Source organism: Bos javanicus, chromosome 19 (assembly GCF_032452875.1).
Source record: "Bos javanicus breed banteng chromosome 19, ARS-OSU_banteng_1.0, whole genome shotgun sequence".
Lineage (NCBI taxonomy): Eukaryota > Metazoa > Chordata > Mammalia > Artiodactyla > Bovidae > Bos > Bos javanicus.
In genome coordinates, this window is record NC_083886.1 from 1225878 (window position 1) to 1297966 (window position 72089).

At 37.5% G+C, this 72089-nt stretch overlaps 4 pseudogenes; all 4 read right to left on the minus strand.

Annotated features, from left to right (window-relative positions):
* Positions 1–8356: 8356 nt before the first annotated feature.
* On the minus strand, positions 8357–9504 carry LOC133231548 (olfactory receptor 4A15-like; annotated as a pseudogene).
* Positions 9505–31151: 21647 nt separating this feature from the next.
* On the minus strand, positions 31152–41954 carry LOC133233048 (olfactory receptor 4A15-like; annotated as a pseudogene).
* Positions 41955–56922: 14968 nt separating this feature from the next.
* Positions 56923–57697, minus strand: LOC133233049 (olfactory receptor 4A15-like; annotated as a pseudogene).
* A 3863-nt stretch (positions 57698–61560) lies between these two features.
* Positions 61561–62132, minus strand: LOC133233050 (olfactory receptor 4A47-like; annotated as a pseudogene).
* Positions 62133–72089: the final 9957 nt, after the last annotated feature.

The following is a 72089-nucleotide window of genomic DNA, read 5'->3' on the forward strand; positions in this document are numbered from 1 at the left end:
TATTATTATTATTATTATTTTTTACTTTACAATATTGTATTGGTTTTGCCATACATCAACAGGCATCCACCACGGGTGTACATGTGTTCCCCATTCTGAACCCCCTCCCACCTCCCTCCCCATACCATCCCTCTGGGTCATCCCAGTGCACCAGCCCCAAGCTTCCTGCATCCTGTATCAAACCTGGACTGGCGATTTGTTTCTTATATATTATATGTGTTTTAATGCCATTCTCCCAAATCAATCCCCCTCCCTCTCCCACAGAGTCCAAAAGACTGTTCTATACATCTGTGTCTCTTTTGCTGCCTTGCATACAGGGTTGTCATTACCATCTTTCTAAATTCCATATATATGCATTAGTATACTGTATTGGTGTTTTTCTTTCTGGCTTACTTCACTCTGTATAATAGGTTCCAGTTTCATCCACCTCATTAGAACTGATTCAAATGTATTCTTTTTAATGGCTGAATAATACTCCATTGTGTATATGTACCACAGCTTTCTTATCCATTCATCTGCTGATGGACATCTAGGTTGCTTCCATGTCCTGGCTATTATAAACAGTGCTTCTAATAGTGATATTGTTTTCTCAAATATTTCATTGGGTGCTTTTGGGAAAAAAAAAAAGACATATAAATGCTCCTAGTAAGTGTTAACCTAATGAAGCGTCACTTACTATGGCATATATATATATATATATATATATATATATATATATAGTTTTTATAGACGAAACCTCATCTAGCATCAACACAAAGGAATTCTGTATAATGTAAAGATCACAGGACATGGAATAAGAGTATCTGGGCCTAATGCTGACTTACATGTTCTATGACTTCATTATTTAATCTTTCTGATCCTCCACTAAACTTTAATTATACAATGTTTTTTTTTTTCCATTTGAGAACAACTCGACCTTTTCACATCAGCTTAAATAGTGTACAATGAATTTTCGTAATCACTGACAATTTTTCCCAAGGGAAGAGGAAGATCTTAGGAACTTGGTTCATTCAAAATGGTATAGCCTCAGTTAAAGGCATCCAGCCTTTGACAAACCACAACAGGGAACCAGGACAGTAACCATGACATTCTTGTTTGTTTGTTTGTTTTCCCTTCTCACCTACCCTCTAATGTTCAGCTAGGGCTACCTCTTGGCCAGAAGGTAAGCGAGTCAATTGAAACAGACCAAGGAAGACCGATGTTTAGGGTGGAGAGAGTGAGAGATCTCAATGGGTGAGAGAACTATGTATTTTTATACATTCCAACCATTTATTCAGGTTTATTTTTCCCTGAAGTAAGAAACTAAATGATTTTCTTGGTCTTAGCTAGAGAAAAAGAAAACACAGAGGAAATGAAAGTCTACAAACTCATCTATTCACTTAGTTTTATTGAACATCAGTATGAGCCAGACCCTGAACCAAGTGCTGGTGATAAAGTGGTGAACAAGACACAGACCTTGTCTCCTAGGCTCATTTAAGTGGTTTCTATGTGGAAGAGGAGAGCGAGTTAGACTTCATCTTTGTATCAACAGTGTGCCGAACCAGAACAAACAGCTGCACAAGTACCTTCTTTAATATCTAAAGAAGTGTTTTTCACATTTCTTACTGGCTGAGAAGCAACCAGGTTATTACATCGTGAGCTCTCTGTGCCTAGATGGCATCCAGCAAAGACCCAGGGACCACTTGTCATAAGATGTAGAAGAAGAACTTTAGCATTTTAAGCCTCATAATAAGCTGAATAAAACAGCCTTAAAGTTCGCTCTGATACGATATTTGTTTTTCTCTTTCTGACTTACTTCACTTTGTATAACAGGCTCTAGGTTCGTCCATCTCAGTTCAATTGACTCAAATTCAGTTCTTTTTATGGCTGAGAAACATCCTATTGTATATATGTACCACAACTTCTTTATCCATTCATCTATTGATGGACATCTAAGTTGGTTCCATGTCCTGGATATGGAATCTAGGAAAACGGTACTGATAAACTTGATTGCAGGGCAGAAATAGAGACACAGACATAAAGAATGGACTTGTAGACACAATAGGGGAAGGAGATGGTGGGACAAATGGAGAGAGTAGCATTGAAATATATACATTACCATGCTTAAAATATATATAACTAGTGGGAAGTTGTTGTATAACACAGGGAGCTCAGCCTGGTGCTCTATGATGACCCAGAGGGGTGAGACGGTGGGGGAATTAAGAGAGAGGCTCAAAAGAAAGGAGCTATATGTATACTTATGGTTGATACATGTTGTTGTATGGCAGAAACCAACACGACACAGTAAAGCAATTATTTTATGATTAAAAATTTAAAAATAAAATAAAATAATATCAGTGGGAGAAGGCAAGGGTGGAATGATTTGAGAGAATATCACTGAAACATGTACATTACCATATGTGAAATAGATCACCAGTCCAAATTTGATGCGTGAAAGAGGGCACCCAAAACCGGTGCACTGGGACAACCCAGAGGGATGGGATGGCGACAGAGGTGGGAAGGTGCTTTGGGATGGGGGACACACGTACACCTGTGGCTGATTCACGTCAATGTATGCCAAAACCCATGACAATATTGTAAACTAATTAGCCTCCAATTAAAACAAGCAAATAAATAAAATTTAAGTTAAAATAAATAAATAAAAAATACTGTCAGTGAAATGGAGAAAGTAACATGTTTTTTTTTTCCTTTTGCATACCATGGGAACAAATATTTTCTTATTGCTGAAATGTTTTGGACATATCTGAAAACCCAAAGCATTAACTTCTTATCACCTTGGTGTTGAAAACATTGTCTTATTTCATTAAGTCCCCACTTCCGAATTCATCATATCACTGAAATGAAAGAAGATACAATTCAAGTGACTCAATTCATTCTAATGGGAGCTGCACAGAATCCTTAGATGCAAAGAATTCTGTTTTTGATGGTACTTATCACCTACATTGGCACTGTCACAGACAACCTGGTATTCCTCTTCCACAATCCTGTTACCTTCAGCCACTGAATTATATAGGTTTTCTTTTCTTTTTTGGAGATCTTAGTTCTCCAACCAAGGATCGAACCCCATGAGTCTGGAGTGAAAGTGTGGGCTCTTAATCACTAGATCACCAGGGAAGTCTCTGAATTACACAACTTTTGAATCAGAGAGTAAATCAGCTAGCATTTTACGGATTGTGAAGAGGAATAGCAGGTCTCTACCAATGACAAGAAGACCAGGAAGGAATACTTCACAGAGTGTGCAAAGTCTGGCTGTATATCATAGTCACCACAGTAAGCAGGTAAGGTTGTGAGCTCCATGGGGTCTCAGTGGTAAAGAGTCTGCTTGCCAATGCATGAGGCTCAAGTTCAATTCTTGAGTGGGAAGATCCTCTGGAGAAGGAAATGGTAACCCCTTCCAGTTTTCTGGTCTGAGAAATCCCATGGAAAGAGGAACCTGGCAGGCTGCAGTCCATGGGATCACAAAGAGTGGACCACTACTGAGTGACTGAGCAGGAACATGAGAGAGTAATTACTGTATTCGAAAATTATTCATTCATTTTGTTTTGCATATGGAAAAACTGAGACCTATGAAAGAAAGAAACATTTCTAAAATTGCATATTTTGTTCAAGCAGTTTAAAGCAATAATTAAGTTTTCATTAAATTCTAACCTGTTTTATCTTCTCCCTACATGGAATAGCTGATATTCCCATTTGTTACAGACTAATTAAAACAAAAGACATGCCCACATGATCTATGCCATTACTTCTATGAGCTTCATGTGTGTTTTTTTTTTTTTTCCCCAAGTAAGATCTGAGGAGTGAATTAAAGAGATTGAGAGATACAAAATACAAATACAAGAGATACAAAAATAAATCTCTTGACACTCTTATAGTATTTACTCATATAAAGAAAAGTAATACAAGGTAAAGATTAGTAATATAGAATTTTTTGTTAAAGCTTCCAGTTTCCACACTGACTTATCCAGTCTCTTCATTTGCTTCCTAAACCAAACAAGTAACTTAGATGGGAACAGGATAAGACTTAGTCCCTGAATTCATCAAATCTCTTTGGTTGCACAACAATGTGGATCTGCTTTTTGCTTATCAATGTGAAACGATAAATTAGTTCCAAATACTTCTACTCAGTCACTATGAAAACTGCTCAAACACCAAGAACTCAATATGGAAATGTACACCTTCTTTAGAATACATGTAGTCTATCAGATATTCAGAACTGACCCACTAGGAGAGCTTTGGGCCAAGATTCTCTCACATTAAAATAAATGAATAAACAAATACTTAATTATGGAGCTGGGAAACCAGAATGGGGAACTCTTATAGCCTATAACATAGCAAAACAAAAGGGAGAAGAAATGTTCCTCTTTGCTGGCAAGGGCTTAACCGATGAAAAGCCACAGGCTCTTTATTTACTAGATCCCCACCCCTTAACTCTCTTTTCCCTTCTCTAAAAGCATTCCCTTGCCTTGGGAAAAATTGCACATGGTTTGCCATGGTTTTTGTTGTTCTGTCACTAAGTCGTGTCTGACTCTTTGCAAACCCCATGAACTGCACACCAAGTTTCCCTGTCCCTGACTATCTAGGTCGCCAATTGCAATTCTTGCTGTTCTGAAATAAACCTATATTTTCTGGAATAAAATATGACAGCGTATTTGTTACAAAACATATCAATTTGTTTTCTGATCAGTGGAGAAGAGTGGCATTCTGGCAAACAGCCATGAGCTTTAGCTTAGAATCTACTTCAAATAATTTCCAGTAAGAAGAACTAAAGAGCCTTTTGTTGAAAGTGAAAGTGGAAGGTGCAAAAGTTGGCTTAAAACTCAACACTCAGAAAACTAAGATCATGGCATCTTGCCCCATCATTTCAATGCAAATAAATGGGGAAACAATGGAAACAGTGACAGACTTTACCTTTTTGGTCTCCAAAACCACTGCAGATGGTGACTGCAGCCATGAAATTACGACACTTGCTCCTTGGAAGAAAAGCTATGACAAACCCAGACAATATATTAAAAAACAGACATTACTTTGCCTACAAAGGTCCATCTAGTCAAAGCTATGGTTTTTCCAGTAGTCATGTATGGATATGAGAACTGGACTATAAAGAAAGCTGAGCAGCAAAGAATTGATATTTTTGAACTGTGGTGTTGGAGAAGACTCTTGGGAGTCCCTTGAACTGCAAGGCAATCCAATAAGTGAATCCTAAAGGAAATCAGTCCAGAATGTTTATTGGAAGGGCTGATGTTGAAGCTGAAACTCCAATACTTTGGCCACCTTATGCAAAGAACTGACTCATTGGAAAAGATCCTCATGTTGGGCAAGATTGAAGGCAGGAGGAGAAGCCGACAACAGAGGATGAGATGGTTGGATGGCATCACTGACTCAACAGACATGAGTTTGAGAGAGCTCTGGGAGTTAGAGATGGACAGAAAGCCTTGTGTGCTGAAGTCTATGGTGTCGCAAGAAGTCAGACACAATTGAGCGACTGAATGGAATTGATTTGTCCTGATCACAATTACACTCTGATCAGTGACCTCAGATCCCTCAGAGAAAGATTAGATTGAAGATCTACCCGACGTATAATGGTGATATTACAAGGTTATTATTTTAAAATATCTTATGTCTCCTTTATTCAAGGATCTGGATTTGGAAATTTTCCACATCCCTGGTGATTGGATTGGCTAGTTGTTTGTTTGTTTGTTTTGCTTTTTGTTGTTTTTGTTTTTTCCCTGAATTGAATCAGATTCAATTCAGACCTCTGTTCACCAAACCTGTATTATACATGAGCAGCAGCCTTATTATCACCATCATTTTAACCAGTTTGGTTTGCACTAACAAAATACTATAGACTGTGTAGCTTAGAAGACTGGCAAATGTTTTTTCACAGTTCTGGAAGTTGAAAGTCCCAGATCAAGGCTATTGCAGGGTTGGAAGCTGGTGAACACCTTTTTCCCAGCTTGCAGATCCATCATCACATGTTGTTACTATTCAGTCTCTAAGTCGTGGGACTTCCCTGGTGGACCAGTGGTTACATATCTTTCTTCTAACTCAGGGGACATGGGTTTGATCCCTGGATGGAGAACTAAGATATCAAAAGCTGTGGAGCATCTAAGCCTACAGCCTGAGCCCATGCAACACAACTACTGAGCAAAGCATTCTGGGGACAGAGTGCCACAATTAGAGAAGCCTGTGGGCTGCAACTAGAAAAGCCTGTGCACTGCAGTGAAGACCCAGTGAAGCCGGGTGGGGGAGGGGGGAATAATGATCTTTGTAATACAGTATTTGATTCCCCAAACTGCCAAAGGCTACTGCAAAAAGAGAGGACAATTTGATTTCATCACTTAAGGAACTAACATCATTTACAGAGAGTCAGAAAGCCATTCATTGCATAAAACAAAAAAACATATATCCAAAATGTTAAACATTTATTGCATTAAAAACCTGTACCAAGATAGTTTAAAGTAGACAGACTCTGGAGTGATATGAATGAGTTAAAGGTATTTCAAGTATCAGTTCAGTTTCAGTACAGTCACTCAGTTGTGTCCAACTCTTTGTGACCCCATGAATTACAGCATGCCAGGCCTCCCTGTCCATCACCAACTCCCGGAGTTCACTCAGACTCACGTCCATCGAGTCAGTGATGCATTCCAGCCATCTCATCCTCTGTCGTCCCATTCTGCTCCTGCCCCCAATCCCTACCAGCATGAGAGTCTTTTCCAATGAGTCAACTCTTCACATGACGTGGCCAAAGTACTGGAGTTTCAGCTTTAGCATCATTCCTTCCAAAGAAACCCCAGGGCTGATCTCCTTCAGAATGGACTGGTTGGATCTCCTTGCAGTCCAAGGGACTCTCAAGAGTCTTCTCCAACACCACAGTTCAAAAGCATCAATTCTTCGGCACTCAGCTTTCTTCACAGTCCAACTCTCACATCCATACATGACCACTGGAAAAACCATAGCCTTGACCAGACGGACCATTGTTGGAAAAGTAATGTCTCTGCTTTTCAATATGCTATTTAGGTTGGTCATAACTTTTCTCCTAAGGAGTAAGTGTCTTTTAGTTACATGGCTGCAGTCACCATCTGCGGTGATTTTGGAGCCCCCAACAATAAAGTCTGACACTGTTTCCACTGTTTCCCCATCTATTTCCCATGAAGTGGTGGGACCAGATGCCATGATCTTTGTTTTCTGAATGTTGAACTTTAAGCCAACTTTTTCACTCTCCTCTTTCACCTTCATCAAGAGGCTTTTTAGTTCCTCTTCACTTTCTGCCATAAGGGTGGTGTCATCTGCATGTCTGAGGTTATTGATATATCTCCTGGCAATCTTGACTCCAGCTTGTGCTTCTTCCAATCCAGCGTTTCTCATGATGTACTCTGCATATAAGTTCATATAAGTTAAATAAAGAGGGTGACAATATACAGCCTTGATGTACTCCTTTTCCTATTTGGAACCAGTCTGTTGTTCCATGTCCAGTTCTAAATGTTGCTTCCTGACCTGCATACAAATTTCTCAAGAGGCAGATAAGGTGGTCTGGTATTCCCATCTCTTGAAGAATTTTCCACAGTTTATTGTGATCCACACAGTCAAAGGCTTTGGCATAGTCAATAAAGCAGAAATAGATGTTTTTCTGGAACTCTCTTGCTTTTTCGATGATCCAGCAGATGTTGGCAATTTGGTCTCTGGTTCCCCTGCCTTTTCTAAAACCAGCTTGAACATCTGGAAGTTCACGGTTCAAATATTGCTGAAGCCTAGCTTGCAGAATTTTGAGCATTATTTTACTAGCGTGTGAGAAGAGAGCAATTGTGCATTAGTTTGAGCATTCTTTGACATTGCCTTTCTTTGGGATTTGAATAAAAACTGAATTTTTCCAGTCCTGTGGCCACTGCTGAGTTTTCCAAATTTGCTAGCATATTAAGTGCAGAAATTTCACAGCATCATCTTTCAGGATTTGAAATAGCTTAACTGGAATCAGAGGAGGTCAACTGAAAAAGCTGCACAGAATGGAGTTGAAAATTTGAAATTTTCAGTGCAAAACTTGATTTGAATAGACAAAACCCACCATACACCACCATTACAGAATAAAGAATGTTAATTTCTAATTATTTTATCTTCCTCTATGGACAAAGTCTGTGAAATTTTAAATTACTTGATTTATTTTTATTGATAGATTAATAATTTTTTTAGCAATCAGAAATTTAAATTTCCAATTTCTCTTTCTTGGACTAAAAGAGATCTTTCTACTAGGTCATATTTCTCAGTACCAGACAAGTATCAACACCCACAAATAAAATCTTCCAATAGAAAAAAAGTTGTTGTTACTAAAGAATCTTAATACAGTATGTTATATATCTAGAGGTTAAAGATATGTGATTCTCTTGGCCTCTCAGGACTATAAAATATTCCACTTAAAGTTTAATTTATATAGTGGTTTCAGAATAAACAGGATAGATAAACCAAAGGAAATGATTTTCGAAATATAGTCACTGAGAGTGACAATTCTTTGATTCTGGGAAAAAAAAAAAAAAAAAAAAACTACTTTCACATCCTACATGATGGAAAACTCCCTCTTCCAACTAAGATCACATTTTTACTCCAGAGTTTCCTCATGGCATTTTTCATCTATGCATTTCTCAAAGTGTAGCTTAAAGAATTCAACATAGGAGTTATGAAAGTTACGACCACCATCATGGATTTATCAATGGAAAAGTTCGCATTAGGCCTTGCATACAGAACGATACAAGGAACAAATAATAAAATGACCACAGCTATATGAGATGTACACGTGTAGAAGGCTTTGTGATTCCCTTCCAAACCATGAGTCTTCAGGGAGTTTAATATGACCCCATAAGACATTAAGAGGTTGAAGAAGACAACACTGCAAATTTCCCTCTATTAGCTATCATAGAGAGTCCAATGAGGTGGGTATCAGCACAAGCAAGTTTCAGTAAAGGCTACATGTCACCCAGGAAGTTGTCAGTGACATTGGGGCCACAGAAATGGAGCTGATAAATAAAGAGCAATTGAACCAGTGAGTACAGAAAGCCTCCAGTCCAGGCCACCAGCAGCATGAGGACACATACCCTCTGATTCATGATGATCAAATAATGAAGAGGTTTGCAGATGGCTACATATTGGTCATAGGCCATCACCACCAGAAGAGTGACTTCAGTACCATCAGTTAAATGATCTATAAAGATCTGAGTCATACAAGCCTGGAAGGAAATAGTCTTTTTGTCCTGAAGCAAGTCGATGATCATTTTGGGAGCAATGGTGGTAGAATAGACAGCATCTATAAACGACAAAGAAGCCAGAAAAAAGTACGTGGGGGAATCCAATGATCGGCTGGCTGTGAGTCACCATGATAAGCAGATTGCCCATTATTGTCATAATATACATGAGTAAGAATAAAATAAATAGAACTTTTTTGCATCTCAGGGTTTGTGTGAGCCCCAGGAGGACAAACTCTCTTACATTGTTCCTATTTTCCATGTGTTCTGAAGCTGTTGATCAGGTATCAGAGGCTGCAAACCAAGGGGTCAGTAATGAATCTGAGAAGATCACATGCTTTGTACAAAATATGGAATGCTGTTCTCGAGAGTGTTTGTTCAATCGGATCTCACACAGAGCAAGCCTTTGGAACATGACACTTTGCAATATCCTTACACAGCACTCCATTCATTTTATCAAATCCGGGCTTCAAATCCATTAATGAGACTTCAGTATTCTAACTGGGTTGTTATATGAGTGAGTATATCTGTAAGTTTATGGACCAAGTGAGAAAAAAGATGATTTCTCCAGAATATCTTTCACAAAGAACTATTTTTTTGCTTTACATATCATTTCTTTTTTTTTTCTAAGTGCATTTTGGCCTTCTGAGATCTACCATATAAATAGCCAAAGTCTAATTACTTTCTTTATATCTTTATGTGACGTGACACCTAGTCATAGGGCATAAAATTATAAGCTGACCTTTAGATAAATAATTTTCTGAAAATTTTGAGTTCCAAAAATTGATAAATAAGTCACCCACAACAGTGAAAGAACCAGGCAGTGGTTCTTTGCCTATTTTTCAATGCCTATTTTTGCTCATGCTTAGTCACTCAGCTGCGTCTTTCTCTTTTGCAACTGCATGAACTTTAGTCCACTAGGCTCCTCTGTCCATAGGTTTCTCCAGGCAAGAATACTGGAGTGGGTAGCCATACCCTTCTCTCAGGGATTTCCTGTCCCAGGGATTGAACCTGGGTCCACTCAATTGCAAGCCAATTCTTTACCATCTGAGCCACCAGTGAAACCCTCAGTGCTTATTAAACTCTAATTAAACTAAATTTCAAAACTCATCAGAGAGTAACTAAGCACAGATAAAAATGTATGAAATCTTTCTATTAAAGAAAGCAGAATGACATAATTATTTTGTTTGAATATATATACACCCAAATAATACATACAAAAAATAAACATTTATTACAAACTAGGTATTGGAGGGAAAAAATGGACAAAGAAAATGTAAGGGATTGTGTACTACAGAAACATTTTTTTTTTCTGCTTTCCAAAATTGTTTAGAACTGATTATTGCTAGTCATAGCTGAATTAAGGTATCAAAATTAAGATTTTAAATTAAATCATTTTATAATGGAAATAATTCTTTCCAAAAGCCTAGAAATATTATTTGATTTTCCTTAGGCTTGAACTTTCCAGGTGGGGCTAATGTTGAAGAATATGCCTGCAAATTCAGGAGGTGTAAGAAACATGGGCTCAATCCTTTGAGTGAGAAGATTTCCTGGATAAGAAAATAGCAACGCACTCCAGAATTTTTGCCTGGTGGATAACATGGACAGAGGAGCCTAGTGGGCTATTGTACATAGGGTCACAAATTGCTGGATGTGACTGAATGTCTGAGTATGAGCACAAGACAATTTTGGAAAGTCACATCCCAACTCCTATTCCTATTGAAAGTGAAGTGAAAGTTGCTCAGTTGTGTCCTACTCTTTGTGACCCCATGGAATGTAACCTGCCAGTCTCCTCTCTCCATGGAATTCTCCAAGAGTGGGTGGCCATTTCATTCTCCAGGGGATCTTCCCAACCCAGGGGTCAAACCTAGGTCTCCTGCTTTGCAGACATACTTTTTACCATCTCAGACACCATGGAAGCTCAAGAATACTGGAATGGGTAACCAATCCCTTCTCCAGCAGATCTTCCTTTTTCCAGAAATTGAACTGGGGTCTCCTGAATTGCAGGTGGATTCTTTACCTGCTGAACTATCAGGGAAGGCAGTTTTATTTCCAAATATGTGTGTTTCCAAATTCTTGTCATTGAAAGCTTTATCCTAAATGGAATCCTAACATTTTTGCTGGTACAACCTTTTTATTTTAACCAGGTGAATTTATATGTGTTAGAGGACACCTGATTATTAAAATAACCAATAGTTTAGACTGGTTATTTTATTCAAATTATAAGTTCTTAGGGTTATGAGTCTGTGTGAAATACATTAATTCTCACTAAAGGAAAGTAAATTGTTGAGTCTTTCACATATGATGTAGGACCAATTTTTCATGTAATTGCTTCAAATGTGCTTCATCTCAGTGTTTATTTTCCAGACTGTCATTTGTAAAGATCTTGAGATTTTCATAGTGCCTCTGGCAAGCCAATTTGAACTCAAACATCAGAGGGAGAATAAAAGTATAGAGAAGTGAAAATAAGAAATGATTGAAAAAAAGGCAAATAGCAAATGGCAAAGATCATGAGCTGCATAGTATATGCTTTGAAATTGACAAAAAGTATCATTTGCAGACACTGAATGAGAAGGAGATAGAGGAATTTCAGATTTTCTGAGTAATCAGACTGCAGATGGAATGACAGATAACTCAAGATCAGCATCAAAACTTCCTTCTCAGAAGCCTTATACTTCCAGATCATAGAAAAATGAGAAAATCAAAGCCTGAACTTTAACATGCATGAATAAAAAAATGTGCAGTTGTTAACTCATGTCCAACTCTTTGTGACCCCATGGACTGCAGCCTGTCAGATTCCCCTGGCCATGGGGTTCTCTAGGCAAGAATACTGCAGTGGGTTGCCCTTTACCTGTGTGGATCACAAAAAACTGTGGAAACTTCTGAAAGAGATGGGAATACCAGACCACTGACCTGCCTCTTAAGAAACCTGTATGCAGGTCAGGAAGCAACAGTTAGAACTAGACATGGAACAACAGACTGGTTCCAAATAGGAAAAGGAGTATGTCAAGGCTGTATATTGTCACCCTGCTTATTTAACTTATATGCAGAGTACATCATGAGAAACTCTGGGCTGGATGAAGCACAAGCTGGAATCAAGATTGTGGGGAAAAATACCATTAACCATAGATATGCAGATGACACCACCCTTATGGCAGAAAGTAAAGAGGAACTAAAAAGCTTCTTGATGAAAGTGAAAGAAGAGAGTGAAAAAAGTGGGCTTAAAGCTCAACATTCAGAAAACAAAGATCATGACATCTGGTCCCACCACTTCATGGGAAATAGATGGGGAAACAGTGTCAGACTTTATCTTTTCAGGCTCCAAAATTACTGCAGATGGTGACTTAAGCCATGAAATTAAAAGATGCTTACTCCTTGGAAGGAGGGATATGACCAACCTAGATAACGTATTGAAAAGCAGAGACGTTACTTTGCCAACAAAGGTCTGTTTAGTCAAGGCTATGGTTTTTCCAGTGGTCATGTATGGATGTGAGAGTTGGACTGTGAAGAAAGCTGAGTGCCGAAGAATTGATGCTTTTGGACTGTGGTGTTGGAGAAGACTCTTGAGAGTCCCTTGGACTGCAAGGAGATCTAACCAGTCCATTCTGAAGATCAGCCCTGGGATTTCTTTGGAAGGAATGATGCTAAAGCTTAAATTCCAGTATTTTGGCCACCTCATGTGAAGAGTTGACTCATTGGAAATGACTCTGATGCTGGGAGGGATTGGGGGCAGAAGGAAAAGTGGACAACAGAGGATGAGATGGCTGGATGGCATCACCGACTCAGTGTACATGAGTCTGAGTGAACTCTGGCAGATGGTGATGGACTGGGAGGCCTGGCATGCTGCGATTCATGGGGTCGCAAAGAGTCAGACACGACTGAGAGACTGAACTGAACTGAACTGAACTGAACTGAAAGGAACCCTGTGTTCAGACTCCAGCATTTCATTATATATATATATATATATATATATATATATATATATATATATTTCATTAAATATCTCCACTCAAAACACAGAAGGTAAATATGCATTTGTAATGGAAAATAAATATTCACAGTGTATAGAAGTTCTTCTGAGCATTCAAAAGACAGCTTAATGTAGGAGAGTATAACCCTTTGACCTGTTGACCATTTAAAGCAGTTATGTGCTTACAGCTGGTTTTCCACTTCATTTTTCAATGCAGTAAACATGTCTTGTTATTGATTGTATCTTCCAAATCTGAGTGTATCTTATGTGTTTTAAGTTATCAATAAATATTTGGCTCTTAAAACGTTCTTAAAAGCAGGAGGGAGGAGGGTTCAGGATGGGGAACACATGTATACCTGTGGCGGATTCATTTTGATATTCAGCAAAACTAATACAATTATGTAAAGTTTAAAAATAAAATAAAATTAATTAAAATAAATAAATAAATAAATAAAAGAAGAAGATTGCCTGGAGGAGGAAAGGGCAACGCACTCCAGTATTCTTGCCTGGAAAATCCATGGACAGAGGGGCCTGGTGGGCTACAGTTCATAACGTCACAAAGGCAACGGAGCACACACGCACCAAAGTTAAGAAACTTTTCCTCTAATTCTCGCCACTTAAATATAGGCAAGAAGAACTCTACTCCCAAGAGAAGCTTCCCTGAAAGTTTATAGACTCTTCTATTATCAAGGCAATGACTGCCCACTTAGTGACTGTGAGCCTTTGTGGTCCTGAGTTAATTTATAAGAAAACAAAGAGAAGTCCATTTCACAGAATCTTAGAAGATTTTATCCATGCCATGATGTCCATGTGGAAGTCAAGGGAACTAACACGGTCTTTCCTGTCAATACACAAATGACATTCAGAATAAAGATTCTGTATAAAAGAAAAAAAAAAGCATAGCTAGTATTCTAAACTCTTCAAATTTTTATTTTGACACAGGATGATATAAAATTATAAAATGTATAAATATTTTACATTAGTAGAAATAAATATATTTCCTTCAAACACTTGTGAGATTCTTCACATTTTCTTAACATAGTCAATAAAAACATATATATTTTTTAAATGCTCAAAAATATAAATCAATGATAACTATCTCACAATGATAAGTAAAATAAAATTAAGTAGATCTACACTATGCCAAATTCAACAATATAAGACGAAAAAAACAAATAATTTATATATGGTATGTAATGTGTACAATTTTGATGAAAACTTTTAATTGACAGGATATTGGAACTTATAGACCTTGATAATTTGAGTTTCAGTCCAGATCCTTTTTCAATATATGATCGCAACTCATGTCCAAATGTTTCTATTTAACTGTTTATATCATAAAACCTATTTATAATACAAGCAAGAGTTTTTACTTAACTATTGAGAATTTATCATAAAAATAATGTAGCAAAACTTTGAAGGTTTGAATAAATACTTAAATACCTCATCAGATTTTTTAAGAGATACACTTTAAAGCAGTATTATATTTTACAAATAACTTTCATTATAAATGAAAACAAATTCTACCTCTAAACCCTGAATATGATTGAGCAGACTTTGAGCACAAATACCGGAAAACAATTATCAGAGACGGTACACTGCATACCTCATATACAGTTCTTGTCATTTTTGTTTGGTTTTGTTTTACAATTGTTTGGGGGTGGCCCTGGGTTGTACTGTGAGGAAAGCTGAGCACCAAAGAATTGATGCTTTTGAACTGTGGTGTTGGAGAAGACTCTTGAGAGTCCCTTGGACTGCAAGGAGATCCAATCAGTCCATTCCACTTTTGTCTGATTTTGTTTTACAATTATTCAGGGGTGGCCCTGGATGACAACACTGTATTGTATGAGAACTTGGATTCTAAATTACAGTTTGGAATTTCAGCCTCAAAATCCATACTTGCTACCTGTGTAACCTGGATCAAGGATTCAACACTATCTGGATAATGAGATATAATACCATGTAATACATAGCATATTTGTACATGTTCATAGGAGCATTATTCACAATAACCCAAAGGTGGAAACCACCCACATGCTCAAAAAGTAATGAAGTTATAGACAAATTGTGCTATGTACAGACAATAGAATATAAACCAGCTTTCAAAAGGAAGGATGTTCTAATCCATGTTATAACATGGATGAATTTTGAAGACATAAGCTAAGTATAGTCAACCAGACCAAAAAAAAAAAGGGGAAATATTTTCTGATCTCCCTTTTATGAGATACCCAGAATAGTCATACTGACAGATGCAACAAGCACATTATGGGTAACCATGGCTTATGGAATTGAGGAGTTAGAGAGTTACTGTGTAATGGGTGTACAGTTTTAGTTTTAGATGATGATAAGTTTCTGTATTTGGAGAATGGTGATGGAGGCAAAATAATGTATAAGGTTTCAGTTCACTTCCATTCAGTCGCTCAGTCATGTCAGACTCTTTGCGATCCCATGAATTGCAGCACGCAAGGCCTCCCTGTCCATCACCAACTCCCGGAGTTCACTCAGACTCACGTCCATCGAGTCAGTGATGCATTCCAGCCATCTCATCCTCTGTCGTCCCCTTCTCCTCTTGCCCCCAATCCCTCCCAGCATGAAAGTCTTTTCCAATGAGTCAACACTTTGCATGAGGTGGCCAAAGTACTGGAGTTTCAGCTTTAGCATCATTCCTTCCAAAGAAATCCCAGGGCTGATCTCCTTCAGAATGGACTGGTTGGATTTCCTTGCAGTCCAAGGGACTCTCAAGACTCTTCTCCAACAACAAAGTTCAAAAATATTAGTTCTTTGGTGCTCAGCCATCTTCATAGTTCAACTCTTACATCCATACATGACCACTGGAAAAATCATAGCCTTGACTAGACGGACTTTTGTTGGCAAAGTAATGTCTCGACTTTGGAATATGCTATCTAGGTTGGTCATAACTTTCCTTCCAAGGAGTAACCGTCTTTTAATTTCATGACTGCAGTCACCATCTGAAGTGATTTTGAAGCCCAAAAAAGAAAGTCTGACACTGTTTCCACTGTTTTCCCATCTATTTGCCATGAAGTGATGGGACTGGATGCCATGATCTTCGTTTTCTGAATGTTGAGTTTTAAGCCAACTTTTTCACTCTCCTCTTTCACCTTCATCAAGAAATTTTTTTAGTTCCTCTTCACTGTCTGCCATAAGGGTGGTGTCATCTGCATATCTGAGGTTTTTGGTATTTCTCCCAGCAATCTTGACTCCAGCTTGTGCTTCTTCCAGTCCAGCGTTTCTCATGATGGACTCTGCATAAAAGTTAAATAAGCAGGGTGACAATATACAGCCTTGACGAACTCCTTTTCCTATTTGGAACCAGTCTGTTATTCCATGTCCAGTTCTAACTGTTGCTTCCTGACCTGCATATAGATTTCTTAAGAGGCAGGTCAAGTGGTCTGGTATTCCCATCTCTTTCAGAATTTTCCACAGTTTAATGTGATCCACACAGTCAAAGGCTTTGGCATAGTCAATAAAGCAGAAAGAGATGTTTCTCTGGAACTCTCTTGCTTTTTCCATGATCCAGTGGATGTTTGCAATTTTATCTCTGGTTCCTCTGCCTTTTGTAAAACCAGCTTGAATATCTGGAAGTTCACTGTTCATGTATTGCTGAAGCGTGGCTTGGAGAATTTTGAGCATTACTTTACTAGCATGTGAGATGAGTGAAATTGTGCGGTAGTTTGAGTATTCTTTGACATTGCCTTTCTTTGGGATTGGAAAGAAAACTGACCTTTTCAGTCCTGTGACCACTGCTGAGTTTTCCAAATGTGCTGTCATATTGAGTGCAGCACTTTCACAGCATCATCTTTTAGGATTTGAAATAGCTCAACTGGAATTCCATCACCTCCACTAGCTTTGTTCGTAGTGATGCTTTCTAAGGCCCACTTGACTTCACATTCCAGGATGTTTGGCTCTAGGTAAGTGATCACATCATCGTGATTATCTGGGTCGTGAAGATCTTTTTTGTACAGTTCTTCTGTGTATTCTTTCCACCTCTTCTTAATATCTTCTGCTTCTGTTAGATCCACACCATTTCTGTCCTTTATCAAGCCTGTCTTTGCATGAAATGTTCCCTTGGTATCTCTAATTTTTTTGAAGAGATCTCTAGTCTTTCCCATTCTGTAGTTTCCCTCTATTTCTTTGCATGGATCACTGAGGAAGGCTTTCTTATCTCTTCTTGGTTTTCTTTGGAACTCTTTACTCAGATGCTTATATCTTTCCTTTTCTCCTTTGCTTTTTGCTTCTCTTCTTTTCACAGCTATTTGTAAGGCCTCCTCAGACAGCCATTTTGCTTTTTTGCATTTCTTTTCCATGGGGATGGTCTTGATCCCTGTCTCTTGTTCAATGTCACGAACCTCATTCCATAGTTCATCAGGCACCCTATCTATCAGATCTAGGCCCTTAAATCTATTTCTCACTTCCACTGTATAATCATAAGGGATTTGATTTAGGTCATACCTGAATGGTCTAGTGCTTTTCCCTACTTTCTTCAATTTCAGTCTGAATTTGGTAATAAGGAGTTCATGATCTGAGCCACAGTCAGCTCCTGGTCTTGTTTTTGTTGACTGCATAGAGCTTCTCCATCTTTGGCCCCAAAGAACATAATCAATCTGATTTAGGTGTTGACAATCTGGTGATGTCCATGTGTAGAGTATTCTCTTGTGTTGTTGGAAGAGGGTGTTTGCTATGACCAGTGCATTTTCTTGGCAAAACTCTATTAGTCTTTGTCCTGCTTCATTCCATATTCCAAGGCCAAATTTGCCTGTACTCCAGGTGTTTCTTGACTTCCTACTTGTGCATTCCAGTCCCCTGTAATGAAAAGGACATATTTTAGCGGTGTTAGTTCTAAAAATTCTTGTTGGTCTTCATAGAACCGTTCAACTTCAGTTTCTTCAGCATTACTGGTTGGGGCATAGACTTCGATTACTGTGATTTTGAATGGTTTTCCTTGGAAACGAACAGAGATCACTTTGTCATTTTTGAGATTGTACCCAAGTACTGCATTTCAGACTCTTTTGTTGACCATGATGGCTACTCCATTTCTTCTGAGGGATTCCTGTCCGCAGTAGTAGATATAATAGTCATCTGAGTTAAATTCACGCATTCCCGTCCATTTCAGTTCCCTGATTCCTAGAATGTCAACATTCACTCTTGCCATCTCTTGTTTGACCACTTCCAATTTGCCTTGATTCATGGACCTAACATTCCAGATTCCTATGCAATATTGCTCTTTACAGCATTGGACCTTGCTTCTATCACCAGTCACATCCATAACTAGGTATTGTTTTTGCTTTGGCTCCATCCCTTCATTATTTCTGGAGTTATTTCTCCACTGATCTCCAGTAGCGTATTGGGCACCTACTGACCTGGGGAGTTCCTCTTTCAGTAGCCTATCATTTTGCCTTTTCTACTCTTCATGGGATTCTCAAAACAAGAATACTGAAGTGGTTTGCCAATTCCTTTTCCAGTGGATCACATTCTGTCAGACCTCTCCACCATGACCACCCCCCCCCCTTCTTGGGTGGCCCCACAGGCATGGCTTAGTTTCATTGAGTTAGACAAGGCTGTGGTGCTAGTGTGATTAGATTGACTAGTTTTCTCTGAGTATGGTTTCAGTGTGTCTGCCCTCTGATGCCCTCTTGCAACACCTACCATCTTACTTGGGTTTCTCTTACCCTGGGCGTGGAGTATCTCTTCACGGCTGCTCCAGCAAAGGGCAGCAGCTTCTCCTTACCTTGGATGAGGGGTATCTCCTCACTGCTTCCCTTTTTGCTCTTCAATGTGGAATAGCTCTAGGCCCTCCTGTGCCTGCGCAGCCACTGCTCCTTGGATGTGGGTTTGGTCTTCCCGGCTGCTGCTCCTGGCCTTGGGCGTGGGGTTGGTCCTCCTGGCTGCTGCCTCTGGCCTCAAGCGTGGGGGCATGGGTAGCTCCTCCCGACCGCCCCCCCTCACCTCGGACTTGGGTAGCTCTTCTCCGCCGTTCCTGCGCCATCGCAGCCTGGCACTCTCGGCCGCTGCCCCTGATCTCAGACGTGGGGTAACTCCTCTTGGCCACCACCCTTCGGGCATGGGGTCCTCCCAGCTTCTGCTCCTTACCTCGGACATGGGGTAACTCCTCTCAGCTGCGCTCAAGTGCACCGGTAGCAGCCGCCCGCGCTCAAGGTTTACTTTACCACAATAAAAATTTATTAATGAATAAAATAGAGCCAGCATATTTAAAGAAATCATGGATGAGATAATGATTTACAAAGAGCTATATTAATCTATTATCTTAAATGTTGACACTTTAAAATTCAAAATTATATTAAATTATCTAAATTACATAAAGCACTTTTTAAAAAGTTATAATCAAGACCATTTCCAGGTTATATTATATTGCCATGTTTTGTTATGTGTTTTCTCTATGCCAAAATAGAGAAACCAAATATTTGTAAAACAAAATATTGGATAAATATATTATCACTATTCTTAATTCAATAATATTTTGCAAAATGGAAAAAATGTAAGTAGCTTATTATTCCAGGAGCTTCTGGCATAAAAAGCTTGAGATCATCCTTTAAAATCTGCTTCTGAAGAAACATACTTAATTCATTCCAAATAACTTTAATTTCCCTATTCTCATAGCAGAGAAGAATTTCCGTGAATGTGTTACCTGGGTTTCTTATTTCCTCTTCTGTCATTTGTTCCAATTCCAGACTTCTCCAATTCTGTCTTTGGTCCTTGAAGATGAAATTTAGTTCAATTAAGATAAGTCAGAATTGACACCACATCCACCCTGCTGTGACCACAGAACAAAGATCAGGGCACACTTAGTCCCTGCAGCTGGAAGTGCTTGGGCACACAGATATATCTCTCTGCCTGTACAAAGCAGGAGCATCTTCAATGCTTTTAAACACTTCACAGTTCAGATTGGAAAATTATCCAGAGTTGGCTTCAAGAATCCACAGTTAATGTGGGTGATAAGTAATCAAATTTGAAAGATTTTATTGAAAATGTATTTCAGTATCAAATTCAAAACTTCACTATTATGTTCAACTAACCCGCTTAATTGAACAAACATTTGATAATACTTTTAGTCAATAATGTGATGACCCAGAGGGATGGTACAGGGAGGGAGGTGGGAGGGGGTTCAGGATGGGGAAAACGTGTACGTCCGTGGTGTATTCATGTTGATGTATGGCAAAACTAATACAATATTGTAAAGTAATTAACCTCCAATCAAAATAAATAATTTTCTATTGATTTTTTAAATTTATTTATTTTAATTAGACACTAATTACTTTACAATATTGCATCGGTTTTGCCATACGTCAACATGAATCCACCATGGGTGTACACGTGCTCCCAATCCTGAACCCCCCTCCCAGCTCCCTCCTCATACCATCCCTCTGGGTCATCCCAGTTCACCAGCCCCAAGCATCCTGTATCATGCATCAAACCTGGACTGGCAACTCATTTCATATATGATATTATACATGTTTCAATGCCATTCTCCCAAATCATCCCCCCTCCCTCTCCCACAGAGTCCAAAAGACTGTTCTATACATCTGTGTCTCTTTTGCTGTCTCACATACAGGTTATCGTTACCATCTTTCTAAATTCTATATATATGTGTTAGTATACTGTATTGGTGTTTTTCTTTCTGGTTTACTTCACTCTGTATAATCGGCTCCAGGTTCAACCACCTCATTAGAATTTATTCAAATGCATTCTTTTTAATGACTGAGTAATACTCCATTGTGTATATGTACCACAGCTTTCTTATCCATTCATCTGCTGATGGACATCTATGTTGCTTCCATGTCCTGGCTATTATAAAGAGTGCTGTGATGACCATTGGGGTATACGTGTCTCTTTCAATTCTGGTTTCCTCAGTGTGTATGCCCAGCAATGGGATTTCTGGGTCATAGGGCATTTCTATTTCCAGTTTTTTAAATTAAAAAAAAAAATAATGTGAAGAGCTGGATAATTAAAGAAATGGGCTTGATTTTTGATTTTTCTAAATCATTTGCATGACTATTTCAATATGGTTCATATCTACTAACGTAATGGCTTATATTTTACATCTTGGCAGTAACATTAATACCCAAGGAGAAGTCTTCACCCAGATAAAGGAAGATATGAGTGGGCATTTAACACTTCACTGAGCTGTTAAAATACTTAGTCCCCAAGCTGCTGGTTCAAGATAAAATTCACCTAGGAATCATGCTCCAGAGAATTGAGAGATCCTTCCAGTGTGTGGTATATTTTCAGAGGCTTCCCCTGGCTAATCACCTTAGGAGAGTCATTCTAGTAACAAATAGTAACTTATTAATAGCAAATATATACATTTACGCAAACAACCATTTATTTTCGACTAATCAGTATATATTTGCAATTCTCAAATGCAGGATGGCACTAGAGTGAAGTTAAAAAGATTGTGTTGTGTATAGCAGACATATGTAATGAGATTATTGCTAATTTCATTTAATTTAGATAACATTTGCATACAATATTCAGATTTAGAACAAATCTATAAATTAGTTTCCATTTAACTTAGATAACATCTGTATACAAAATTCAAACTCAGAACTTTTGTCTAAAGGAATCTTTCTTAAAAAGAAATAGAGAAACAGGTACTTAGGACTTTTAATTTGAAAGTGACTATTATAAAGTAACATAAAAAAGAAAACATAGAAACTCAATCTAGATGTGATTAATACAGCTGTGGCAGGTTCTTATAAGTTTAAATATAATTAATATATGCAGCACAACTGAGGTACTGGGAATATACAAATGTCAAATTAACTCTAAATAAAAGATATAAACATCAACTTTCAAGATGATTACCTCTGGAGCTTATGGTTCAAACTGAGGACAGTGGAGGAATCCTGAAATGGATATAGAGAAGAGGAAGGTGAAAATCACAGGGAAAATAGAGTGCAGACATAATTAAATGTGAAAGAGTCACTCACACTAATTTTAAATCACTAAAGAAAAAGATCTGTGATGTGGCAAATCAGTGTACAGAGAAAGAACTTGAAAATATGTAGCATATAAGATGATATTTTCAAAAGGCATCATTTCTAGGGGTGATAAGGATAAATAGACATAGAAGGTGCTCTTTGGAGACTTGGTGCTAAAGTAATAAAAGGAAGTGTGCTTAATCATTCAGTCATGTCCGACTCTTTGTGACCCATTTGGACTGTAGCCCGCCAGATACCTCTATCCATGAGAATTCTCCAGGCAAGAATACTGGAATGGGTCGCCATCCCCTTCTCCAGGGATCTGCCCAACCCAGGGCAGACCTTACGGAAATAAATAATGACAAAAACTAAAGATACATCACTTTTCCAACAAGCTTGACTCTACGTCAGAGATTGGAGGGCTTCCATTGTTAACTATTTTGCATGTGCTGCCTTGAGTATTTGCATCTGCACACACATATAGCTAAATATCACTCTTTGTGGGTCATAAGGGCATTAGATAAAGAATCATTAAATGTTTCTCTGGACCAGCTTGGGATCTTATTATGTGCTGAGTCTCACCCCAAATTAGTGTTTTTCAACTTACCTAATAAATGGATGAAATCCAGCAACTCTAAATATTACCTACAATACATCTAAGTTTAAAGAACACCTGAGCCTAGGTACATAAAATATATTTAAGCATCTGGTTATTTTCTTACCAGTAAGTAACAAAATATAAAGACCTTATCCATCATTTAGAAAAGCTATTTTATATGATCCAGAATACAGTGAACTAATTATGACTCAGAGCTGGAGACATAGTATATGCATAGGTATAATTCTCTATGATTTTTCCTGTGGAATGCAAAGAGCTACTCATGCTTTTTTTCTTATGTGAATGATGTAAAAGAATTTGCTTGATCATGTCAATGAAGCAGAATTTATATGTTCCAATAAAAGTAAGACACTGGAAATGTAAATGCCATAGTGACTCAAAATCTGTGATAATCTGTGATAATTCCCTATAAGCTACATTTATACTCAAACTAGAAAATTAAATATAAATAGAGTGATAGTATGTGTCACCTGAAGAAGCAAGAATGTTTGTTTTGTAATAAGCATTTCAATACAAACCACCAGAAGAGTTAGAAAGATATAAAATACATGTGTTTAAAAGCATTAGAGAACTAGCAAGGGGTCCATTTATTGTGGGGCCATTACTTTGAAAAGAAGCCAGAGTTAAACCCTGAATTTAAGGTCCTCTTTAGCCCACTAAAGATATGGGCTTATTTTAAAAACCACACAAGAAAGCCTGACAAGGGTGAGTTGAAGTTCATACAAATTCCTTTTTCTTGGGACAGTAAATGGAATTCAAGGTGTGTCAGTAAGAATAGGACTTTGAAAACATCCTTTTTTTTTTTTTTTTAAGTCTTTTGTTCTGTTGCCATAGAACAAAAATAGATCCAGGAGACAGATCCAAAAGCTCCTACTGTGATTTATGTCAAAGTGTGTCCTGCCTGTGATTTCCTCTAGGAATTTTGCAGTGTTTAGTCTTACATTGGAGAAGGCGATGGCACCCCACTCCAGTACTCTTGCCTGGAAAATCCCATGGATGGGGGAGCCTGGTAGGTTGCAGTCCATGAGGTCGCGAAAAGTCAGACACGACTGAGTGACTTCCTTTCACTTTTCACTTTCATGCACTGGAGAAGGAAATGGCGATCTACTCCAGTGTTCTTGCCTGGAGAATCCCAGGGACGGGAGAGCCTGGTGGGCTGCCATCTATGGGATCACACAGAGTCGGACACAACTGAAGTGACTTAGCAATAGCAGCAGCAGTCTTACATCTAGATCTTTAATCCATTTGGGGGCTATTTTCTGTATGGTGTAAGAGAATGTTGTTGAAGAGACTCTCTTTTCTCCATTGTATTGGAGAATGCCTCTTTAGAGACAGCCATGCAAAATTATGGAGGAAATACTTCCACTAGACCACTGAGTTAGGGAATGTGACATTTGTGAGAAGTAACATGAGTTGGAGTATTGTAGTCAGAGAAGCTCTGATTTATAAACAGTTATGTAACAATGAAAGATGACCTAACATTCTCTGCTTGCAGAAAGGAAGAATGCAGGTATCTCCCACTTTACTAAAGTTCACATTAGTCAATCCCTTTTATGAAGACCTACATTAGAACTTATTTTCACTATAAGGAAAGAAATAAGAAGGGATTTTTGTTTTTAAAAATATCTGTTACAATACTAATGTTGGACTTTTGTAAAACTGCAGAGGCATAAATTTGTCATTCAAAATGAAGAAAAAACTTGTAGTGAAGAAATACATGGCAACAAGTCAGAGAAAACTACAACACATTGACACCACCTTCTTGAACGACAAAGTGAATCATTAAGAATGCAGAAAATTTCTCATCTATAGACCTAAACATACCACAGAAAATCCTGTCTCTTTTGCAAGAAACTAAGACTGATCTTTAAAGACATTGGTTGGATATTTGTAGCTGAAATTTTATAAAGGAGACACATTGTAGTGTAATAGTTCCTGACACACTTGAAGGGGAAGCACGTGGGTTGCTGTTCAGTGGCTAAATTGTGTCCAACTTGGTGACTCCATGGACTGCAGTATGACATGCTTCCCTGTCCTTCACTATCTCCCACAGTTTGCTCAAACTCTTGTTCATTGAGTTAGTGATGCCATCCAACCATCTCATCCTCTGCCATCCTCTTCTCCTCCTGCCCTCAGGCTTTCCCAGCAGCAAGGTGTTTTCCAGGGAGCTTCAGTTTCAGCATCAGACCTTTCAATGAATATTCAGTGTTGATTTATTTTAGGATTGACAGGCTTGACCTCTTTGTAGTCCAAGGCAATTTCAAGAGTCTTTTCTCCAGCACTACAGTTCAAAAGCATCAATTCTTCAGTGCACAGTTTCATAGAGCCCTTCTTCTAAGCAAACATGAGAGAGTGGGCACTGGTGTACTTTCCACTTTTTATTAGGACATCAATTGTATATGATTAGATCCTTACTTTTGTGATCTCAAGATGTACCAACTGTTCTAATCCCCATTGTTCAATGCTCTCCAGCCTGTGTATCAAGTATATGAGTAAAGAAACTTGTTTAGATGACTTCAGCCTCTGCCAATTTCTAACTAAAACCTCATGAAAGATGCTGAGACTGAAGTAGCAGATTGATCTGGTCAAATTCCAGACCCACTGAAAACATCTGAAACAATAAAGTGTTACTGCTTTAAACCACTCAATTTAGGAGTGATGTTTTATATGATAATGATATCTGAAATGCTGCAGTATTTTAAGCACTATAGTACTGGCTCATGGATATTAATTGAACAACACGGACAGCTAAGAGATAGAATAATGTGCATGCATATATGTATGAAGTTAGTGGTGTTGCAAGGTAGTCAGGAAAATAATTCGTATTCAATAAATGTACTGGCAAGATTTATTTATCTTTATGCTAAGAAAGAAAAGTATATATCCATCACACACCATATCTGAAATGTATATACTATGTGACTTTAAAGACATAAATATGAAAAAAAAAAAACTTTAACATATTTAAGGAAAAAAATTCTTTTTTTTTTGTATTAAGAGCAAGTAAGGACTTGAGAAGTACATGCAAATTTTTTATCTTGAGTCCAGCTTTCTTATCTGTATCTTCCTCACTCTGTTTGAGCATGGTCAAATCCATGTGTCAGTTCCCTCAAATATGGTCATTTTTGAAGTGGTTAATTCACTCTATTAGATTCCTTTCGAATTAAAAGGTCTAGTGCACTTCTTATTTCTTTCACTGAGGAATAAATGAAATTATATAACTGGCATTAGTTCAAAATGTGTCAATAATTGGAGGTATTAACATCGCTAAGTACACTAAGTAAATGCAGTTACAAACTGATAAAAGGATAAAGGCAGATTGAATACCTTAGTATTAAGTTGTGGGTTGAATTCTAAGAACAGTATAATGAACCTTAAGGAACTTTAAAGAATGATCGTTGTGAGACCTCCCTAGTGGTCCAGTGATTAAGAATTCACCTTCTAATGCAAGGAATGTGGGTTTGATCCCACATGATACAGGGCAACTAAGCCTGAAAGTACTGAGCCTGCACAATGGAGCCTGTGTGCTATGTCTCTTCAGCCGTGTCCATCTTTTTGTGACTCTATGGACTGTAGCCCACCAGGCTCCCCTGTCCATGTATTCTCTAGGCAAGAATACTGGAATATGTTGCCATTTCCTTCTCCAGAGGATCTTTCTGATCTAGGGATCAACCCAAGTTTTATGTCTTCTGCATTGGCAGGCATGAGCCTAGTTGCCCCAATTAAAGAAACTCATGGGGCTGCAACAAGGGAAACCCACACACTGCAATGAAGAGGCCACACACCACAAATGAAGGCCCAGCTCAGCCAAAAGAAAAATAAAAATAATGATGTTTGTTATACAGAATTTTATCCCCCAAACTATCAAAGAATCAAAGAGCTATAGAGAATTGGGAAGACATCCATTATGAGATTTAAAAATCTGTACCCAGATATAGAAAGACCGGAATTAAATGTGATATGAATGACGTAAAATTATGTTTTAATTATCAGATGGCAGTTGATCTAGATGCACAGAATACAGTTGAAACTTTGATATTTTCAGCCCAAAACTTGTACTGAATGAACAAAAATTCACCATATACTACTGTTATAATATACAGTTGACAAAGTTCATTTCTCATGGCTTTATCCCTTCAATGAATATGGTCTGTGAAATTTTCAGTAAATTTATTGTTAGATTAACCTATTTAACAAGCTGAATTTTTATTTTTTATTCTTTTTAAATTTTATTTTATTTTTAACCTTTACATAATTGTATTAGTTTTGCCAAATATCAAAATGAATCCGCCATAGGTATACATGTGTTCCCCAACCTGAACCCTCCTCCCTCCTCCCTCCCCATACCATCCCTCTGGGTAGTCCCAGTGCACTAGCCCCAAGTATCCAGTATCATGCATCAAACCTGGACGGGCATCTCGTTTCCTACATGATATTTTACATGTTTCATTGCCATTCTCCCAAATCTTCCCACCCTCTCCCTCTCCCACAGAGTCCATAAGACTGTTCTATACATCAGTGTCTCTTTTGCTGTCTCGTACACAGGGTTATTGTTACCATTTTTCTAAATTCCATATATATGCGTTAGTATACTGTATTGGTGTTTTTCCTTCTGGCTTAATTCACTCTGTATAATAGGCTCCAGTTTCATCCACCTCATTAGAACTGATTCAAATGTATTCTTTTTAATGGCTGAGTAATACTCCATTGTGTATAGGTACCATAGCTTCCTTATCCATTCATCTGCTGATGGACATCTAGGTTGCTTCCATGTCCTGGCTATTATAAACAGTGTTGTGATGAACATTGGGGTACACGTGTCTCTTTCCCTTCTGGTTTCCTCAGTGTGTATGTCCAGCAGTAGGATTGCTGGATCATAACGTAGTTTTATTTCCAGTTTTTTAAGGAATCTCCACACTGTTCTCCATAGTGGCTGTACTAGTTTGCATTCCCACCAACAGTGTAAGAGGGTTCCCTTTTCTCCACACCCTCTCCAGCATTTATTACTTGTAGACTTTTGGATCGCAGCCATTCTGACTGTCGTGAAATGGTACCTCATAGTGGTTTTGATTTGCATTTCTCTGATAATGAGTGATGTTGAGCATCTTTTCATGTGTTTGTTAGCCATCTGTATGTCTTCTTTGGAGAAATGTCTATTTAGTTATTTTGGCCCATTTTTTGATTGGGTCATTTATTTTTCTGGAGTTGAGCTGGAGGAGTTGCTTGTATATTTTTGAGATTAGTTGTTTGTCCGTTGCTTAGTTTGCTATTATTTTCTCCCATTCTGAATGCTGTCTTTTCACCTTGCTAATAGTTTCCTTTGTTGTGCAGAAGCTTTTAAGGTTAATTAGGTCCCATTTGTTTATTTTTGCTTTTATTTCCAATATTCTGGGAGGTGGGTCATAGAGGATCCTGCTGTGATGTATGTCAGAGAGTGTTTTGCCTATGTTCTATTCTAGGAGTTTTATAGTTTCTGGTCTTACGTTTAGATCTGTAATCCATTTTTAGTTTATTTTTGTGTATGGTGTTAGAAAGTGTTCTAGTTTCATTCTTTTACAAGTGGTTGAGCAGATTTCCCAGCACCACTTGTTAAAGAGATTGTCTTTAATCCATTGTATATTCTTGCCTCCTTTGTCAAAGATAAGGTGTCCATACGTGCGTGGATTTATCTCTGGGCTTTCTATTTTGTTCCATTGATCTATATTTCTGTCACCTTTTTTCTCAAGCACACATGGAACCTTCTCCAGGATAGATCACATCCTGGGCCATAAAGCTAGCCTTGGTAAATTCAAAAAAATAGAAATCATTCCAAGCATCTTTTCTGACCACAATGCAGTAAGATTAGATCTCAATTACAGGAGAAAAACTATTAAAAATTCAAACATATGGAGGCTGAACAACACACTGCTGAATAACCAACAAATCACAGAAGAAATCAAAAAAGAAATCAAAATTTGCACAGAAATGAATGAAAATGAAAACACAACAACCCAAAACCTGTGGGACATGGTAAAAGCAGTCCTAAGGGGAAAGTTCATAGCAATACAGGCACACCTCAAGAAACAAGAAAAAAGTCAAATAAATAACCTAACTCTACACCTAAAGCAACTAGAAAAGGAAGAAATGAAGAACCCCAGGGTTAATAGAAGGAAAGAAATCTTAAAAATTAGAGCAGAAATAAATGCAAAAGAAACAAAAGAGACCATAGCAAAAATCAACAAAACCAAAAGCTGGTTCTTTGAAAGGATAAATAAAATTGACAAACCATTAGCCAGACTCATCAAGAAACAAAGGGAGAAAAATCAAATCAATAAAATTAGAAACGAAAATGTAGAGATCACAACAGACAACACAGAAATACAAAGGATCATAAGAGACTACTATCAACAAGTATATGCCAATAAAATGGACAACGTGGAAGAAATGGACAAATTCTTAGAAAAGTACAACTTTCCAAAACTCGACCAGGAAGAAATAGAAAACCTTAACAGACCCATCACAAGCAGGGAAATTGAAACTGTAATCAAAAATCTTCCAGCAAACAAAAGCCCAGCTCCAGATGGCTTCACAGCTGGATTCTACCAAAAATTTAGAGAAGAGCTAACACCTATCCTGCTCAAACTCTTCCAAATAATTGCAGAGGAAGGTAAACTTCCAAACTCATTCTATGAGGCCACCATCACCCTAATACCAAAACCTGACAAAGATCCCACAAAAAAAAGAAAACTACAGGCCAATATCACTGATGAACATAGATGCAAAAATCCTTAACAAAATTCTAGCAATCAGAATCCAACAACACATTAAAAAGATCATACACCATGACCAAGTGGGCTTTTATCCCAGGGATGCAAGGATTCTTCAATATCCGCAAATCAATCAGTGTAATACACCACATTAACAAATTGAAAAATAAAAGCCATATGATTATCTCAATAGACGCAGAGAAAGCCTTTGACAAAATTCAACATCCATTTATGATAAAAACTCTCCAGAAAGCAGGAATAGAAGGAACATACCTCAACATAATAAAAGCTATATATGACAAACCCACAGCAAACATTATCCTCAATGGTGAAAAATTGAAAGCATTTCAAGGGTGGAGGGAGGTGCCGCCAGAGCCCAGCCCCCCAGGCCAGTGGACAGTGCCCGCGGGCCTCCCAGGATGCTTCACACAGACTCTGGTGAACTGATGCCGCTGGCCCCCAGCCTCGCTCTCCTCCAGCCCTGTCCTGGCCCAGCGGGGGCCGGCCGAGTCACAGTAAATTATTTCATGGTCTTGAAAAAAAAAAGAAAAAGTTGTTCCTCTTGTTCCTCTAAAGTCAGGAACAAGACAAGGGTGCCCACTTTCACCATTACTATTCAACATAGTTTTGGAAGTTTTGGCCACAGCAATCAGAGCAGAAAAAGAAATGAAAGGAATCCAAATTGGAAAAGAAGAAGTAAAACTCTCACTATTTGCAGATGACATGATCCTCTACATAGAAAACCCTAAAGACTCCACCAGAAAATTACTAGAAATAATGAATGACTATAGTAAAGTTTCAGGATATAAAATCAACACACAGAAATCCCTTGCATTCCTATACACTAATAATGAGAAAACAGAAAGAGAAATTAAGGAAACAATTTCATTCACCATTGCAACGGAAATAATAAAATACTTAGGAATATATCTACCTAAAGAAACTAAAGACCTATATATAGAAAACTATGAAACACTGGTGAAAGAAATCAAAGAGGACACTAATAGATGGAGAAATATACCATGTTCATGGATTGGAAGAATCAGTATAGTGAAAATGAGTATACTACCCAAAGCAATTTATAGATTCAATGCAATCCCTATCAAGCTACCAACAGTATTCTCCACAGAGCTAGAACAAATAATTTCACAATTTGTATGGAAATACAAAAAACCTCGAATAGCCAAAGCGATCTTGAGAAAGAAGAATGGAACTGGAGGAATCAACCTACCTGACTTCAGGCTCTACTACAAACCCACAGTTATCAAGACAGTATGCTACTGGCACAAGCTGAATTTTTAATTTGAAATTTCACACTCTCTAATAGTGAATACATTCTACTAGGTCATATTTCTTTGTACTAGGATGGTACAGTAACCCACAAATAAGAATGTGAAATAGACACAAAAAATGTTGTCATTAAAGAATCTTAATATAGTATGATTATGTATATAAGAGATTAAACATATGTGATTCTTTTGGTCTCTCAGGACTGTAAAATATTCCATTTACATAACGTTTTATTTATATAGCTGTTTCAGAATAAACAGGCTAAATAAAACAAAGGAAATAATCTTCTAAATATAACCACTGAAGGTGAAACTATTCCTTTATTATGTAAAAGAATAACCTTCACATCCTATATGATGGATAACCCCCTCTTCCAACTAAAGTCACATTTTTAATCCAGAGCTTCCTCATGGCATTTTTCATTTCTCAGGGTGTAGATTAATGGGTTCTTCATGGGGGTTATGAATATTGAAACAAACATTATGGATTTATCAATGGGAAAGTTGGCATTAGTCCTTGCATACAGAAAGATACAAGGAACAAAGAATAGAACGACAACAGTTATATGAGATGCACAGGTATAGAAGGCTTTGTGATTCCCTTCCAAACCATGAGTCTTCAGGGAGTGTACTATGACCCCATAGGACACTAAGAGGATGAAGAAGACAACAGTGTGAATTGCCCCTTCATTAACTATCATAGAGAGTCCAATGAGGTGGGTATCAGAGCAAGCAAGTTTCAGTAAAGGGTACATGTCACACATGAAGTTTCCAATGATATTGGGGCCACAGAAAGGGAGCTGATAAATAAAGAGCAATTGAACCAGTGAGTGAAGAAAGCCTTTAGTCCAGGCCACCAGCAGCATGAGGACACATACCTTCTGATTCATGATGATCAAATAATGAAGAGGTTTGCAGATGGCTACATATTGGTCATAGGCCATCACCACCAGAAGAATGACTTCAATACCAGCAGTTAAATGATCTATAAAGACTTGAGTCATACAAGATTGGAAAGAAATAATATTTTTATCATGAGGCAAGTCGGTGATAATTTTGGGAGCAATGGTGGTAGAATAGACAGAATCTATAAATGATAAAGAAGCCAGAAAAAAAGTACATGGGGGAATCCAGTGATCGGCTGGCTGTGATGGTCATCATGATAAGCAGATTGCCCATTATCGTCACAATGTAGATGAGTAAGAATGAAACAAATAGAACTTTTTGCATCTCAGGGTTTTGTGTGAGCCCCAGGAGGGCAAACTCAGTCACATTTTTCCTATTTCCATTGTGTTCTGAAGCTGTTGATCAGGTGTCAGAGACTGCAAACCAAAGGGCCAGTAATGAATCTGAGATCACAAGCTTTGTGTCAAATATGTGATGCCTTACTGGACAATTTTCTCCACAGTATCTCACACAGAGTAAATCTTTAGAACATGACACTTTGTAATGTCCTTCCACAGTACTCCATTAATTTTATCAAATTCCTTGCTTCAACTACAGTGATGAAGCTTCAGTGTTCTAGTCGAGGAGTATATATGAGTGGGTGTATCTATGAGTTTATGTACCAAATGAGGAAAAAGATGCTTTCTCTAGAATATCTCCTATCAAAGAAAATATTTTTTTTCATTTTACATATCATTTTTACTCTTTTTTTTCGGCAAAACCAATATAATATTGTAAAATAATTAACCTCCAATTAAAATAAATAAATTTATATTTAAAAAATAAATAAAAGGAAAAAGAAAAGAAAAAAATTAAATTTATTTATTTTAATTGGACACTAATCACTTTACAATATTGTATTGATTTTGACATGCATCAACATGAATCTGTCACGGGTGTACATATGTTCCCCATCCTGAACCCCCCTCCCCATACCATCCCTCTGGGTCATCCCAGTTCACCAGCCCCAAGCATCCTGTATCATACTTGGACTGGTGATTCGTTTCTTATATGATATTACACATGTTTCAATGCCATTCCCCCAAATCATCCCAGCCTCTCCCTCTCCCACAAGGTCCAAAAGACTGTTCTATACATCTGTGTCTCTTTTGCTATCTTGCATACAGGGTTATCATTTCTTTTTTCCTAAGTGCATTTTGACCTTCTGAAATCTACCAGGAAAACACTCTCATCTCTAATAACTTTATTTACATACTTACATGAATTAATACCTAGTCATGGAGCATAAAATTATGTGCTAAGCCACTCAATCGTGTTCAACCCTTGTGACCCCATAGACTGTAGCCTGCCAGGCTCCTTTGTCCATGGAATCCTCCAGGCAAGAATACTAGAGTGGATTGCTATTTCCTTCTCCAGGATAAAATTACAAGTTGGACTTGTAATACTTTTCTGTATATTATATTTCCAAATATCAAGACATAAATCAGCCACAAGAGTTGGAGAACAGGCACATTTTGAATGCTCTTCCAATGCTTATTCATACTTATGGTTAGTCACTCAGTTGTGTTCATCTCTTTTGCGACCACATGGACTGTAGCCCACCAGACTTCTCTGTCCATAGCTTTCTCCAGGCAAGAATATTGGAATGGGTAGTCAGTCTCTTCTCCAGGGGATCTTCCTGACCCAAGGTTTGGACCGGGGTCTCCTGAATTGCAGGTGGATTCTATGAAGTAAAATCCACCAGAGAAGCCCTTGATGCTTATTAAATTTTACTTAAACTAAATTTCAAAACTCATAAGATATCAACTGAACAGAGATAAAATATATGAAATCTTACTATTCAAGAAAGTACAAAAAAATAAAATAAAATAAAGAATGTACAATAAAATCATCATTTTGTTTGAATACATACACACCCAAACACATACATAAACACAAACTAAGTAGAGATTTATTGCAAGCTACTTGGAAGGAAAAAAATGAATAATGCATTTTGAAGAGAAAAATGGACATAACAATTTATTATAAGCTATTGGAGGGGGAAAATGAACAGTACAAAAATAAGGGATTGGGTACTATGCAAGCATTTTTACTATTTTTCAAAATTGTTTATAACTGATTATTGCTAGCCAAGCTCAATGAAGAATGACAAAATAAAGATTTTAGGCTGAATCATTTTATAATGGAAAGAATTTGCTACCAAACATCTAGAAACATCATTTGATTTTGCTTAGCTTGGGCTTCCCTGGCAGGACTAGTGTAAAGAATCTGCCTGCAAGTGTAGGAGACATAAGAGACATCAGTTCCATCCCTTGATCGAGAAGACTCCCTGCAAGAGAAAATGTCAACCCACTCTAATATTCTTGCCTGGAGGATCCCATGGACAGAGAAGCCTGGTGGATTATCATTCATAGCGTGGCAATGAGCCGGACATGACCCACTGTTAGAGCATAAGCTGGAGGCACCTTTGGAAAATCACATCCCAACTCCGATTGCTATTGAAAAGGCACCATTATTTCAAGATATGTGAGTTTCCAAATTCTTGTCATTGAAGCCTTTATTATAAATGGCACACTAACATTTTTGCTGGTTCATTCTCTTTATATTAATAATGAGTTAATATATGTTAGTGTGAAGAAGGCTGAGCGCCGAAGAATTTATGCTTTTGAACTGTGGTGTTGGAGAAGACTCTTGAGAGTCCCTTGGACTGCAAGGCGATCTAACCAGTCCATTCTGAAGGAGACCAGCCCTGGGATTTCTTTGGAAGGAATGATGCTAAAGCTGAAACTCCAGTACTTTGGCCACCTCATGCGAAGAGTTGACTCATTGGAAAAGACTCTGATGCTGGGAGGGATTGGGGGCAGGAGGAGGAGGGGACAAGAGAGGATGAGATGGCTGGATGGCATCACTGACCCGATGGACGTGAGTCTGAGTGAACTCCGGGAGTTGGTGATGGACAGGGAGGCCTGGCGTGCTGCGATTCATGGGATCGCAAAGAGTCGGACACGACTGAGCGACTAATCTGATCTGAATATATGTTAGAGGTTATTTATTTATTAAAGTAGCCAATAGTTTAGACTAGTTATTATGTTCAAATGATATGTTATTATTGTTAGTCTATATAAAATACAAAATATTCATTCTCATTTAAGGAAAATAAATTGTCTGTTAGGTCTTTCAGATTCAGGATCAGGTTTTTTTTTGTGTGTAATTGTTTTAAACTTGCTCCATTTCAATATTTACTTTATAGACTGACATTTTTGAAGTACAGGAGATTTTTATGTTCATTGTGCCTCTGACAAGACAAATTTTACTCAAACATTAGAGGTAGAATAAAAATATAAAGAAGAGGAAATAAGATAAGATTGAAAAAAGGCAGATAGAAAATGGCAAAGACCATGAGCTGAAAAGAATATGCTTTGAAATCAGTAAACACCTTAGTTTGAAGTCACTGAATGAGTAAGGAGTAGAGGAATTTCAGATTTCCTAACTGTCCATCTGGAGGTGGAATGAGAGGTAACTTCAGCATCAAGATTTATATTATATTTTTGGTCAAAGGAAAATGAGGAAATCAAATTCTGAACTTTAAGATGCAGAAATAAAAGAAACCAGCTGCCTAAAGGAGCTCTGGCTTCAGAGTTTTGGCATTTCATTGTATGTTGTTGTACCTGATTAGTTACCAAAATGTGTCTGATTCTTTGCAACCCCATGGACTATAGCCTGCCAGAACCCTCTGTCCATGGCATTTCCCAGAATGAATATATTGGAGTGAGTTGCCACTTCCTTCTCTAGGTAACCTTCCTAAACCAGGGATTTAATGTAAGTCTCCTGCTTGGCAGGCAGATTCTTTACCATTGTGCCACTTGGGAAGACTTTCACTGTATAGACACATTATTAAATATCTCCACTCACAATGAGGAAGCTACATAAGTATTTGTAATAGAAAATAAATACTCACAGTTCATAGCAGTTGTATGAGCACTAAAGAGATAAGTTCCAGGAGGAGACCCTTTGAGGATTTACACTTGAACTTTTGAGCACTTTCAACATTTATGTGTTTATAGCTGATTTTTCATTGTCATCTGTTGGATTTGTTGGGTCAGTAAACATGTCTTACTAATAACTGTATCCCCAGATTCTCACTGTACCTTATCCATTTTAAGTGAGCAATGAATATTTGACTATTAAAATGTTCTTATGAGCATTAGTATTCTAAACTTCATAAAGTATTAATTTGACTCAGAATGATATAAAATTGTAGATTTATCAATATTTTACTTGAGTAAAAATAAATTGCTTCAAACATTTGTGAGATTCTTTAAATCTCTTAAATATAATCAGAGAACATACATCTTTAAAGAATGCTCAAAAATGCACATTCATGATACCTCTATCAAAAGGATAAATAAAACAAATTAAGTTGAGCTATGCTATGCCAAATTCAACAGCATACAATGAAAAAAAAAAAAACATATGGTATGCAAGGCATAAAATTTTGGGAAACACTTTCAATTAGAAGATCTTAGAAATTGCAAGCCCTGAAAATTTGAGTTTCAGTCCAGACCCCTTTGCAACATATGATCACAATCTATACTTTAATATGTTTCTATTTAACTGTCTATATACTAAACCCTGTTTCCAATGCAAGTAATAGTTTTAATTTAGTGATTGACCAGTGACCATAAAAATGATGCAGCAAAAAAATTGAAGGTCTTAATAAACATTTAACCAGTTCATCAGATTTTGTTTAAAAAGATAAATTTTAAAGCAACATCTTTGACAAAGGAGGCAAGAATATACAATGGAGAAAAGACAATCTCTTAAACAAGTGGTGCTGGGAAAACTGGTCGGCAACTTGTAAAAGAATGAAACTAGAACACTTTTTAACACCATACAGAAAAATAAACTCAAAATGGATTAAAGATATAAATGTAAGGACAGAAACTATAAAACTCTTAGAGAAGAACATAGGCAAAACACTCTCTGACATACATCACAGCAGGATCCTCTATAACTCGCCTCCCAGAATGCTGGCAATAAAAGCAAAACTAAACAAATGGGACCTAATTAAAATTAAAACCTTCTTCACAACAAAAGAAACTATAAGCAAGGTGAAAAGACAGCCTTCAGAATGGGAGAACATAATAGCAAATGAAGCAACTGACAAACAACTAATATCAAATACATACAAGCAACTCCTGCAGCTCAATTCCAGAAAAACAAACAACCCAATCAAAAATTGGGCCAAATAACTAAATAGACATTTCTCCAAAGAAGACATACAGATGGCTAATAAACATATGAAAAGATGCTCAACATCACTCATTATCAGAGAAATTCAAATCAAAACCACAATGAGATACCATTTTATGCCAGGCAGAATGGCTGCTATGCAAAAGTCTACAAGCCATAAATGCTGGAGAGGGTGTGGAGAAAAGGGAACCCTCTTACACTGTTGGTGGGAATGCAAACTAGTATAGCCACTATGGAGAACAGTGTGAGATTCCTTAAAAAACTGGAAATAGAACTGCCTTATGACCCAGCAATCCCACTGCTGGGCATACACACTGAGGAAACCAGAAGGGAAAGAGACACGTGTATCCCAATGTTCATTGCAGCACTGTTCACAATAGCCAGGACATGGAAGCAACCTAGATGTCCATCAGCAGATGAATGGATAAGAAAGCTGTGGTACATATACACAATGGAGTATTACTCAGCCATTAAAAAGAATACATTTGAATCAGTTCTAATGAGGTGGATGAAACTGGAACCTATTATACAGAGTGAAGTAAGCCAGAAAGAAAAACACCAATACAGTATACTAATGCATATATATGGAATTTAGAAAGATGGTAAAAATAACCCTGTATACGAGACAGCAAAAGAGACACTGATGTATAGAACAGTCTTTTGGACTCTGTGGGAGAGGGAGAGGGTGGGATGATTTGGGAGAACGGCATTGAAACATGTATAACATCATATAAAAACCAAATCGCCAGTCCAGGTTCAATGCAGGACACAGGATGTTTGGGCCTGGTGCACTGGGATGACCCAGAGGGATGATACGAGGAGGGAGGTGTGAGGGGGATTCAGGATGGGGAACACATGTACACCCGTGGCAGATTCATGTTGATGTATGGCAAAACCAATACAATATTGTAAAGTAAAAAATATAATAATAATAATAAATAAAAAAAATTAAGCAACATCAAATTTTCCAAATCAATGTCTTTATAATAAAGGGAAATATACTGCCTGTAAACCCTAAATATGGTTGAGCATGCTTTGAAGACAAATACAGAAAAGCAATGACCAGGTATCATACATTTCCTACCTCATACATAGTCTTGTTAAGTTTTACTTGCTTTTATGTTTTATAATTTTGCAGGTGTGGCTCTGGATGGCAGTATTGTGCTTTATGAGAACTTGGGATTTAAATTAATGTTACTGGATGTTTGGGGATGGTGCACTGGGACGACTGGACTCAGAGGGATGGTACGGGGAGGGAGGGAGGGAGGGAGAAGGGTTCAGGATGGGGAACACGTGTATACCTGTGGCGGATTCATGTTGATATATGGCAAAACCAATACAATATTGTAAAGTTAAAAAATAAAATAAACAAAATAATAAAAAATCTAATAAAAAAATAAAAGTAGTTCAAAAAAAAAAAATTATGGTTTGGAATTCTAACCCTGCAATCTGTACTTACTAACTGCATGACCTGGATCAAGTATTCAATACCATCTGTATAATGAGACATAATATCACTTACCACATAGCATGGTTTTAGGGATTCAACAGGATAATACAAATAATCTCTGTGAAAATGGTCTGACTAGTAATAATTAAATAAATTAAAAATATGATTTACTATTATTTGTTTCCCCATGTAACTTTAGCACCATGACTCTACAATTAGTTTTACTTCACTTTCCCCTCAAACCCACCCTTTTATCTAATTATCCAAAAAATCATTCCCTTTGGATAGGTAGATTGAATGGGTCATTAACTTTTGCAATTCTGGAAACTGCCCTATTTTAACCACTCATATGACGTTGTGGACATTCCCCTGTCTGTCTTTTTCCAAGTCTCATTTTCTTCTTTGAAATATATCATTAAAACTAAATTTAATCTGAGGAATCATCTTTCCATAATTAAGAGGACAACTGAGTGCATAAATTGATGTTATCTATTGCATTCATATTAAAGTTAAGATCCTAAAAATGAGAAAATATTCTTATAGTTATTGCAAAGAAAGGTATAGATATTGACATTTTCTTAAAATTCTGTAAATTGTGTGTATAAAAATATTAATGAATTCTATTTTCCCAGATACTGAAATTCACTGTCTAATAAGTTATAAGTACAGGTAAGTGAGTCTAACAAATAAATCATTGTCTCTGAACTCATTTTCACATTGTAAGTTTGTTTGCCTCTGTAAGAAGAGGTTATTAGTCAATTCTAAAAATGTTAATGGGGGTTTCTTCAAAAAAAGAATCGGAAGAAAATACTGTAGTCCATATGGGTACAGGACATTCATAGGAATATTATTCACAATTGCCCAGAGGTGGAAACAACCCAAATTCCCAACAACTAATGAATGGGCTTCCCTGGTAGTTCAGCAGTAAAGAATTCACCTGCCAATGCTGGAAATGCAAGTATGATCTCTGAGTTGGGAAGATCCCCTAGAAAAGGAAATGGCAACACACTCCAGTATTCTTGCCTGGGACATTCCATGGACAGAAGAGCCTTGTGGGCTACAGTCCACGGGGTCACAAAGGATTTGGACATGACTTAGTGACTAAGAAGCAACAATGAATGAATGGACAAATTGTGCTATATATAAAAAATGGGATATTAGTCAGCCTTCAAAAAGAAGGACATTCTAATATATGCTATATCAGGGATTCATCTTGAAAACATATACTAAGTGCAATAAGCCAGACAGAAAAGGCAAATATTTATGATCTGCCTTTTTGAGGTTCCTAGAGTAGTCATATTCTCAGAGACAGAAAGTTTATCAGTCCTTACCAGGATTTGTGGAAGAGAAGAGTTCCATTGTTATTATTTAAATGGGTGCAGAGTTTTAGTTCAAATGATGATAAAGTTCTGGAGATAGAGAGTGAAAATGGATGAACAATAATGTGTTAGGTATATTTTACCACAATAAAAAAGTTATCAATAAATAAAATACACAGAACCAGGATATTTAAAGAGATCATTCACAAGGTAACAGTATATAAAGAGCTATATTAATATTTGTATTATCTTAAATACATTGAAATGCAAAATTATTGCTAAATTCTCTATGTAAAGCAATCTTAAAAAAGTTACAGAAAGACCATTTTCATATCGCACTATACTGTCATGTTCTCTTTTGCTATATGTTTTCTCTATTTCAGCACACATTTGAATACTTCTAAAACAAAATATTGGATAAATGTATCTCTTCTCTTTTTAATTCAATAATATTTTACAAAAGGGAGTAAAAAAAAAAAGTATGTATTATATTATTCCAGGAGCTTCTAGCATAAAACGTTTGAGGTTATGTGTTAAATCCTGCTTCTTAAGAAAGATACATAATTCATTTCAAATAACTCTATTCTGCTCTATTCTCATAGCATAGATGAATTTTTGTGAATGTGTTACCTGGGTTTTATATTTCCTCTTCTGTTATATTTTCAAATCCAGGCTTCTCCAATTCTGTCTTTGGTCCTTATAGATGAAATTTAGTTCAATTAAGATAAATCAAGATTGTCACCCTATCAACCCTGCTATAACCACAGAGCAAAGATCAGGACACACTTAGTCCTTGCAGCTGGAAGTGCTTTGTCACATGGATACATCTCACTACATATACAAGGCATGATAGTTTGCAGTGCTTTTATTTTATTTTTTCCCTTTTTTTAAAATTTTATTTTATTTTTAAACTTTACAATATTGTATTAGTTTTGCCAAATATCGAAATGAATCCACCACAGGTATACCCGCATTCCCCATCCTGAACCCTCCTCCCTCCTCCCTCCCCTACGCTCCCTCTGGGTCATTCCAGTGCGCCAGCCCCAAGCATCCAGTACCGTGCACCGAACCTGGACTGGCGACTCGTTTCATACATGATATTATACATGTTTTAATGCTAGTCTCCCAAATCTCCCCACCCTCTCCTTCTCCCTCTCCCACAGAGTCCATAAGACTGATCTATACATCAGTGTCTCTTTTGCTGTCATGTACACAGGGTTATTGTTACCATCTTTCTAAATTCCATATATATGCGTTAGTATACTGTATTGGTGTTTTTCTTTCTGGCTTACTTCACTCTGTATATTAGGTTCAAGTTTCATCCATCTCATTAGAACTGCAGTGCTTTTAAACCCTTAGTTCAGATTGTATAATTATCCTGAGTTGACTTAAATAATATATATTTGATGTGGTTGATGTCATCAAACTGAAAAGATTTTATTGAAAATATATTTCAGTACCAAATTTAAAACTTCACTATTATGTTCAACTAGCCAGATTAATTTAGCAAACTTTTGATAATAACTTTAGCCAATAATGTGAAGAGCTGGATAATTAAATAAATGGGTTTTATTTTGTATTTTTACAAAGCCTTTATATGACTATATTGATATGATTCATACCTGCTAAGGTAATGACTTATATTTTACATCTTGGCAGTAACATCAATACCCATGGAAAAGTCTTCACTCAGGGAAATGTAGACATGAATGAGCATTTAATGAACAATGAACAACAAATCACTTTACTGAGCCATTAAAGCAATTAATCCCCATGCTGCTGGTTCAAGATAAAATTCACCTAGGAATCATGCTCCAGAGAACTGAGAGATCCTTCCAGTGCATGGTATATTTTCAGAGGCTTCTCCTGGCCAATGGCCTTTGGAGAACCAACTGGAAAAACATCATCCTAAAATAGCAAAGGGTAGGTGATTCATTAAGACCAAAGACCTAAGTTTCTGTAAAAAACTATTCTTTATTTTCTATTAATCAGTGTATATTTGAAATTCTCAAATCCAAGATGACACTGGAGTGAAGTTAAAAAGCTTAAGCCTTTGTGTAAGGCAGATATATGTAATGTTATTGTAGTTCAGTTGTTCAGTCGTGTTCAACTCTTTGTGGCCCCATGAACTACAACACACCTTACTTCCCTGTTCTTCACCATCTCCCAGAGCTTGCTCAAACTTTTGTCCATTAAGCTGGTGATGTCTTCCAACCATCTTCTCCTCTGTTGTTCCCTTCTCCTCATGTCCTCAATCTTTTCTAGCATCAGGGGCTTTTCCGAAGAGTCAGCTCTTCACATGAGGTGGCCAAAATATTGGATCTTTGGCTTCATCATCAGCCCTTCCAATTAATATTCAGGATTGATTTCCTTTAAAATTGACTTAATTACTCTTCTTGCCATCCAAGGGACTCTCTAGAGTCTTTTCCAGCACCACAGTTCAAAAGCATCATCTCTTTAATTCTCAGCCAACTCTCACATCAGAACATGACTACTGGAAAAACTATAGCTTTGACTAGCTGGAACTATTGTCACCATGCTTATTTAAATTATATGCAGAGTACATCATGAGAAATGCCTTAATCAAGATTGGCAGGAGAAATATCAATAACCTCAGATATGCAGATGACAACACCCTCATAGCTGAAAGCAAATAAGAACTTAAGAGCCTCTTAATGAAAGTGAAATAGGAGAGTGAAACAGTTGGTTTAAAATTCAACATTCATAAAACTAAGATCATGGCATCCAGTCCCATAACTCCATGACAAATAGATGGGGAAACAATGGAAACAGGGACAGGCTTTATTTTATTGGGCTCCAAAATCACTGCAGATGGTGACTGCAGCCATGAATTTAAAAGGTGTTTGCTCCTTGGAAGCAAAGCTATGACCAATATAGACAGCATATTAAAAAGCAGAGGCATTACTTTGCTGACAAAGGTCTGTCTAGTCAAAGCTATGGTCTTTAAGGAGTCATATTTGGATCTGTGAGCTGGATAATTAAAGAATGCTGAGCATCGAAGAATTGATGATTTTAACTGTGATGGTGGATAAGACTCTTGAGAGTCCCTTGGACTGCAAAGAGATCCAACCAGTCAATCCTAAAGGAAATCAAAGTTCCAATATTTTGGCCACCTGATACCAAGAACTGACTCATCTGAAAAGGCCCTGATGCTGAGAAAGATTGAAGGCAGGAGGAGAAGGTGATGACAGGGGATGAGATGGTTGGATGACATTATGTACTCAATGGACATGAGTTTGAATAAGCTCCAGGAATTGGTGTTGGACAGGGAAGCCTAGCATGCTAGAGTCCATGGGGTCACAGAGAGTCAGACATGACTGAGCACTGAACTGACTGGAGACAGACCTTTGTCAGCAAAATGATGTCGCTGCTTTTTAATACACAGTCTACGTTTGTCATGCCATGTGCTATGTCTTCCAGGATTGCTGTGGCAAGTATACCTGTCCCCAAGGCAGGCCACTGCACACATGTGCCTCTGCAAAAGACATTGAAACACTCAAAGTCAGGTCTGGCTCTGAATGGTTCTGAAAAAAACATAGTCCACTGGAGAAGGGAATGGCAAACCACTTCAACATTCTTGCATTGAGAACCCCATGAACAGTATGAAAAGGCAAAAAGATGTGACACTGGAAGTTGAACTCCCCAGTCCGTAGATGCCCAATATGCTACTGGAGAAGAGAAATAGCTCCAGAAAGACTAAATAGCTCCAGAGAAATACCTTAAGAAACAATAAAGAGGCTGATTCAAAGTGGAAACAATGACCAGTTGTGGATGTGTCTTGTGGTGAAAGTAAATTCTAATGCTGTAAAGAACAATATTACATAGAAACCTGGAATGTTAGGTCCATGAATCAAGGTAAACTGGGAGTGGTCAAACACGAGATGGCAAGAGTGAACACTGACATTTTAGGAATCAGTGATCTAAAATGGACCAGAGTAGTTGAATTTAATTCAGGTGACTATTATAGCTAATATTGTGGGCAAGAATCCTTAAGAAGAAATGGAGTAGTCTTCAGAGTCAACAAAAGAGTCTGATATGTAGCAGTTGGTTACAATCTCAAAAATAACAGAATGATCTCTGTTCACTTCTAAGGCAGATCATTAAATACCACAGTAATCCGAGTCTATGAACCAACCACTAATGCCAAAAAAGCTGAAGTTGAATGGCTCTATGAAGACCTACAAGATCCTCTAGAACTAACCCCCATAAAAGATGTCCTTTTCATCATAGGGGACTGGAATGCAAAGATACATGGAGTAACAGGTAGGGTTAGCCTTGGAGTACAAAGTGAAGCAGAGCAAAGGCTAACTGAGATTTTCCAAGAGAATGCACTGGTCATAGCAAACACCCTCAGCCAATAACACAAGAGTCCATACTACATATGAATGGTCAATACTGAAATCAGTTTGATTATATTATTTGCAGTCAAAGGTGGAGAAGCTCTATACAGTCAGCAAAAAAAGACCAGAAGCTGACTGTGGTTCATGTCATGAACTCCTTACTGCAAAAATCAGACTCAAATTGAAGAAAGTAGGGAAAACCACTAGTCCATTCAGGTATGACCTAAATCAAAACCTTATGATTATACAGTGGAAGCGGCAAATAGATTCAAGGGATTAGATCTGATAGACAGAGTGCCTGAAGAACTATGGACAGAGGTTCATAACATTGTACAGGAGGCTGTGCTCAAAACTATCCTCGAGAAAAAGAAATGCAAAAAGGCAAAATGGTTGTCTGAGGAGGCCTTATAAATAGCTAAGAAAAACAGAGAAGTAAAAGGCAAAAAGGCAAAGATATACCCATCTGAATGCGGAATTCCAAAGCATAGCAAGGAGAGATAAGAAAGCCTCCCAAAGTGTTTAATGCAAAGAAATAGAGGAAAACAATAGAATGGGAAGACTAGGGATCTCTTCAAGAAAATTAGAGACACCAAGGAAACATTTCATGCAAGATGAGCACAATAAAGGACAGAAATGATATGGATAGAAGCAGAAGATATTAAGAAGTAGAAATAATACACAGAAGAATTATACAAAAAAGATTTGATATAAATTATGCAAAAAGATAATTATACAAAAAAGTAAGTTGCAGAACTAGAACTCTGTTTCTGTTGTTTCACTTCCAAGTTCTTAGCTGATTGATTTAAGAGTTCATCAAAACCAGAGAAATGCAAATCAAAACCACAATGAGGTACCATTTCACACCAGGCAGAATGGCTGCTATCCAAAAGTCTACAAGCAATAAATGCTGGATAGAGTGTGGATAAAAGGGAACCCTCTTACACTGTTAGTGGGAATGCAAATTAGTGCAGCCACTATGGAGAACAGTGTGGAAATTCCTTAAAAAACTGGAAATAAAACTGCCTTATGACCCAGCAATGCCCACTGCTGGGCATACACACCGATGACACCAGAATTGAAAAAGACACGTGTACCCCAGTGTTCATCACAGCAGGACACAATAACACACATAGGCTATGTTCACAATAGCCAGGACATGGAAGCAACTTAGATGTAAATCAGCAGATGAATGGATAAGAAAACAGTGGTACATATACACAATGGAGTATTACTCAGCCATTAAAAAGAATACATTTGAATCAGTTCTAATGAGGTGGATGAAATGACCCTCTTATACAGAGTGAAGTAAGCCAGAAAGAAAAACACCAATACAGTAAACTAATGCATATATATGGAATTTAGAAAGATGGAAACGACAACCCTGTATGAGAGAGAGCAAAAGAGACACTGATGTATAGAACAGTCTTTTGGACTCTGTGGGAGAGGGAGAGGCTGGGATGATTTGGGAGAATGGCATTGAAACATGTATAATATCATATACAAAATGAATCGCCAGTCCAGGTTCAATGCATTATACAGGATGCTTGGGGCTGGTGCACTGGGATGACCCAGAGGGATGGTACGGGGAGGGAGGTGGGAGGGGGGTTCAGGATAGGGAACACGTGTATACCTGTGGAGGATTCATGTTGATGTATGGCAAAATCAATACAAAATTATAATTAGCCTCCAATTAAAATAAATTTATATTAAAAATGAATAAAAGCAATAAAAAATGTGACTGAGAAAATAAAAAAAACAAAACACAGAAATCTCCAGAAAGTATAGGACATCTTTCACTATAAGCAGAATAACTATCCTGGATTTCATATTATGTTATAAATGAGTTTTCTATGAATTCAAGTACATGGAAACTAGAATTTGATCTACAAGGAAATAAGAAAAAATAAATAAATTAATAAAGTCTTAGGCATTGAGAATTGAATGTTCCATGAGAGACTCATTCTTTTTATTTTGCATATCAAGAAACAGATTCAGGTAAGGAAAGAAACATTTCTAAAATTGCACATCCTGATGCTGGCAGAATAAACAATTGAGTTTTCTCAAAATGCAACCTGCTTATTTTTCCCTGTATGTAATAGCTGATGTTCTCACTTCTTACACAGTCTTTCAAATAATAGACACTGTTTGTCGAATTGATCTATGTAATTACTTTAATTACATAGATACTTCAAAGCTATAACAAACCTACACAGCATATTAAGAAGCAGAGACATCTCTTTGCTAACAAATGTCCTTATAGTCAATGGTATGACCCTCCCAGTGTTCTTACAGATATGAGATTTGGACCATAAAGAAGGCTGAAAACTGAAGAACTGATTCTTTCAAATTGTAGTGTTGGAGAAGACTCTTGAAAGTCCCTTGGACTGCAAGGGCCTAAAAGAAATCAGTCCTGAATATTCATTGGAAGGACTGATACTGAAACTGAAACTCCAATACTTTGGCCACCTGCTGGGAAGAGCTGACTAACTGGAAAAGACCCAGAATGCTGGGAAAGATTGAGGGCAGGAGAATGGGGTGACAGAGGATGAGACGGTCATATGGCATCACTGACTCAATGGACGTATGCTTAAGCAAACTCCAGAAAATACTGAAGCACAGGGAAAACTGGTGTGCTATAGTCCATGGGTTTGCAAAGAGTATAACAAGACTTAACAACTGGAAAACCACAAATTACTTCATTGAGCCTCGTTGTTCTCTAAAGGACCCGCCTAGGAAAGTGAGGATGATGGATGATCACAGTGAAAAATCTGTCCTATAGGATTTCCCCATATAATAATAATAATAATAATAATAATAATAAACAGTAACAGAGTAAAGATTAATGATACAGAATGTTTTTCAGCTCCCACAGTTGTTTCAGGGAAAATTCAGTTCTGACTCCCCATTGAAACTGATTCTTTGACTTGCTTTTTGGTGCTTTTGTTGCTATAATCATACATAACAGCCTACCTCAGAGAATTCTGCTCTATGTCTTACTGTTAAAGAGCATTTGTTCAGAACCCTGTCCATCTATAGATGGCAGGAAGGAAGATATTTGCACATTGCCCTGTCTAAGGCTTACAATTCTAGGAGATATTTTTAAGATTAATGGCCTTTTTTCTTTATTTCCTCACCATCGTATGCCTCCCCCCCCCCCCGCCCCCTCTGTTCTATCAAAAAACCTGGCATCCAGACCCCAATAAGATGGTTATTTTGAGTATTAATCTACCATTTTCTCAATCAGTTGGCTTTCTGTCGGTTTGATATCACATAAATATGGTGCTGCATTTTGTTCGCTATTTTGGAAAAGATTAGTATCAAACACTTCTACTCAGTCCTTTATAGTATCCCAACTTTATTCAAGCATTGGTGACCCAATATGGACATAACGCCTTCAGTAAAATGCACAAAACAGTAAATAGAAAGTCAATTTAATAGAGTTAGGAGGTCATAAGAAGTAACACATATGCCCTGAAACATAACAAAGCCTGACAGGAAGAAGAAAGATGCCTCTTCTTTTCTGGCAAAGGCTCAGGAAATTAAAAGCCATGGGCTCTTTATTTATTAGAGGCCCTCCACCCAACTCCCTCCTCCCCTCTTTAAAAATATTCTCCTTCATTTGCCTTGAGAGAAGTTGCACATGGTTCATTGTGGCTGCAGGTTCCAAATTACAATTCTTCCTGATTCCATATACACTCATTTGCCCCCCCCCCCAGAAAAAATCTGGCATTCAATTGGTTTCAGGTCAACAACTATCCACATACTTTGGCCACCTGATGTGAAGAACTGACTCCTTGGAAAATACACTGATGTTAGGAAAGATTGAAGGCAGAAAGAGAAAGGGACGACAGAGGATGAGATGGTTGGATGACATCACTGACTTCATGGACATGAGTTTGAACAAGCTCCAGGCATTGTTGATGGACATCAAAGCCTGGCATGCCGCGGTCCATGGATTTGCAAAGAGTTGGACAAGACTGAGGACTGAACTGACTGAGCTTCTCTAATATTCTTGTTCTTTTGGGACTTTCCGAGCCAAAACATTGAGGAAAATGGTAAATACCCCATTCAGCACCCATTAATGTTTATAAATTAATATTATAATTTTGGCATAGTCCAGTCTTGCTGTATGTATTATGTTTTGCTTAAATCTATTTTAAACAAATGAGTTAAAAGCTAATGCCTCAAATAGTCAGCCACTAATTATGCTTGCTTCAAGATTTTAAAAGTTTCATTTGAATTCTACTTTGTATTTATTTTATTATAAAAATGTGTTTTAAAAAAAAAAGAAAGAAAGAAACATGCTCAGAAAACTTGGGTTCCTCTGTAGCCCGCCAGGGTCCTCTGTCCATAGGATTTCCCAAGCAAGAATAATGGTGTGGGTTGCCATGCCCTCCACCAGGAGATCTTTGGACCCTTGGACGGAACCTACATCTCCTGCAGCTCCTGCATTGCAGGCGGATTCTTCACCATTGGCAAATAACTCACCTGCCAATGCAGGAGATGTAACAGACTCGCAACTGATCCCTGGGTTGGGAAGATCCCCTGGAGGAGGGCATGGCAACTCACTCTAGTATTCTTGCCTGGAAAATCCCATGGACAGAGGAGCCTGGAGGGCTATGATCCAGTAAATTTAGTTCAGTTACTGGGTCATGCCAAACTCTTTGTGACCCCATGGACTACAGCATGCCAGGCTTTCCTGTCTATCACCAACTCCCAGACCTTGCTCAAACTCATGTCCATCAAGTAGGTGATGCCATCCCACCATCTCATCCTCTGCCTTCCCCTTCTCCTCTTGCCTTCAATCTTTCCCCAGCATCAGGGTCTTTTCCAATGAGTCAGTTCACAATCAGGTAACCAAAGTATTGGAGCTTCAGGTTCAGCACCAATCCTTCCAATGAAAATTCAGGGCTAATTTTCTTTATAATTGACTGGTTTGATCTCCTTTCAATCTAAGAGGCTCTAAAGGGTATTCACCAACACCACAGTTCAAAAGCATCAGTGCTTTGATGCTCAGCTTTCATTATGGTCCAGCTCTCACATTCATACATGACTACTGGAAAAAACATAGCTTTGACTAGATGGACCATTGTCAGCGAAGTAATGTCTCTGCTTTTTAATATGCTGTCTAGGTTTGTCATAGTTTTTCTTCTAAGGAGCAAGTGTCTTAATTTCATGGCTGCAGTCACCATCTGCAGTGGTTTTGGAGCACGAGAAAATAGTCTGTCACTGTTTCCATTGTTTCCCCATCTGTTATGAAGTGATTGGACTAGATGCCATGATTTCACTTTTTTGAATGTTGAGTTTTAAGCCAACTTTTTCACTCTCCTCATTCACTTTCATTAAGAGACTATTCAGATCCTCTTCACTTTCTGCCATAAAGGTAGTGTCATCTGTATATCTGAGGTTACTGATATTTGTACTGGTAATCTTGATTCAAGCTTATACTTCATTCAGCCTGGCATTTCTCATGATGCATTCTGCATATAAGTTAAATAAGCAGGGTGATCGTATATAGTCTTGAGGTACTCTTTTCCTAATTTGGAATCGGTCTATTGTTTCCTATCCAGTTCTAACTGTTGCTTCTTGACCTGCATATAGATTTCTTAGGGTGCACATCAGGTGGTCTGGTATTCCCATCTCTTTAAGAATTTTCTACAAGTTGTGTCATCCACATAGTCAAAGGCTTTGGTATAGTCAATAAAGCAGAAGTAGATGTTTTTCATGACCATACAGCTATGGTCCATAGGGTTGCAAAGAGTCAGACATGACTGTAGCCACTTAGCATGCAACAATCATCAGTGAGCTTTCTGATCAAGGGAGTACAGTGGCTTTCTTTCACCCAAGAGTGAGCTTTAGCTTAGAACCTACTTTAAGAAAATTTCAGAAAGATTTGAATTTTTCTATTCCCCCAGAGCACAGTTAACGTGGTCAGTGGTCTCAGGTTCCTCAGAGTAAGATTAGGTTGATGATCTATACCACCTTTTTTGTGATTATAGAACAGAGTTCTTATTCAAAAATACCGGATGTCCCCTTGATTCAAAAATCTCTGGATTTGAAAGTTATCCACATCTGGTGATTGGATGAGGTATCATGATTTTTTTCCCCAGTATTGAATATTAGTTAGCCTGATTTGTCATAACACAATACTATAGAGTGTGTAGCTTAAACAAGAGACATTACTTTTTTCACTGTTTCAGATGCTAGAGATCTCAGATCAATGTGAGTGCAAGATTCATTTCTGGCGAGGCTTCTCTTCCTGGCTTGCAGATGACCACCTTCTCACTCTGTCCTCACAGATCCTTTTCTCTAAGCAAACATACGTTTTCTTATTTACTAAGCTTTGGTGTTTGTTCATTTCTCATTAAAATACCAGCTGTACTGGCATAGGGCCTTATTCTTAAGATATCAAGAAGTACCGGCTATTCCAATCTTCATTATCCAGGGCTTTCCAGTCTATATGCCAGGAATATGAATGAAAACACGTTTAAAGTGTGTCAGCTTCAGTTAATTTCTATCTGAAACCTCATGAGTGATGGTGAACCTGAAGCACCCAACTTATCTGATCAAACTTGACTCACTATGATCATCTTCAGTGATAAAGTGAATATTAGTGTTTTAAACCACTAACTTTTGGGATGATTTTTTATATAGTAATGGTATCTGAAACACTGTAATAACTATAGTATTGGCTCATGGATAGATACATTACCTGGAAAAAATAGAAAGCTAAGAAATAGAATAATATATAGATGTATTTTACATATGAAAACAATGGTATTCCATAGTATTTGGAAACTAATTATTACACAATAAGTGAGCTGAGAAAATATATGTCTCCTTTTAGTAAGAAGGGGAAGTGTTCTTCTATCTCCCACCATACTTGAAAAAGTATATACATACGTGGTTTATAGAAATGAATTGTAAAGTAAAATTTTCAAATATTTAAAAATATATCATCATTACACTCACATCAGGGAATGATTTTGACATGTCCCATGGAAAGATATTACCCTGAGTCTAGGATAATAGCATATATGGTGAATCCTTCATTCTTATCATGCTCATTCTAGTATCCAGGTGTGTGTGTGCATGCAAAGTCACTTCAATTGTGTCCAACTCTTTACAACACTATGGATGGTAGCCTTCCAGGCTCCTCTGTTAATGGGATTCTCCAATCATGAATATTCGAATGCGTTGCATGCCCTTCTTTAAGGAAGCTTCCCAACCCAGGGACTGAACCTGCATCTCTTATGTTTTCTCCATTGCCAGGTATGTTCTTTACCACTGAGCCAAGTGGCAAGCCCAGTATCCAGGTATCAGCTCCTTCAAATCTAATAATTTTTATAGTTTCTGGTCTTACGTTTAGATCTTTAAACCATTTTGAGTTTATTTTGGTGTATGGTGTCAGAAAGTGTTCTAGTTTCATTCTTTTACAAGTGGTTGATCAGTTTTCCCAGAACCACTTGTTAAAGAGATTGTCTTTAATCCATTGTATATTCCTGCCTTCTTTGTCAAAGCTAAGGCGTCCATATGTGTGTGGATGTATCTCTGGGCTTTCTATTTTGTTCCATTGGTCTATATTTCTGTCTTTGTGCCAGTACCATACTCTCTTGATGACTGTGGCTTTGCAGTAGAGCCTGAAGTCAGGCAGGTTGATTCCTCCAGTTCCATTTTTCTTTCTCAAGATTGCTTTGGCTATTCGAGGTATTTTGCATTTCCATACAAACTGTGAATTTTTTTGTTCTAGCTCTGTGAAGAATACCATTGGTAGCTTGATAGGGATTGCATTGAATCTATAAATTGCTTTGGGTAGTATACTCATTTTCACTATATTGATTCTTCCAATCCATGAACATGGTATATTTCTCCATCTATTAGTGTCCTCTTTGATTTCTTTCACCAGTGTTTTATAGTTTTCTATATATAGGTCTTTAGTTTCTTTAGGTAGATATATTCCTAAGTATTTTATTCTTTCCGTTGCAATGGTGAATGGAATTATTTCCTTAATTTCTCTTTCTGTTTTCTCATTATTAGTATATAGGAATGCAAGGGATTTCTGTGTGTTGATTTTATATCCTGCAACTTTACTATAATCATTGATTAGTTCTAGTAATTTTCTGGTGGAATCTTTAGGGTTTTCTATATAGAGAATCATGTCATCTGCAAATAGTGAGAGTTTTACTTCTTCTTTTCCAATTTGGATTCCTTTTATTTCCTTTTCTGCTCTGATTGCTGTGGCCGAAACTTCCAAAACTATGTTGAATAGTAATGGTGAAATTGGGCACCCTTGTCTTATTCCTGACTTCAGAGGAAATGCTTTCAATTTTTCACCATTGAAAATAATGTTTGCTGTGGGTTTGTCATATATAGCTTTTATTATGTTGAGGTATGTTCCTTCTATTCCTTCTTTCTGGAGAGTTTTTATCATAAATGGATGTTGAATTTTGTCAAAGGCTTTCTCTGCATCTATTGAGATAATCATATGGTTTTTATTTTTCAATTTGTTAATGTGGTGTATTACATTGATTTATCTGTAGATATTGAAGAATCCTTGCATCCCTGGAATAAATCCCACTTGGCCATGGTTTATGATCTTTTTAATGTGTTGTTGGATTCTGATTGCTAGAATTTTGTTAAGGATTTTTGCATCTATGTTCATCAGTGATATTGGCCTGTAGTTTTCTTTTTTGGTGGCATTCTTTTTTGGTATTAGGGTGATAGTGACCTCATAGAATGAGTTAGCAAGTTTACCTTCCTCTGCAATTTTCTGGAAGAGTTTGAGTAGGATAGGTGTTAGCTCTTCTCTAAATTTTTTGTAGAATTCAGCTGTGAAGCCATCTGGAGCTGGGCTTTTGTTTGCTGGAAGATTTCTGATTACAGTTTCATTTTCCGTGCTTGTGATGTGTATGATCTAAACATAAGACCAGAAACTATAAAACTCCTAAAGGAGAACATAGGCAAAACACTCTCCAACATACATCACAGCAGGATCCTTGTGACCCAGCTCCAAGAATATTGGAAATAAAAGCACAAATAAACAAATGGGACCAAATTAAACTTAAAAGCTTCTGCACAACAAAGGAAACTATAAGCAAGGTGAAAAGACAGCCTTCAGAATGGGAGAAAATAATAGCAAATGAAGCAACTGACAAACAACTAATCTCAAAAATATACAAGCAACTCCTGCAGCTCAACTCCAGAAAATTAAATGACCCAATCAAAAAATGGGCTAAATAACTAAATAGACTTTTCTCCAAAGAAGACATACAGATGGCTAACAAACACATGAAAAAATGCTCAACATCACTCATTATCAGAGAAATGCAAATCAAAAGCACTATGAGGTACCATTTCACACCAGTCAGAATGGCTGTGATCCAAAAGTCTACAAATAATAAATGCTGGGGAGGGTGTGGAGAAAAGGGAACCCTCACACTGTTAGTGGGAATGCAAACTAGTACAGCCACTATGGAGAACAGTGTGAAGATTCCTTAAAAAACTGGGAATAGAACTGCCTTATGATCCAGCAATCCCACTGCTGGGCATACACACCGAGGAAACCAGAAATGAAAGAGATATTTGTATCCCAATGTTCATCACAGCACTGTTCACAACAGCCAGGACATGGAAGCAACCTAGATGCCCATCAGCAGATGAATGGATAAGAAAGCTGTGGTACATATACACAGTGGAGTATTACTCAGCCATTAAAAAGGATGCATTTGAGTCAGTTGTAATGAGGTGGATGAAACTGGAGTCTATTATACAAAGTAAAGTAAGCCAGAAAGAAAAACACCAATACAGTATACTAACACATATATATGAAATTTAGAAAGATGGTAACAATAACCCTGTATGCGAGAGAGCAAAAGAGACACTGATGTATAGAACAGTCTTTTGGTCTCTGTGTGAGAGGGAGACGGTGGGATGATTTGGGAGAATGGCATTGAAACATGAATAATATCATATATGAAACGAGTCACCAGTCCAGGTTTGATGCACGATACTGGATGCTTGGGGCTGGGTACTGGGACGACCCAGAGGGATGGTATTGGGAGGGAGGAGGGAGGAGGGTTCGGGATGGGGAACACATGTATACCTGTGGCTGATTCATTTTGATATATAGCAAAACCAATACAATATTGTAAAGTTAAAAAATAAAATTAAATTAAATTTTAAAAAATCTAATAATTTTTAAAGGATATAATTCATTATATTACTTTTCTTTCCAATTAAAACATTTAGAGTATGTTTTATATCCTTCACTGAAGAAGAAATTAAACTTTATGACTGGCATTACTTCAATATGTGTCAGATACATTGGTGTAGTATTATTGCTAAGTACACTAACTGAATCCAATTAAAAATTGAGACAAGGAAGATGTTGTACTTTAAGCCTTAGCTTCTATGTGGTGAATTTGAATTCTCACAAGAAACATATGGTGCCAGAGCCTTAAAAAATTATGTTTGTAAAAAAGTATTTGATTCCCAAAACTTCCATAGAGTAATTGTAAACAGAGAAAAAACTGATTTATCACTTATGTCAAGAACATATAGCTTACAGAGAATCAACAAGGCATTCATAATGTAAAATAAATTAATCTGTATTCAAAATGTTAAACAGTTACTGCATTAAATAAGTTCTGTATCTATCCATGCAGTTTAATCTAGTGAAGGCAGACTCTGGGTCTATATGTGATGCATGCATGCATGCTTAGTTGCTTCAGTCATGTCCAACTCTTTGCAACCCCATAGACTGTAACCTGCCAGGCTCCTCTTGACCATGAGATTCTCCAGGCAAGAATACTTAAGTGGATGGCTGTGTTCACCTGCAGGAGATCTTCCTGACCCAGGGACTGAATCCGTGTCTCTTTCACTGCAGGCAAATTATTTACTGCTAAGCCACCAGGGAAGCCTCTATGTGTGATATGAGTGACTAACAGTACTTTTCAACTATTGGAGAAGACAAAATGAACTGGATACACAGAAGGGGTTTAAAATTTAATTTTTCAGGCAAAAATGTGATCAGAATATGTAAATTAACCACATATTACCATTACAGTAGTGTAATGGTATTGTAAAGAAACATTTACAAAATGTAAAGTTAACAATTGGACATGGAACAACAAACTGGTTCCAAATACGAAAAGGAGTATGTCAAGGTTGTATATTGTCAGTCTGCTTATTTAACTTATATGCAGAGTACATCATGAGAGATGCTGGGCTGGAAGAAGCACAAACTGGAATCAAGATTGCCAGGAAAAATATCAATAACCTCAGATATGCAGATGACACCACCCTTATGGCAGAAAGTGAAGAGGAACTAAAAAGCCTCTTGATGAAAGTGAAAGAGGAGAGTGAAAAAGTTGGCTTAAAGCTCAACATTCAGAAAACAAAGATCATGGCATCTGGTCCCATCACTTCATGGGAAATAGACGGGGAAACAGTGGAAACAGTGTCAGACTTTCTTTTTTGGGCTCCAAAATCACTGCAGATGGTGAATGAAGCCATGAAATTAAAAGATGCTTACTCCTTGGAAGGAGGGTTATGACCAACCTAGATAGCATGTTGGAAAGTAGAGACATTACTTTGCCAACAAAGGTCTGTCTAATCAAGGCTATGGTTTTTCCAGTGGTCATGTATGGATGCAAGAGTTGGACTGTGAAGAAAGCTGAGCACCGAAGAATTGATGCTTTTGAACTGTGGTGTTGGAGAAGACTCTTGAGAGTCCCTTGGACTGCAGGGAGATCCAACCAGTACATTCTAAAGGAGATCAGCCCTGGGTGTTCTTTGGAAGGAATGATGCTAAAGATGAAAGTCCAGTACTTTGGCCACCTCATGTGAAGAGTTGACTCATTGGAAAAGTCTCTGATTCTGGGAGGGATTGGGGGCAGGAGGAAAAAGTGATGACAGAGAACGAGACGGCTGGATGGCATCACCAACTGGATGGACGTGAGTTTGCATGAACTCCAGGAGATGGTGATGGACAGGGAGGCCTGACGTGCTGCAATTCATGGGGTTCCAAAGAGTTGGACATGACTGAGGGACTGAACTGAATTGAATTGAAAGTTAACAAAGCTTATTTTTCACAGATCTATCCTCTGCTATGAATATCCACTGTGTTATTTATTTTATTTTATTTTATTTTAATTTACCAGAATACATTTATTCATAAAATAACATTTGTATGGCTTATGAAATTCATCTTATGAAATTCTTTGATATCATTTCACGTATTTCAACAAACTGAGGAGAAAGTTTTGTTTTTTTTTTTTTCATGTTACTTTTGGGACTTTCTTGTGGTCCATTGGCTAAGACTCTATGCTCCAATCCCTGGTCCACACATGGCAACCAAGAGTTTTCAAGCACAACTGAAAGTCTTGCGTGCCAAAATGAGGATCAAAGACCCCACATGTAGCAACTAAGCCTCAGTGCAGTCAAAGAAATAAATAAGCAATCTTTTCAGAAGGATTTCACTCTCTGGGACTAAAAGGAAAAATCTTCTATTAGGTCACATTTCTCTGTACCAAGAAGAAGTAACCATATCCCACAAACAAGAACTTAAATCCTTAAATTGTTATCTCTTAAAACCTTAATACAGCATTATTACATATCTTGGTATTAAGGACTATAAAATATTCCACTTGCATAAAGATTAGTTTATACAGCTGTCCCAGAATAAATAGGCTAAGTAACCCATAGGGAAAAAAAAATAATAATGTAATCCTTAATAGTTTAAGTATTTCTTGATTCTGTGAAAGAATGAATGAATATCATGACTTCTATGATAGAAACAGTCCCCTTCCAACTAAGGGCATATTATTACCCCCAAAGTCTCCTCATAACATTTCTCATTTCTGCATTTCTCAGGGTGTAGATTAAGGAATTCAACATGGGGGTTATGAAAGTGAAAACCATTGCTATGGATTTATCCATGGCAAATTTGACATTAGGCCTTGCATACCGGAAGATACAGAGAACAAATAAATAAATAAAATGACCACCATCATATGGGATGTAAAAGTATAGAAGACTGTCATTCCCTTCCAAACCATGAGTCTTCAAGGAAGATAATATGACTCCATAGGACACTGAGAGAGTGAAGAAGACAACAGTGTAAATTTCCCCACCATTAGCTATCATAGTTCAATGAGGTTGCTATCAGTGCAAGCAACTTCAATAAAGGGAACATGTCACACAAGAAGTTATCAATGACATTGGGGCCACAGAAAGGGAGCTGGTAAATAAAGAGAAATTGAACCAATGAGTGCAGAAAACCAACAGTCCTGGCCACCAGAAGTATGAGAACACACACCCTAAGAATCAGGATGATCAAATAATGAAGAGGTTTACAGATAGCTACATATCGGTCATAGACCACTATCAGCAGAAGAGTGACTTCTACACCAGCAAATAAATGATCTCCAAAGACTTGAGACGTATAAGACTGGAAGGAAACAGTCTTTTTCTCATGAAAGAAGTCGGTGATTGTGTTGGGAACAATGTCAGTAGAACAAAAAGTTTTTATAAATGATAAAGAAGCCAGAGAAAAGTACATGGGGGAACCTAGTGACCTGCTGTCTATGATGGTGACCATGATAAGCAGATTGTCCACTGTTGTCACAATTTAGATGAGCAAGAATGGAGCAGATACTGTGTGTGTGTGTGTGTGCGTGCACACACATTTAATTGCTTAGTCATGCCCAACTCTCAGTGCCACATGGGGAACTATATTCCCCTAGGCACCCTTGTCCACGGAATTTTCCATACAAGAATATGGGAGTGGGTTGCCACTTCCTTCTCTAGGGGATCTTCCTGACCAAGGGATGAAACCTGTATCTCTTTTGTCTCCTGCACTGGCTGGCAGATTCTTTACCACTGAGCCACCTGAGAAAGTCTGGGACAGATAGAACTCTTTGCATCTCAGTGTTTTGTATAATCCCCAGGAGGATAAATTCAGTTCAATTCAGTCTCTGAGTTGTGTTTGACTCTTTATGACCCCATAGACTGCAGCATGCCAGGATTCCCTGTCCATCACCAACTCCTGGAGCTTGCTCAAACTCATATCCTTTGAGTTTGTGATGCCATCCAGCCATCTCATCCTTTGTTGTCCCCTTCTCCTTCTGTCTTCAATCTTTCCCAGCATCTATTTACTAATAGCAGAAAAAAAAAACAAAACATCAAAATGACTTAAGTAACAAAGAAATATACTAGATCAATATAAGCATAATATGAGCATAAAGACTTGTTAAGTAGAAAGATGTACTTGGTTTGTGGATGAAATTCACAAGCACTTTCTAAATAAAAACTTTTTGAAAATACCAAATAAGTTTAGTTTTTGCTAGACTATCTTACTGAAATTTAATTTCAAAACATAAATATGCAAGAATAGACAAAGTTCTAATAATGAAGGGTTACTAGGCTCATCATGAATCAAAGTATATTTTAATTTAAATACAGTTGTATTGTATGTTAAATAGCATATGAATAAAGAGATCAGTAATCTGAGGGAGGTAGTAGAGGGCTGAAGTGGAATCAAACGCCTGTTATATTTTAGAAAACATAGTTGCAATATCAAAATTATGAGTAAAAAAAATCTATAAATGTTGCCATCTTTAAAAATAAAATGCAATTCCTAATGGAATCTTTGCATTAAAGTAATGTGTAGATGGTTCAAAAATGTAAACCTTAAATGAAAACAACAAAAACACCTAAAAAATTTAAATGTTGTAAAATGTGGAAGAATATCTTGGTACATTGAAATAGGAAAATTCTAAGTTAGCTATGGAGCAACTTTCACCTCCATACTACTGTAAAATCTATAGCTTTGACTATATGGACCTTTGTCAGCAAAGTGCTATTGCTGCTTTTTAATATGTTATAGGGTTTGCAAAGCTATGATTTTTCCAGTAGTCATGTATGGATGTAAGAGTTGGACCATAAAGAAGACTGAGTGCTAAAGAATTGATGTTTTTGAACTGTGATGTTTGAGAAGACCCTTGAGAGTCCTTTGGACTGGAAGGAGATCCTACCAGTTCATCCTAAAGGAAATCAGTCCTGAATATTCATTGAAAGGACTGATGCTGGACCCAAAGCTCCAATACTTTGGCCACTTGATGAGAAGAACCTACTCATTAGAAAAGACCCTGCTGCTGGGAAAGATTGAAGGCAGAAGGAGAAGGGTATGACAGAGGACGAGATGGTTGGATGGCATCACTGACTCAATGGGCATGAGTTTGAGCAAGCTCCAGGAGATGGTGAAAGACAGGGAAGCCTGGTGTGCTGCGGTCCATGGGGTTGGAAAGAGTGAGTCAGACAAGACTGAGCGACTGAAAAACAGGTTTGCAAAAGGAGCAAGCCTCCTTTAATTTCATGGCTGCAGTCAGTGAAGAATTGATGCTTTTGAATTGTGGTGCTCGAGAAGACTCTTGAAGGTCCCTTGGACTCCAAGGAGATCATATTACTCACTTCTAAAGGAAACCAATCCTGAATATTCCTTGGAAGTACTGATGCTGAAGGTGAAGCTACAATACTTTGGCCACATAATGTGAAGAAGAACTCATTGGAAAAGACCTTAACGCTGAAAAAGATTAAAGTTAAAAGGAGAAGGTAGTGGCAGAGGATGAGATGGTTAGACAGCATCAACAACTCAATGGACATTAATTTGAGAAAACTCTAGGAGATAGTGGAGGACAGAGGAATCCGGCACTACTGCAGTCCATGGAGTCTTAAAGAGTTGGACATGACTCAGCACCTGAGCAACAACAACAAGAAACAAGATATAAAATGCAAAGGAAATATTGATAGATTTATCTAAATGTAAAAACATTTCTAAATGATCCCAGATATTCTATTAAGTATAAAAACATCAAAATAAACCACAAGCTGAAAAAATAATAATTCCACATACGTGCTAAATAAGATAATTACGTTAGCATATAATTAAGTCATAAAATTAGTATGATAAGTATCAGCAATCAAATAAAAGACATAAAATTCATTAATAAGTAATTTATGAGAAAGGAATACAAACCACCTTAAACATGTGAATAGATATCAGAATTCAGTTCTGTTTATGTTCTTATAATTAAAGTATACAAATGAAACACTATCTATTTAATTAGATTGTCACAGACCACAAATGTTTATCAAGTACTGGTTGTTTGGAAACATGTTCAAATAGGTATTTTCCAGTAAGAGGGAAGTCATGAGTTTGGTACAAGCTCATGGATGGCATTTTGGCAAAAAATTTGAATGTCAACATTATAAATACATATAAAAATCAACTCAACAATTTCACCTCCAGGAATTCATACTTATAAAATGTCAAAAGCATTTCATTGTAGAATAGTTTACAAAGACTGGGGAATATATTAACAGATGCATCAACTTTTGTGTATCTTCATAAAGTTGTAAGGGGTTTTAAAGAAATGGAAAGATTTGAGTCTTATATCATTAAGAATAGCAGAATGGTAAGATACAAAAATTTATTCGATTGAAAGATAAACACATGTATGAAAATATGTTTGTTCTTGCAAAGGTTATTATTTAAAGAATTTCAGAAGCAGAATATAGTGACTGCGTCTGGAAGGACTGAGAGACATTGATTTAGAATGCAAAGGTTTGTTTTACAATATTCCATTTTGTATAATTTCTATTTTTAATATTATTTGACAACACGTTTGTTTTTATTCAATAATATGCATTATGCTAAAATTTCATATGTAAGGCAAGTGAAACAGAATAAATAGGATAGTTTATAAGGCAATGGCACCCAACTCCAGTACTCTTGCCTGGAAAATCCCATGGATGGAGGAGCCTGGTAGGCTGCAGTCCATGGGGTCGCTAAGAGTCAGATACAACAGAGCGACTTCACTTTCACTTTTCACTTTCATGCATTGGAGAAGGAAATGGCAACCCACTCCAGTGTTCTTGCCTGGAGAATCCCAGGGACGGGGGAGCCTGGTGGGCTGCCGTCTATGGGGTCGCACAGAGTCGGACACGACTGAAGTGACTTAGCAGTAACAGCATATCACATTAAATATTTTAACTAGTATAATAAATAGAATGAAGATAAAGGAAGCAAACCTAATTGAAAAGAAAAATGAAGAAAGAAAAAAGTAATTTAAAAAATGAAGAAATTAACTAAACATTTCTGTAACTCTTTAAAAGTTTCATTGACTAAAAGAGTACATATTGTTTATTGACTCTTTATGATAAATGAATTTCTTCTTTATAAGTGAAGTGACAACCCAGACATTATCCAGTTTATATTCTAGAAAGGAAATTGATTAAAAGCACAAACACATAGTTTATTTTTAATTATAATTAACATTAATCCTACAAAGAAGAGTTTACATCAGGTTTATGACAACTTTTATATTTCAAAGAAATTGGCCCTAGTGATAATTTACTGTCCTCATGACAATAAATGTACTAAATTACTAATTGATCTGCCTTTTATTTTTCCCAGAATATCTTCATAGGATTAAACATCTCAGAATTTTGTAGACTATAGAATAATGGGTTAAGTATGGAAGTTATGACTGTATAAAACATACTCAATAGTTTATCAAAGGGGAAGGCCTTAGAAGGTGTTGCATGTATGAAAATACAGGGGGCAAAGAAGCAGACAACTACAGTGATGTAGGAAATGCAGGTCTGGAGAGTTTTCTGCTTGCCTTCTTGACGAAGTTTTCTTAGAGAGTGCAAGATGACTACATAGGAGATGAGTAAGAGCAGAAACACAGTAGTGCAGATTAGTCCTCCATCGACCACAACTAAGATGCCAATGACATAGATGTCAGCACAGACGAGTTTTAACAAGGGGTACATGTCACATATAAAGTGATCAATGACATTAGGGCCACAGAATGGGAGCTCACAGATAGCACTATGCTGAATTACTGAGTGCAAAAACTTCTAACGCAGAACACCAACAGCAGAATAACACACACTCTCTGCCTCATGATAACCAAACAATGCAAGGGCTTATAGATGGCCACATAGTGGTCACAGGCCATCACACCAGAAGGAAGAACCCTATTCCACCAAGAATGATATGTTCTATAAGCAGTTTTCTCATGCAATCTTCAAAAGATGGTATTTTCCCCAAAGAATAAAGCTGAAATCAATCTGGGGGTTATAGAAGATGAATAAGCAACATCCATACTTGATAAGCAAGCAAGAAAGAAATTGACAATTTCAGGGTCTCATTGACAATTATAGTCATGATAATAAGCGAGTTGCCCTCTACCATGTACACATTCTACACCAAGATGTAGAAGAGTAAGAACATAACAGAAAGAACTTTCTGCTCTTTTGGAATATGTGTGAGGCTGAAGAGGATGAAATAAGTTATGCTGTTCCTTGGCTCCCTCTAGCCTGGACAGGAGTTGACTTTACATATTATAAGCAGTTGATCTGAAAAGCAACGAGGAAATCTTTTAAGTGCATTATAAATGAATCTTTTTATTCATTAATTCAATTAAAACAAGGCATATGGAGTATCTATGTCCAATGTGTCATAGGCTTCCTTTTAGTTTGGACACTAAAGAATCTTCCTGCAATGCTGGAGACCCAGTTTCTATCCCTGTGTTGGGAAGATTCTCTGGAGAAGGGCATGGCAACCCACTCCAGTATTCTTCCCTGGAGAATTCCCATGGACAGAGGATCTTGGCAGGATGCAGTCCATGGGATTGTAAAGAGTTTCACATGACTGTGCAACTAACACACCCTTATCCTTAGTGGTATGGCACATAACAAGGGATCACACAATGGATTAAGGGCCATTGAAAGAATATTTATACAATAGAGTGAGTCATAGTGTAGGATTATATCAATCAATCTGGAAAAAGAGAAGGCTTCCTGGAGGAAGCAATGCAATGGCTGAATTTCAAGGAAAAGTAAAACAATAAGAAAAGATGGGTAGTATATTCCAGGGAAAGTTTCACCACTTGTAAAGTCACAAAGCTGTGCTAGAGTCACACTTAATCTAATTTATATTTTCATTGAGAGTAGATCAAACTTTAAATAAAAATTCAATGACTGGGATTGTCTCAAAACTCACTGAGACAACTTTCTTATGGGTGGATGTTCCTCTTTTCCCCAACCAGTAAATAATTGAAACAATCTAATTTTTTCATCTCCAGCCCCTATTCTAACTTTATTTTGAAACTTGTGCATGTAACATCTCTAAATTTGGACATCTCTAGCTGGGTATCAATTCAGTATATTTGAAATTTAAAAATTCTCCTCAATAAAAAAGAAGCTCCTCGGCTCATTAAATGGTACCACCTTCAGTGTCATTACTCAGGAAAAACAAAAATCTCAAAATGTTTTTTCCCTCCTTTATTGATCTCATATCACATATTCATACCTTTAACAAACCCTGTTATCTCTAGTTTCAAAATGTATCACAAATTGATCATTGACTAACCCAATTTCCTTCCTGACTCCTTCCAATAGCTTCTGGCAACTATGTCCTCTTTTACTCTGACTCCCAACAATTTGTTCTCCGAAGGAAGCCCAAGTGATTCTCTTTTAACTTGTGCCCTGATCATATCACCCAACTGCTGAAAACTTCCCAGGTTTCCAATCATGCACTCACAATTTAATATATCATGTTTAATATTACAGTAGCAATAACAGTAATTCTCACTTTTTATTTGAAATAACTGAGGCTAGGGGAATCTTGATTAATCTCCCCAAGGTCACACATTTTCTAAATGAAAAACAAACCAACAAACAAACCTAGCATTGGAATTTAAGTTTGATTTATTTAAAAATGATCTAAGTTCTTACACAATGTGTCACACAACTGTGAGGACTGAATATAACTATTTAGTCTCACCTTGTACAGGCATGTTCAAAATCTGAGGGAATAACTTTTTAACTCCTTCATGATAACCTGGAATTCTTTTCATCCAGTTTGACAAGAGGTGAAAGACTGCTTAAGGATATATTTTCTTTAATTCAGCTCTCTGTTCGTCTCCTCCATGGACTCAACTAATTATTTGCCCTGTAGACTATTTAAAGTAATTTCACAGAGCTCAAACACTCACACACATAAGAAAAACTTACTATGTTAGGATAATATAAAAAGGTCTGAAAAACCCATGTTTCCATAGGAAGATAGCAGTGAGTCATTTCCCAGGGAAATTGATCTCAAGTAAGTTATTTTCCTACATATTCCAATATATATATAAAAAAATCAATTGTTTAGTCCTTCTCATACTATTATGTTGGTGTGGTCAGAGTAGCTGAAAGTTGAATCGAGCTTTTGAGATTCCACATTCTTGTTCTGTTTTTCCTCCTTCCTTTCTTTTGTTTAATGAATTGTGTTAAGTAAGACTAACAAAGAATCTCCTGAAAATTTTATATCAACTCTTAAAAACATATCACTTTTCCTAATAGGGTCGAAAATCACTGGATGCTTTATCTCCTTTAACCTCATTTATCGTTGACTTAGAATTGAAATGGGTCCCAGACTGATTCTTGCTTAATTAAATTCACTGGGATTTTCCACTACATTTTAAGAGTACACGTGTATGTAAGGATACCACTAAACCGTATCACAGAATTAGGGTCAAAAAATGTCACAGGGAGGGAAAAAACAGTTTTGTGCCCACTTTTAGACTATTTTATACAAAATATCAACCCAATCATTCTGTTTCAAGGAAGATTAATTTAGCAAACCTTTCTTGATAAATTGATAAACTTGCCCTAGTAAGTTTATAATTCTTTTTTTTTTTCACTCAATTTTCCTGTGGTCATTTATGGATGTGAGAGTTGGATTGTGAAGAAGGCTGAGTGCCCAAGAATTGATGCTTTTGAACTGTGATGTTGGAGAAGACTCTTGAGAGTCCCTTGAACTGCAAGGAGATCCAACCAGTCCATTCTGAAGGAGATCAGCCCTGGGATTTCTTTAGAAGGAATGATGCTAAAGCTGAAAGTCCAGTACTTTGGCCACCTGACACTAAGAGTTGACTCATTGGAAAAGACTCTGATGCTGGGAGAGATTGGGGGCAGGAGGAGAAAGGGACGACAGAGGATGAGATGGCTGGATGGCATCACTGACTCGGTGGACGTGAGTCTGAGTGAACTCCGGGAGTTGGTGATGGACTGGGAGGCCTGGCATGCTGCGATTCATGGGGTCACAAAGAGTCGGACACGACTGAGCGACTGAACTGAAGTGAACTGATGTATCAGAAATTTTTCTAATACTATATATCATTTTAAATTAAATGAGAATTTAATCCTCACAATTAGCTATAATAAGATAATTTTATGGCTGATATAGTAAAGCAAAATTATTAATTTGCTTAATACTATAAATGATAAAGCCTAGATTTGATCCAAGAAGTTTTACAGCTGATAGATTTTTCTTATGTCTGAATTTCTCATGGAGCTAAGTGATTTATTCAGTAAAATCCTAGATAACAGCAAGGTGGTAGAAATGTATTTAGGATGAGCCTCTGAGTCATCATTTTTAAGAAACATTAATTCCCTGTGTTCCTCAGAAGTCCTCTGCCTGGAACACAGGCATCATCAACAGACTATGTCTCTAGTGAAGGACTTTAAAAGGGTTATTTCTGATGGTAAGTCTTCCCAAGCTACTTGTTTTGCTTTAAAGATGAGTGGAGACCCAATTACCTACAGTAACACTTTCTCTGGGTGAAAGTTACTATGACTTTGTAGATATATAAATTGCTTTTGGAATGCTTCCAGAGGGAGAGGACTTGATTCCTAAACAACCTTTCTTGGTTTCACCACCTCCTCCCTGAGCAAATCATCAGCATCACCCTCAGCACCAACACAAACACCATCCCTGTGGACAGAGCTATTCACTAATACATATATATATGTTGTATTTTTATTTGTATGTGTGATCCAAATTATTGATTTCATTAAATAATTAGAATTATTAACTCACCAAAACAGAAAGAAAAAACACTATTAAAAGTCTTTCTCAAAAGTAAGTAGCAGAAAAATAAAGTTAAAGAAAATTATTATAAGTGGAAAGTAGAAATACACATAATACACATAAAGGCACACACATAGAAAACTTTATGGACAAAGGAAAACATAAAATTTGTCTAAAACTCTCCTCTACATACTAGATGCTCCTGTTCCTCCTTTTTCTAAGAAATGTTTCTGAAACGCACTCTTTCATTCACTCATCTCATGATCTGGATTTTAAGTCAAGATAAAAATTGTTGATTACTTAAGACTCTTCCTCCTGAGGCTTTAATGTGCTTATACAGAAAAAACAGGTGAACTACTGACACTTTTTAAATATACTTGTCACCTTATATAAGTGATTCGATTATTTCAATGATTTCAAATTTGTAGTTCCAGTTAATAAAAGCACCTTTAATACTGAAATAAGTTGTTAAAACTGCCTCCTCAAAAACTTAATCTCATGTTACCTCATGTTAGTGACCTCCAAAAGACAATCACCTGTGGTCCCAGGAAGTAGAATGCACAGACTGTACAAGTACACATTCTGGGATTATGTCAGGACAGCCAAAACCATTGTCCCCATCTAGGATGCTGCTAAAGCAAACTTTTCTCTAGGAATCATAACACGTTAGTTTCATCACAGCAAATTCAGGCATTCTGCTAAGTCACTTCAGTCACGTCCTACTCTGTGCGACCCCATAGATGGCAGCCCACCAGGCTCCGCCATCCCTGGGATTCTCCAGGCAAGAACACTGGAGTGGGTTGCCATTTCCTTCTCCAATGAGTGAAAGTGAAAAGTGAAAGTGAAGTTGCTCAGTCGTGTCCGACCCTTAGCATAGACTGCAGCCTACCAGGCTCCTCTGTCCATGGGATTTTCCAGGTAAGAGTACTGGAGTGGGGTGCCATTGCCTTCTCCGAAAGTTTCATCACAGCAAATTCAGGCATGGAGGCAAGTAAATCAGGACTATATTTTATGCAAGACATCTGATCAACTAATAAGGAATCATTTTGATAGGACCAGTAGTTCTAATGATTTTGAGAAATATTTAAAACAGGTGATCTAAGTGGCCAATGACTTATATAGGTAAACACTCTTGTGGATGGTTGCTGCTGCTGCTAAGTCACTTCAGTCGTGTCCGACTCTGTGCAACCCCATAGATGGCAGCCCACCAGCCTTCCCTGTCCCTGGGATTCTCCAGGCAAGAATACTGGAGTGGGTTGCCATTTCCTTCTCCAATGCATGAAAGTGAAAAGTGAAAGTGAAGTCGCTCAGTCATGTCCGACTCTGTGGGACCCCATGGGCTGCAGCCTACCAGGCTCCTCTGTCCATGGGATTTTCCAGGCAAGAGTACTGCAGTGGGGTGCCATTGCCTTCTCCACTTGTGGATGGTAGAGGAATTCAAATTTCATCTAAATAGGAAAGGTTGCGAAAAAGACATCCAGCTAAGCTGTTTACAAAATCATGGAAATAAGCCTGTCACTTAGGTATATTTGAGTTTAATTTGTAAACACTTTCCAGTCCACATCTTAGAAGATATATCATCATTGAGATGTTCTTCTTTGGGTAATAGAACTGGGCTAAAAGAGATCAAAGTGCTATTTTCAAATGACACAGAATTTCAAAATGTGTAGACTTTCATCATTTCAACTGCATCCCTTTGAGGTTGTTTCTACTGACTGAGGTACTAATCACCATACCAGTGAGTTCCTATCCACCCCTGCAATGACCCCCTTTTCCCAGAGGCAGAGCTTCCCTGGACCTAGGCCAAGCTGATACTCTATATGTACAAAGTTAGATCATATTATAATAGTAACCATTCATTTATTTATTCAACAGGTAAACTCTCTTCTTGAATATAAGAAAGTCCACACAATGATTCATTTGCCTGATATTATAGATGAATAAAAGTTAACAAAACTTGTTCTTGGCCACCTAATTGGTACCAGGACTGAATTTTTATATCATGTAGTCTGGTGTTTTCTATTCTTTCAATATTATTATTAATGCTGCATCACATCTAACTAAAGGACAGTTTCCTTTATAAAGGATTTAAAAATGTACCTCAGGTTTGAAAAATAATAACCAAATTATTTCTCAATGCATGCATGATGCCAAGTCATTTCAGTCCTGACCAATTTTTCAAGGCCACGGGGACTGCAGCAGCCCAACTCATTTGTCCATGGGATTCTCCAGGCAAGAATACTGGTGTGGGTCTCCATGCCCTCCTCTAAGGGATCTTCCTGACCCACGGATCAAATCCACGTCGCCTATGTCTCTTTCATTTGCAGGCGTGTTATTTACGACTAGTGCCACCGGGTAAACTCTTATCAGTGCACAATGATTAATATTAGCATGTGACATACTTTCAATTTAGAAATATTTAGGGTTATAGCCTTCATTATTTTTCTAACATCATTTGTAGTAAATATCAATTTACAACACATTTCACAACAGATTACAACTTGTCCCTTAATGTAGTTAGCCACTTAATGAGTATGATTCTTGAAGGTGATGGGTCATGTTTCGTGTTTGGATGATCTTTACTATATTTCTAAAGTTACTCCATGATCTTGCCTAATGGCTTAGAGACAAGTTAGTGATTTTTTTTTTTCTTTCACTATTAATCCCAGATGTGCTTTCTTAGATATTTTGCTCCTTAATTTTCTCTGCGTTGAAAAGAGTAATACCACAAATATACCAGCTATTAAGTTGATTTGTGTATATCTGTGCATTATAGCCAAAAAATACTAAGAAATATTCAACTCCCAAGGAATAAGTTTTGCTTTGTTGGGAGAGATATTTCCTCTATTTCAAATGCATGTTTTTAAATAACCTACTTCTTTTTCAAAAGGAAGATGTATAATGCAGTTATTTAAACTTGGGTCAAACTGAAAATCTGTCTTTGCTTCAAATAACTACACAAATATATATTTAATTCTTGTCTCTGGCATCACCCTCTTATAAATATATATACTTTAAATCTTACCCATTACTAACAAACTTAAACTTTTAGTTTAGGTGTTTACTTGCTTTTTACCTATCTAATCCACACTGGAACTTTAGTTCCATACAAAAGAACTTTTTTGTGTGTGTATTTAATGTTGTATACCAGCTCCCATAAGTCTCTGGCCCATTGTAGGCACCAAACCATATATATTTATATATAATAAGTAAAGTAAGTTACAATTACCTGCACTGAATAGAGTAGAACATAGAGCCACTTTTTCCACTAATAATTGTGTACACTACAGAATAGCAATGGGAGAGCTCTATGGAGATGCACCTATTTAGTTCTTCAAGGTGCTACCTTCTACTCAAACAGAATATCAATTTCCTTGCTGATTGAGCTGCTTATTTTTCCTTAAATACATCTTTCACCCAAGTGTCACTTCCTTTGAAACTCAAACACTTGAATTTCATTTCCTGAGCCTATTTCATCCCATTTATCATGATGCACAGGAAGGGAATATATCTGCAGAAAAAATCATCAGGTGGATTTTCATTAACACCAGAAGAGTCTACAGAGTATAAGTAATCTAGGAAATGAAGGTAAGCAGGGAGATGAAGGGAAAAAAATACCTCCCACTGAGAATAATGTCTCAATGACACTCTTCACAATGTGGCCAATGATCAGATAAGTGCTTAGCTATTTTTCACTTCATGATATCAAGGAGAATTGATAAGTGAGAAGAGTAGAGGAAGTAAAGACTAAAAGACCTGATAATGTTGTCTAACTTCACTGAATCACATTTTCCTCCTGTATAAAATGGAGTGAAGACCTCTCTAATAATACTTGCTGCTACATGATGTAAAGAACCTATCAAAGTGTATGCATCATACACGCCTCCAACAGTTGTACACTCATTCCACTCACTTAATGCCTAATATTTTTATGGAATTAAAAGTTCAGATTAAACCAAAATATCCTTACATAACAGATCCAAACATTGCTTATGCCATTATTTTTAGTGAAAAACATATTTACTACTTTTTTTTTTTTTTTTAAGTATCAGAAATAAGCAGACGACAGTTGGTTCTTAGGAGAGATTCGTGGTGATGGAGCAACGGATCATCTAAACAAGCATTAAACTTACAAACCATCAAGACTATCCACTGACAATGCCAGAATGCTTTGCATTTCCTCTTCAGTTCTTATACTTTGATAGATTGCTGTTTGCAAATAATAATTTATACATCATTAACCTCCTCGCCCTTCCATTGAGTCCCAGGTATAGCCTCTAAGACGTAATCATTGGCCTGAGTTTCCCTCTCCAAATCCTCTGTTTGATCTTAGCATAGAAACCACACTTACTTAGTGCTATTCCCATCCTTACCCCCAGAACACTACCCTCTCTTCTGTAAAAATCATTAGACAAAATGAACCACATAGCATTTAGTCGAGATTCTGTTGAAATGTTTCATTCTCATCAGAATTACAAATTGGATAATTTTATTTTATTTTTAATATGCTGCTGCCAAGTCGCTTCAGGCATGTCTGACTCTGTGCGACCCCATAGATGGCAGCCAACCAGGCTCCCCCGTCCCTGGGATTCTCCAGGCAAGAACACTGGAGTGGGTTGCCATTTCCTTCTCCAATGCATGAAAGTGAAAGGTGAAAGTAAAGTCGCTCAGTCGTGTTCAACTCCTAGCGACTGCATGGACTGCAGCCCACCAGGCCCCTCTGTCCATGGGATTTTCCAGGCCAAGAGTACTCGAGTGGGGTGCCATTGCCTTCTCCGTATTTTTTTTAATATAATTTTTTTTAATTTTAATTGAAGATTTATTACTTTACAATATTGTATTGGTTTTTAGATTAAATACTGATGATATGTTTTAGACCTAGACTTTGTTGGAAAATGTTTGGTTTCTTATGAACTGGAGACATTTAGTGCGGGTGGCTGTGACCAGCCCATTTAGCATGGGTGGCTGCGACCTGCATCTTTAGTGTGGGCGAGAGGAGCCACCCCACATCAGAGGTCAGGGGCAGAAGCGGGAGGACCCCATGCCTGAGAGGAGGCAACCAAGAGGAATTACACCATGTCCAAGATCAGGAGCAGAGGCCGAGCAGGCTGTGACAGCGCAGAAACAGCCTAGAGGAGCTACCCCATGTCCGAGGCCAGGAGTGGCGACCAGGAGGACCTACCCTGTACCCAAGGCCAGGAGCTGCGGCCGGGAGGAGCAACCCCACTTCCAAGGAGCGGTGGCTGTGCTGGTGCTGGAGGGCCTAGCTATTCCATGTTCAAGGTCAGAAGGGGAGGTGGTGAGGAGATACCCCTCATCCAAGGTAAGGAGCAATGGCTGCAATTTGCTGGAGCAGCCATGAAGAGATACCCCATGTCCAAGGTAAGAGAAACCCAAGTAAGACCATAAGTGTTGCAAGAGAACATAAGAGGGCAGACACACTGAAACCATAGTCACAGAAAACTAGTCAATCTAATCACACTAGGACCACAGCCTTGTCTAACTCAATGAAACTAAGCCATGCCTGTGGGGCCACCCAAGACAGGCGGGTCATGGTGGAGAGGTCTGACAGAATGTGATCCACTGGAGAAGGGACTGGCAAACCACTTCAATATTCTTGCATTGAGAACCCCATGAACAGTATGAAAAGTCAAAATGATAGGATACTGAAAGAGGAACTCCCCAGGTCAGTAGGGGCCCAATATCCTACTGGAGATCAGTGGAGAAATAACTCCAGAAAGAATGAAGGGATGGAGACAAAGGAAAAACAATACCCAGTTGTGGATGTGACTGGTGACAGAAGCAAGGTCCAATGCTGTAAAGAGCAATATTGCATAGGAACCTTGAATGTAAGGTCCATGAACCAAGGCAAATTGGAAGTGGTCAAACTGGAGATGGCAAGAGTGAACATTGACATTCTAGGAATCAGCAAATTAAAATGGACTGGAATGGGTGAATTTAACTCAGATTACCATTACATCTACTACTGTGGGCAGGAATCTCTCAGAAGAAATGGAGTAACCATCATGGTCAACAAAAGAGTTCAAAATGCAGTACTTGGGTG